Source organism: Anopheles coluzzii, chromosome 2 (assembly GCF_943734685.1).
Source record: "Anopheles coluzzii chromosome 2, AcolN3, whole genome shotgun sequence".
NCBI classification, from domain to species: domain Eukaryota; kingdom Metazoa; phylum Arthropoda; class Insecta; order Diptera; family Culicidae; genus Anopheles; species Anopheles coluzzii.
The window spans coordinates 112,194,262-112,249,749 of record NC_064670.1 but is presented as its reverse complement, the minus strand read 5'-3'; the positions used below and the strand labels follow the sequence as shown (position 1 = coordinate 112,249,749).

Below are 55,488 nucleotides of genomic sequence, written 5' to 3'. Positions count from 1 at the left end.
AAAACTCGCCCCAAACAACAAATGAAATCGGAATGACACTTGTGACACGGCAGCACCGAGGAACCAGGCAGGAAGTGCTCCCTAACCCTGCAATCTGCAAACAATAGTTATTCCCTCTCTTTTTCGGTTCGCAAAAATCCCTACGCAATGGAAGGAACGCACAAAACAGGTTGATCAGGAGTTGGTCGCTGTTGTTAGTCCATTTGCGCTTTGCGCCACGCCTTTTGCACGTGCTCCATCTTCTGTGGGCACTTATTGTTGTTGCTGTGGAGTGTTTTTTTTTATTTATTTAATTCAAACGCTTGCTCCAGAACCTCTTGTAATACACGCGCAGCAAACAAAATAAAGCAATAAAGCAGCTCGGGCCAAAGGATGCAGCATTCAAAGGGGAAGATGCACCGACGATGCGAACTATTTTAATGATAGCTCGTGTTGCGCTGTACCGCCGTTCTTAGGTGTGCTGGCAGCTGTTTAGACTTAGCCGGCACAGCGCACAGGAGAGTGCATTTTTCCGTGGAAAAGCGCTTAAAGTAAGAAGCCGGCTGCTTAAAGTAAGAAGACGCGCGTGTGTGTGTGCTATCCCGTGCCGTGTGTCGCCAGCACTGGGTAATGAGTTTGTGGATGGCCTTAAACATGCACGACCGTTTGCTTGTTTGGAAATGACAAATGAATGTTTTATTAGACGCTTGCCGGGGAGGCAGAACAAGGGGAGTTGGGTGGGTTTTTTTTATTTAATTTTTATTGCGTGTAGCCGCTACACGGCAAAGGGCCAGCAAGGTTATTTGGAAATGGGGTTTTTCGAGTATTTTGTTGCTACCCTAGATGGGGTTATTTGCCTTGGCAGTGATAATTTAAATTTAGATACAAAAGGGAGTGTATTTGAAGTCACTCAATAAAAGGTTTCTTATTTGGTAAAAGCTCAAGAATTGAAATTAAAAAAAAAAATTATCGCCCTTACTTATGCAATCGCACAACGAGGCAAGCAAGAAGTTGGCACCATATTTTCTTTAAAATTGTCCAAGTTCAAATGTTCCCGTACGAGCATAAACTTCTAGGGTTAAGTGAAGCTGTGGTTAAAAGTCATTCTGCTAACTCCCAAAACTATTAACTGCAGCGAACCTCGTCCACCGTCTGGTGCCAGCAAGAACCGGTGGAAAAGAAAACTGGGTCGGAAAAGTTCACCCGAGCCCAATGGCACTGCAGGTGTGTTCGTGGAAAGCGAGTTTGTTGTTTCGGAAAACCGTATGATAGACCCGTGAGGCGGTAAGAGAGGAACCCTTTTTGGGGTAGGACCCGACGGGTTGTGTATCCTTTGTTTTCTCTCTCTGTCGCTTCTTACGCCCTACTAAATATTTTGTGCACCGTCTTTGTCAGTGTGTGTGTGTTGTCTGCTTCGCTGCACACTGTGTAGGCAGTTGTTTTATTCCTTTTTATTGTTAGCTGATGGCACTACTCTTGTTATGTTGTTGCTGTTTTCATTTATCTACTGACATCCTGTGACCCACTAATGTACAAATTCGTGGATTACTTTTTGTTTCTGCCGCGCAAAACATCGCAGCCCCGCTGTTGTTGATTTTTATTTCCACCTGTGCCAATGAACCTTCCTCCTTCGCCACGGCCCTTTTGTGCCTTCCCGTTTAGGAGCCTATTGCGGCAAACGGCAACGGTGGGCGGTAGGCGCTGCAAATGTATGTTTGCTCTCGTTTTTGTGGGAGGGCGGCTTGCTACAGTACAGTATACCACCAGCGCAGGTGGGTTTGCACGGGCAAAAGGGCTAAGGGCTTGAGGGCGCCAATCAAATAGACGCCCGCGGTGCAGACTGCAGTGGAGGCGGCCTACGTACACGCGAAGGCCTCGCGAAAGATAGCGTGATGATCATGACGACGATGATGATGATGATGATGATGTGAGAAGCCACAAGGTTTCCCCTTTTTCCATCGCAGTGAGCTCTTTATAGCCTTCAGCCTTCACCCGTCTGGTGTGAGGAAATTGGATCGCAAAATAAAAAATAACCCTAACACACACAAAACGAATGCTCATAAAAAATTGCCTCCCCTCGCGGTACGTGTGAGTCAATCGAGATTTCCTCCCAAGGGTGGGCAATGAGCTCATACCGTCGGACGATCGCATGAAGACACAAAACAAAACATAGGAAAAAACAACCGCGAAACCTGCTCTGTCTGGTGGATTTGCTGACCACTTGTTTCCCCCCTCCCGTACGCATTTCTCCCACTCCACAAGACCGGTCAAGGGGTTGAACTGAAAAAAGGGTCGTAAAGAGAGAAATTAAACCAAAAAAAAAGGTAAACCAGAGCAAAAAGTGAGCCCTGCGGGAGGGAGAGTGTAAAGGAAAACGAAAGCAACCTGTCTGCAAGAGGTGAATAGACGTGAAAGAGAACATAAGCCCCGAGATGAAGAACGCTGAACACACCTGAACGCTGAACCGCTAGGAAGGGAAAGAAAGCGGCTACCACGGTCGAAACATAACTATCTCCAATTGGGCTAGAATGACAGCGACGATGCCCTTACAAACGGGGGATGGAATGCCCCCCCCCCCTCCAATTACCTTCGCCACGCCGTCTCTCTTTTTCCGGGGGCATATCCTTCCAGTCTGGCTGTCTGGCAGGCTGGTCTGGTTGCATCGGTGGCATCGGGAGACGTTCGCAGTCAGCCGAGCATGAGTCGAAATTCGAAATGCAACTGCTCCCACACACTCGCTCTCACACGCTCTCGCTCTTTCTCTCTCGTAAGTTCATTCATTAAAGAGAGGAAAACAAAAGAGAGGGTGTATAGGGTGAATCATTAAGTTGGGAGGTATTTTTTGTCTATCCTTTAATTGATGCTTTTGTTTTTAAAGGGTTGGCAATCGATTGACTGGATTGAATTATTTATTACCTTTTTAAGTGATCTATACTGTAAATGGCTGAAACAAATTAGATACTTTGTTTTGTCCTGAGACATGTTTTAATAAAACGTATCATTTCGGTCTTTTGTTTTAAAAAAAGAGCTGAAAATAAATCTGTTGGATCAAGATTATTTAACCATAACAAACGTGTACTGAATGTAAAAAGATGTAATTTTAGTATGTCACCGCTGAGAAAGGTCACATTATATCCCATGCTGTTAGACGATGCTACAGCATCTACCGTTGTCTCGTTCAATTGCGACATTTAGAGATCATACAGAGATCAGCTTATTTTGTTGACGATATGGGTGCACAAATGTTGATGTCTTGTGTCTAGATGACGGAATGGAATAGAACGAAGGTGAAAATGTTTGCAGCAGCAAGAGGCAAAAAGCACTAAAAATACTGTATAGTAAAGTCATGTTTTAAGAACAAGTTGAATGAGAGTTTTACATAAGAGCTGGAATAGTGAATTTCAGTGCAAAACAGGTTACTGTTAAACCCACTCTTGTATATATTGCTACTAGCAAATTAATTAAAGTAACGTTGAGAAAATAAAATCCTAGTTGTTAGTTTATCAATAACAAGTTCACATCAAATACTATTTTAAAATACCTTCTTCAACGAATCAATATCAAAGCATAGAAATGTCTTCAAAAGCCAACTGCAATCGGGTTTAAGGCAAGCTTGCCCGCTGCGCCACACTTTCGGTCGCACCCAATCGGTCACACGTTTCGGGTTGGTTCTCGAAAGCTTCCCGCGTGGAAACACAGTCAGCAGAAAAACTAGTGTGCATACGGACGGCGAACGGAGCGGTTGTTTGTCTGGTGACGCTTGGCGGCTACGTTCGGTGCTGGTCGAGAGCAACAACTTGTTGTTGGTGTCGAGAGTTTCGTACCCGTGCTCGGGAAGGAAACCACCCAAGAAAGCATAGTCGTGCAAAGCAATTACCAATTACACGTACACGCACGGCGCGGGATGGTTTCGTAGGGTAATACCGTGGTGCCTTGATGTTGTTGTTTTTTTTTTGCGTAAATAATTTACACAGTGTTTCCGTTGGTCGAATTCGGTCGATGTGTGTTTGTTTAATTCATAGTTTTCGGGTGTTTTTGTAGCGAAAAAAAAAAACCCTCAAGCATAAGGGATGTTGTGAGGGACAAGTGGACGGAAGCGAACTAAGCAAAAACAAATATATTAACCTCGTGTCGTGTCTATATCTGTACGTGTGCTGCTAACCGCTCTATTGTCTCAATGTTTGTGACCGTGTGTGTATTTTTGTGTTATAAATTTAATTTCCCACCCTTTAAGGTATAGTGCGGGTCTACGTGGCGTGACCCATACCCATGCGTGTGAATAAAGGGCCAGCCGGAAGATGAAACCTTCCAATACAATACAAAACTTAACCACCATCGTGAGCTTTTTGTATAATTTTGGAAAGACAAAAAAACTAAAGATCGTCTACGATCGTCGCTCCGCAGAAGGCTAATTTTGCCGTACACGTGGGACAGAATAAATGAATAAATCTTGTTTTTCGCATCCACCGTGATCGTCGTCGAGCGTGGATTGTTTTGTGCTGCTCTTCTATTTCGTTAATGATCGTGACCTTCACAGTGAGGATCGTTCCCTCACAAGCACATCGGCCCATGGCGGCGGTGACATTTTTCTACCCAACCCAAACCATTTAGGAGCAGGATTTGAGGGGAGTGTAAATATCACTTTTCTTTTCATCTAGCGCTGCCAACAACGCAACAGCTCGTGTGGTTGTTGTGATCAGTTGTGATCATAACCGTGCGCAATAGAAGGGATTCGAGTGTTTTTGGCAGCGTGAGGCTTTTGTTATTTTTTTAAATTCATCTATCAATAAAATTTGATTGGATTCTTAATTTGAAGAAATTCTAATAAAAAATGAAAAAAGAATGATTTTAGCAGGAAAATCACTCTCAAAATTATTTACAAAAAACACACGACACCCAATTTAAAGCCAAAATTTAACCTCGTAATCAAGCATACAGAAAAAAATGAAAACATGTAAATTCCATGTATCGTGCAAATTGAATGCGCGCCGAATTTCATCACTTTATCCCAACGGTTTCCACGAATTTCTCGCTTTGGTCGGTTCGGGTTGGAAAATGAATTTTCCCAGCATCCGATTGGGCCGGACCGATTCGGGGCACGGTTGTGGATTAATATGATAAACAAAAGAGCGAAGTGTTGCGGTTTTTTTTGTGTTGCTGTTGTAGGCTATTCGAATGTGCTGTTGGTGGTGGTGGTGGTGGTGGTGCTGCTGCTGTTTTTCTTTTGCTGCAGTATCTGCGAATCTTCTCTGGTGGCACGGTTTCCACCAGGCATTCCGGGGAGCAGCACCGTGGTCCCGCAAACCGCAAATAGTGAGTGTGCCTTCATGTGTCTGTGGCCAGGCGGCGGTGGTGTGTTTATTCTAGTTCTGCAATGAGTGGGTGGATTGTGGATGTGCGCGTGTGTGTGTGGGTGCATTTTTTTTGCTCCTTGTGTGTTTGGTCCGTCCGGGTGTCTGATGTCGTCGAAAAAACTAACAGACGGTGATGAGAAAATTCAGGTGAAAAAACGCATACACACGTTGCGGTTGTGCAAAATGCTTCCCCAGAGATAGAACCGGGGCCTTGGGGTGGAACGGGGTTTCCCAAACAAACATTTTCGGGAAGTTGGCGAATGAGTTTCTCAAATCTCGTTGCAATTTTTTGCGGGCCAGAGAAGTGGAAAATGATCAAACACAACAACAACAACAACAAAAACGCTCACATTTCCCCCAGCAACACGCGCTCGTGTACTGCCCAAACCAACCGGGTAGCCGAAACGGCGGACATCAAGGAATGTGTGAGATTCGCGAAAATTGGGTAGTAGAAGAAAAAAAAACACCGACCCATCCCCACAAACCGGTGGCGGTAAAAATAGTGGCCAACACAGAGAGTGAATTATGGTGAGGTGAATTTTTCAATCTGTTTTTGTTGCTGTGGTTTTGTTGGTTTTGTTTGTTTATTTGTGCTGTTTGACTCGATACGTGGGATGCGTGGGAAGAGAGGGCCAGCAAAGCGGTGGCAGCATCGAGCGAAAAAGGGTAACGAGCGTGTGAAAAATTGACCGGAGAAATTGGGAAAACATAAATTGGCTCCTGATACAGCCACGGAAGAACAGCAAACAGAGCAACGCAACCTGAGCAAACACGAACTTCAGCGCCAGTAGCGAAGGGTACACTGGTACACTGATACAACAGAGTTCTAGTACAAGTCACACCCAAACACACACGTAGACATCTCGTTGACAAATTGAAGGTGAGAGATGAAAATGTAGCTGCTGCGTGTTATGCTGCGTTCTACTGCCAACGGTGACCGACGACCGAACGGAAGCGGCATGTTTGTGTCTTCTGTTCGACCCCGTTTTTGCCCATAACGGAAGCAAGTAACCGTGTAACGGATGGACGGATAAGCACCACTGATGCCAGTACCCTCCTCGGTACCGGTACCAACCAGACGGATCTGTGTGTATGTGTGTGTGTGTGTGTATGAGCGCCAGCAGGAACGCAGGAACGGTACCGATCGGCCACCAAAGGCATAGGTGAATATTTAATTATAGTTGTTTATTTTTACTCACTTCGCGTTTTACGTCCACCCAAGCGTTAAGGAGGGGAGGGAGGGGATGGAATTTGTACAGCGGGGTAAGCGGGTGAATGGTGACACGCACGCATTACTTCGCGGAGATAGACGGGGTGGATGCTACGCACTCTCGCTCACATGTTTCGGCTTGTATGGGCTGGTCTTCCCAGCCGAGACCTAGACGACTGGCAGGAATGTCCGAATGTTGCAAACAGAGGGAAACTCCCTCTTTTGAAGGCCGACATTGATACAGGGGGGAGGGGTGGTGAGAAAAATGGAAGAAGGGCATTTTATATAGTGAACCTCGCTTCGATACTGAAAACTCGATGCAAGGAATTTAAAATAAGTCTAATATCGTAACTTCATTATTTGTTTGTTAGAAGTCGAATTAGATAGTAGTGTACATTGAGAGGTGTTCCGCTTGAAACGGCAATAGGCTGAAGCATACGTAGGCTAACAAGTGCATTAACCTAATTCTTAAAGCTCTTCTGTTGAAATAAATTTTAGTTGATTTGACCTGCCTGCCCAGTAAGATTCTGAGATACATCTCGTATTGGCAATTCCTATAAAGATTTGTACTGATTCATATGCATTAAGACGTGGAATCGATTCAAAAGTATTCAAGCAACAGTGCAAATTCAGGAATGAAAGTCTAAAAATCCTTCAAAACGCTGTGAAATAACTTAAAATTTGACATCAATTGATTCGGGCTTTAACATTGATGTTAAAATGTTTGGATCTTTAAACACTATCTAACTACTCCTACAGAAAATAGTTGTATCTTACTATCTCTATATTTTGAATCATAATTGTCTTCACTTTACTGTAAATTGTCTGATTTGATATGATCATCAGATGATTTAAGAATATATCATCAACATCTATCAACAGCAAATGTGCTTTTTTTAAGATCATATGCTTTAAATAAGTCAACATTAAACGTACATGAGCGATGTACACGACGTCAGGAGACTCCATGTACAACTCCTGCAAAATTAAACCATCACTAAGTACGTCATTGTTGAAGGTACATACACCATTCTCTCGTACGCGTCTATACGAACTTTAATATCTGAATATCAGTACAGCTTGCCTGTTCATTATTTGGGTAGCGTTAATACATAAAAAATACTGCCCGTTGTTGCGTTGTTTGCGTCATCCTGTGCTTCATAACATTTAACATCCGTACCGCATTTACTTTGACCGTAAATCTTGTGGAAACAATACAGTTGGTTTTGCGATTTTATGAAAACACTGTAAACATTTATTCAATTTACAGATAAAGTAAGCAAACATTACCCCTTAATTTCGGTGCAAATACTTGTACCGTAATTCCAAAAACGCCTCCAACCAAGAAAGATACAACCTGTTCATCTCCTTGCTCTTCCCCATCCGGGTGAAGGTTTTCCGGGAAGGTACACAAGAGGGTTTGTTTCCGTGTCGAGATTTTGCGAAACGGCACAACGAACCAATGGCACCGGCGCGGCAAAAGTGATCAAAATTAGAGGATCGTTCGAGCCGGCCGGCTCGCGCTCAAATCGCTGCAGAGCGCGACATGGCGTGGCTTCAATTCGCGTTTGACCCAGGCTACGCGCGGTCAGTGTTCGACAGCGAAGGCCACGCCACCGGAGTTTGAAATGCGTGATAATTTGTCTGGTTGTGTGTAGTTGTGTTTGTATGTGTGTGTGTCGGATGTTTTGGGTGTTCTTTCATCGCTACGTGCCCTTCCTTTTGTCGTACCCTCATGGACGTTCTTCTTCGGACTTCGGATCGCACTATAAACGCCGTTCCAATTATAGCGTGTCTATCGAACAGCGTGCGACTTGCCAAAAACGAACCGAACCTTGCGACGGCGTTTTTTTTGTTGGTTTCTGTTTCACGGTGGCTCTGGTGGCGTCGATCAAAGAGCGAAACCAATCTATATCGCGATCAGGTCACGAAGGCTGAAGATTCGGCTTCTGGATGACAGTAGCAAGGAGAGGAGAGGGTGTGCTCCTGCCGATGGTATGAGAGATTTGTGGTTGTGTAATTAGCAAACGCCAGCAGGCGCCTAGTTTGCCGCCATTCTTGCTGCACACCTGGTGGTCCTGTTTGGTCGGGACTTGGAGCCCCCCGGGAAGGAAGGATGTGTCTGCAAAATGCTCTTTATTGGGAAGTTTGTTCAGACAATTTGTAGGGATGATCGCGTGACAGTAATAAAAAAGCGTTCGTGATGAAGTAAATAGTATAATAAGACCTTTTTTCTATTAAGGTGCATCGATTGATAACACATACACAAGGAGAGTAAGCGTTTGAGAGGTAGTTTGGTAAGTGGTTTAGATTTTTGAGGATGAAAATTGATTTCTTGCCCCAAGCATCGTCAATTTTAGAAAGGCATATGTTAGGCCTTAGGCAATGTTAGGCAAAGGCATAGGAGTACATTAGACAAAAATTGTATTTACAAAAGACAGCTTTAATAGTGATTGCAATATATTTTCCCAAAAAAATATCATCAGAATAGTAAACATGAAACAAATTTTATTTTATCCTTTTGTGTAAACAAGTGGATTTTGAGCAAAAATGTATGTGCATGCAGTACGTAAACAAGATAATTTGTTATTCTTTCACGTATAACACTTCTCGCAAACATCCATTAATAAATGTACCGATATCATATTTTTAACCCGTATCGAAGCCCTATCCCGTTGATAAGTAAATGGAAGCCATAAATTGAACATTTTGCACCGCCACCGTTCACAGGGGTAAAAGCATCCCGTACAGCGAGCTACACCATGAAGTGGCCACACTTCCCGTAGGTTGTTTATGGCAGATTGTTTGTGTCGCCCAAGCCCGGGCCGTGAAACTTCAACCCGGGGAAAAGTGCATCAATGCAACCGATTGATGATAACGCCCTCGGGTCTGCTTACTAACATTGCATCATCTCACAAACATCGACGATAACCGCTGATGGAAACTGGGACTTTTTGTCCAAACGGTTGATAATTTCCAGAATGGTGAGAATTGCTGATTGGCCTACATTGGTGCCGCCATTGCGGCGAATATTTTTCCAATGAACCGGTGTTGTTTTGTAGATGCCACCGGATTGATTGTGTACCCTACCAACCGGCGTCAATCTGTCGTCACAGTCACCTTCAACTTGTTCCAGTGCACTTAATTACTGTCCGCCCTGTGCTAATCCGTACCTTGGTGATGAGCAAAGTGTGGTAGTAGGGCGCCGCTTCAAGATTTCCATTACACAACCCTTAACTCTTTGAGGAATAGTCAAGGGAAGTCTACGAGATGAACTGATAGAATTTCCTTCCCCCGTTCGTAAAATGACTCCAAAAGTTCACCTGTAGCGCAGCCCCATCAACTCGCTGCGTCATTGTGCGTCACCGTCCATTTCCGCAGTCGTCAGTCCACTCATAGAAGGTAATGTTTCAAAGCAACACCAACGAACACCTGTGTGACCGTAGTAGTGGTGGGAGTTTACGTCACCGAAGCATCAGTGGACGGTTGCACGGTAGTGCCTGACATTTGGCCTCGGGATTTACAAGTTGCAGGAATAGAAACAAAAAAAAATGCAAAACGGGGAATTTTACGTCCATTTTACCGGACCAACGTCTGATTGTGGACCATTACCCTGACCACCACCAATTAGTTTCGAAGGTATGCAATTTTAATTCCCTCGGAGATTCCCTCTTGAATGAATCTTCATAGCAGCAGCCGGGGATTCACATCAGCTACATTTGTAAACCTTTCCGTGCCCCTGGTGGGTTCGGAAAGGTTGCAATTTTTTTTGCAGATTTATCTTCTACCCTCAGGGCCCGGTAGAATAAAGGTTGAATCAACCAGCAAGATACCTGAGCGATTCGGTAAAGAATGACGCTTTCTTGAAGTCTAAGACGGCGATGATGGAGGTTCACCATTTGGTAGAAACAGTATCTTTTAGGCACTGGAGTTAGTCTTGGTGCAAGTGTGAACGATCGCTGGCAAGACCACTAACACTGCTACCTTAAACCGAGAAGCAGTCTACCGTAGTTCTAAGTACATGGTAGCCATACACGAATTGGACAAACAGAAAATTGCGAAATAAATAAAAATAAATCAGCAATTTGGTGCCTGGGCAGGGTCTTACAGTCCCCTGGTGTGTTCCGAGATCTTCCGGATCTATTTTCAGATCTGCTGCTGAATTGAAAGACCGTAGAATGTAGAAGGCGGAACAAAGTACATTTTAGTTTTGTGTCTTGCTGGAACGATCGCAAATTTGCCTGTAAGAATTCGATCTAAACTGGGTGATCTTTTCAATCAAGCCGGGCGAAGCGGTAATTCAAGGTAAGAACACCTTCTGCCTCATTTATCACCATCGTCACACTGGGTAATGTGAACTGATTAGCGTGAACAGTTCGCGCGATCATTTGCGGTACGGGTTTAAAAAAAACTCAAGGTTTTGCGAGCAGACCCGGTGTGGCGTGGTCGGTACCACCACCGTCCAGCTATGCCTTGTTTAGACTGTGAATCGTACGATCGGTCGGTTTGCCGTGGGCCTTCGTCGAGTTTCGTCATAGTGTTACCCCTTACGCAGCGCATTTTGTAGGGCCGGGGTGAGTTGCTCGAGGCGAAGGGTTATGAGCGAGCAGAACGCTTAGGGTAGAGCCAGTTGGCGGAAATCGACAATTAATTTGTTGCACAGGTTTGCGCAAATCCCTATACACTCTACCGCTCGTGGAGGACTTCTGCGATCTTTCTTGAGGATTAAGAAAAGAGTATTACAGTTAAAATATATTGAGTTATGCATGGTGGTAAAGCAGAATCATGAGATCTCCTATTGTGATAGTTAGGCAGCGAACTACATATTTTTACTTAAACACACATTCTTTCAGTGTTATTCAACCACTGTGACGCCTCCCGGCTTTGATCATACGCAGCTCCAGTATGTTCATTTTGAGTGTCAAAAGATAACATCACATAGAAACAGGGAAATTGAGGATCGTGTGAGCTACGCGTCAGTCCCTCCCGCACTGCAAGATGCGGTGTCTGATTTCGGCTACTCTTTGTATAGACTCCTGGACCGATAGCGTCCAACCCTTACTGCTGTACAATTAAAAACCCGACCCCGATGGTAGCAAGATGAATGAATCTTACATGCAAGGCTGTACGCACGTGTTGTTTGGTGATTCAGGGTCCGGAGTTTAGATCGTTAACTTTATGGCGATGACATAAAAATCTATTTTCTCCCTGTATACTGCGGGACTAGGTTTTCGGTCGGTTCTTGAAGGGTTACCCTGTTTGGAACAACCTGATGCCGCCGACGCTCTACTACTACTACCAGGTCAATCCCAGCTTCTCAGCATGCGTTTATCTCTGCTGCCACCCAGCCGGCTTTCATAGAAGCCTTCCGTTCGGCGCGTTAATTTATGACCGGTTTCAAACAAATCAGATCGAGCCGCGTTGCTTACGAGCAGTGCCCCCAGCACAGAACAGCAACAGAAAAGCTTAGCGGCAGGGATTATGTTTTTGTGTCGCCAAACGATACGGGGAGTCATCAGCCCTTTTGTCCTCAGTTGCATGGGTTGCAGCGTCCGATCAATTTTCTCCGTCTCGATGCACCGAAGCATGGATTATTGTGTTGGAAATATTTCAATTTTGGTTCAAAAGAAAGTCAGAAATTGGATGACTCCTCTTGATGTGTTGCTTGGGTGAGGGGAAGTCTGCGACTACTACTACTGTTTTGGTTTCCTTTCGGCGCGGTACTTATTGTGGTGGAAACATAATACGCGGTGCCAATGAATGCGTCAGCCCATGCAGAGGGTGAGTTGCCCTGGATCCAAATTTGAGGGCGAAAATAGAGAGATGAACGCAACGTATACAAAAGAGATGTGTGAGAACTTTAAATCAAATAGTGTCAGAATAGAGAAGCGAGTAGACAAAAGTGGTGCGATGTTGTTTAGATGGATATGATTAATGTTATCGGAGAAACCCTTGATTTGGTCCTAAAATACCTTCCGGAAGATTCGGTACCGTGAAAGAACATGTAAAAAAAGCCTCTTAACCTATGGCAAAGAGCTGTAGTAATGTGATTGAGTTTTAAATGTCCAAAAATGTTGCACTTTCTTGCTGATTTTAGTGCTGATAGTCTGATGTGGAAAGAGTGTTTGGGTTTGGGAAATTGGATTGTGTCAAACGAAAGATAGATTTGGTACAATCTCAGAATTTCAGGATCACCAAGCTGAAATGATTGATTGAAGGTGTAGCAAAGTTAGTTTATGAGCACAAAGTAAGATAATCATTTCAGTAACAGTTGTTCGAAACAAACCTTAAACTTGGAGTCTATGCGGTCTGTGATTTAAAGTCTCACTCGTTTACAGCTCAGGCGAGTGCATGATTATAACCATAACGAGCTGCAATAGGTAAACCTATCACCTCGTTTGTTCCGCAACGCAACGTACCTGTTGCTTGGCCCACAAAGCTCCGTTGATTGTCTCCTATTAAAACCACCCGTGTCTGGCAGCCGTTCGAATGGAAGAGACAAAACAAGGCAATGAAATTGTTTTATTATCACCGAACACATGTTCCCCGTTCCATAGCCGGCATGGCGCGAGCGCGGACCGGGACATCAAGCGGGTGGGGGACAAAAAAAACGGTAAGGTTCTCCAACCGGGTGGCTGCTACCGGTTGAAAACGGTTTGTCCCGTCGTCTCGTGTCATTTTCGTCGCCCGTGTATTTGTGTTTTGGCTCCGTACACCCGTAGATAGACAATTTCCAATTGACTTCCAACAATGGAGTGTTGTCTTCGCGTGTTTAGTGTTTTTTCCTCCTTTAAGATGCTTCCGAGGGCGCCCCTTCTGAATCGTTTCTCGTTGCTTTGGGTAGTTTTTATGCACAAAGTGTAGCTTGTAATAAAAAAACGCCATCGGAAAGCAAAGAAAGGCAAATCTTCTGCATCGCTCACAGGAACCACACCTTTCCCGGTGGCTATAAACGAAAGACATCCATTACTCTATCAGCACTCAGCGGAAAAAGGGGATGTCTCCGGAGTTGGAGCGGGGAATTGATCCGACAAGGAAGGGGAGAACCTACATCAGCGTCATTGATGAGGAAAGTGGCAGTAAAAAAAAAAACCTTGCTTTGGGAAGCGGAAATGGAGCATAAAGTTATCCAAGATGGGGAAAGACTCTTGAAAGTTGCTCCCAGAGTCGGCGTCGATAGTGCGCATGGAAGGGACGGTAACGATCGAACCATTTTTCAACTCAATTCCACGCTTAAAAATGTATGTTTGTGGGTTTAAAGATGTACATTTTCCATTATCTTTCATACCTTTGGAGCATTCAATCGGTAGGGAAGGGTAAAAATAAATACTAGAGGCGATAATCTGTTTTTGGGGGGCTGTCGTTTCTTCGTCTCTCGTCACTAGTATTATCGAACGTGCATCAGCTTAAGAAGCTCAGTTTCTACGTTCAACGAAAGACGTGAAACTGGACCGCCAACGCGGTGCAAACGATCACCTATCTGGACGAAAGGGGGGTTTTAGGTCTTTTAAGCCAGTTGCCCATCAGCATCTTCATCATCATCACGAACAACCGTGAAGCCCAGGGGTCGCTGATACTGTCCGGTAGGTCTTAGGACGTCTCAATTAAGTCCACTGTTCGGTACACTGTTCTGTTCACCTTTCGGGAAAATGAGGGGTGTTCATTGGGACTGTGAATCGTAGACCACCTGTCTTGAGGGATGTTGAAGTTGTGTTCCCTTCGTTTCTCTGTGTGGAGTAATGGAAAGATCTACAGGTCAGGCTCCCAGGAGATCGGCGTGACATATTTCTTTGCACAGACGACACAATGTACAACACTTCAAACATCAAAACACAAGATCCCGTAATGGCTGATACTCGAAACAGTGCTGTCGCCTGTGTTGTACCATTTACCTTTTTAAACTATTTCGGGGCTAGGGAAAAGGGTGTTGTGATCACGATGATCTGTTGACAGCGTTTATGTTTGCGGTTCTTCGGCAATGGTGTAGGTTTTGGTGATGTACTGCCTCTCCCATGTTTGGAGTAGGTTGAAGGACAAGGAAAGGGCAAAACCTACAATTGTTTGTCTTGTCCACCTCAGTCAAGACATACTGGGAAAGTGGAGCTCTTTATCTTTGTCTGGCTGTCTGGATTCCCCTCGGTTCAGGCAAAGAGCTATGGAAGTACTATGATCGATTGAGAATGGCGTGAAGTGAGTGAAAAAAGATTAGATAAATTACCAAAAAAGGGCGAGAAAAGAAAGACTATGTACGATGTTTTGCTCATTGCACTGAAAGTGTGGGAAATGTACTGTATGTTTTATTATCCATTCGTTAAGTGCTACAAGGTGTAACAAGTTTGACAGTTTTACCTTCTCTTGCAGCACCACAATAAACCATGATGTGTTTTGGAGAGAAAACGCTTTTGCGACCTTTTCCCACTTTGCGTTTGCCGTTCGGGTGGGATGTCGAAGATAAATTCGAATGAGCGTGGTTCGTGGCACGTGGTACGCACCTTGACATTTGCAAAACTCTGCGCCCACCATAGCGCCGTGTTGAGTTCACCTCGAAACGGGCCATAACTCTCCCATGTGAGTTATCATCCCGCGGTGCTAATGATGCAGCAGCATAAAACATAGACAAGAATTTTGAAGTCAAAATATGCAAATGAATGCGCAGCGAACAATGCAGCATCGGTGGCAGTAACCATGCAATGTGCTGCTGAGATGTGCACGAGGCTTTACAAATGAGATGCAATGTGTATGTGGCGTTAAGGTTGGAGCTGCTGCAGATAAACTTTGTTCTGCGAAAAGACAGGGGTTAGCAAACGCGATTGAAATATGAGTAGTAAATAAGAATATATTTTGAATGTTGAAATAGAGAGAATTTTACTACATTTTTCGGAACATTGTAGCATCAAGTAAGACTCCTCATCGAGCGAAGGCAATAGTTACATAATTCACACTATACATAAAACAAACACATTACACTTAATCTGATGAAGGTGATGAAGTATCGTTATTTATTCGAAAGTCAATTCCAAAAGTAAACGCATCCCCAGCCGCTTGTTGTGCTTTAACGCCTTGTACTATTTGTTTCGCACACCAAACACCGCGAAACACCGCGGTTTGGAATTGGTTTTTTGCACCGGTTCCCCGTTGACAAGTGCTACAAGTGCTGAACAATTTTAAGTGCACCTCGAAATGTACTGCGACGCGTGACAGACAGCTCAATGTGGCACGGTTTGGGGCATCCGGAAAACAACGGTGGACAAAATTAGCGTCGGTGGTTAAAATACATCGACTGTGACGGACGGTATATCCCGTACTCACTTCCCGAACAAATAGATCATTCCAACAGACACACACAGACACAAATTTCAAACACTTTAATTAAATCTCTCTTGTTGCACGCTCGAGTGGTCAATATTGCAACAGCGGGTGCCCCTTTTTGGAGTGGACGCGTGCGTGTACTTAAAGTGGAGGTGCCCAGAAGCGTCCATCGGAGGCTGGCTTACGTGCCGCGCCGTGTGCGGATTATCTGTACTCCGGCGCCTTGAGGTGTAGAAAATCGCTAGTGGCAGGCACATTTGCACACTCACGCACACACACACAGACACCTGATTAGGTTATGCAATGGTTGGCTTTGCACAGGGAAACTGCAGTTACTGCAGTCGTCGGTGCATGGCTTTGTAGCATGGTAATGAGTGAAGGTAATCGGTGACCTCGAGAGCACCGAGTGCTAAGGTAACACTCACTTACACGCAACCCTTATGCATTGGTTAGCCAGTGTCGAAGATCAGTGTCGAACGATGCTGGGAAGATGGCAGATGATCGCTGTTTGAGAAAGATCATAAATGTGTTAAGGAAATATATCAGAACTTCTGCATCAGCAAACAAAACTCTTGGATTAAATTGTGTGGGAGTTTCGTTGTTCACATTCGCGCCCATGGTCAAGGTCAGACAGAAGAAACTAACGATGTTGTCGGACTCACTGTAAAGCAATACGTTTGATATTTCCCCCTATTTTTGACCTTCACGATTAGCTCGCTGTGTTGTTGATGTGTTGGTACAAATCTTTCTACGGCAATTTGGAGATTTTAGGTCCCCGAGAAAGAAAAAAACCCAAACCAGGTGCGCTTTACAAACATCGGCATCGATGTTTCTTGTAAGCGAACAAAACTGATGAATCACTGGATGGTCTAAGCTTTCGCATAACCGGTTGATGACCAATTCGGGGCTGGATTCGGTCCATGTGGTCTGCCACTTCGTAGCGATCGTGCCTGAAGATCGTGCCACGATGCCGATGGTTGCGCGAGATGTTCAGCCAAATAAGACTGTCCATCCTATTCAGACTATCCAGCTGATGAAAAACCTGTATTTATCAGCGGGAGGGAGTGAAACTTCTGGAGTTCTCGGTTTTAAAGTCTGATTTAGATCAATGTGCCTTAACAAATAAGTAACAGCAAATAAGACATTAAAGACACCCTTTTAGCCATGTACCTTTAAGTTATGGGAATAATAGCTACGTTTATTCCACAAACTGTTCAACCTACCCTACTACTGTAAATAGTCAACTGACTGGTTTAACCCAACGCAATGCGTACCTTGGCAGTGGAACGCAAACGCACCATTCATGATTACGTCCACCACTGAACCAAACGGAAAGATCGTACGATCGCTCACCTGATGTCATTCAGTGGTCGGGCAGGCTCCCACTCCCATCTCTTTTATTGCACCCGGGCGGCTCTGCATCACCATGGAAAGCCCCAAACAGACGGTGTGTCGACGACGGTGCGAGCAAGCAACAGAAAGCTCACTGCCGGCATTCGGCAAAGGCAGCGGCCGACTACTACTCCACCAAAGCCAGTTCAGTCAGCTAAGAGTTGCATCGAGCGTAATGAGTGGCCTGCAACGGTTGCATAAAAAGAGGTGCCGCAACAATGTTCAAGGTAATGCGTTTTTTTTTCTCCTGAAGTGCTTCGAAGCACCAAAGATTTAACGAACTTTCCCTCCTTCGATCGAGGAGAGACAGAGAGAGAGAGAAAAAAACCGGAGCAAATTAAAAAATTAAACTAAAATGTACGCCGGCTACCCATTACGATGGGGTTTAATGTGCAGTTGCCGCGTTGTCATTTTACTAAAGGCGTTTTCAGAGTTTCAGAGTCATTTCGGAGTAACCCTTTCGCGTTTCGTGCACGGGGCGTGTCTTAAGGTCAGCGTTGGTTGCGTTTTCGATTGGAGCGGGCAGCATTATGGATGGATTAGTGTCCTGTGTGGTTAATTTATGGTCCCCGGCAAAAGGTCGCGGTAAGAAGGAGTTTTTTTGTGAGCTACTTTTAAGAAGGCTTTAGAAGGACGGCATATGATTAGTCGATGTTTGGCTATAAATAGAGGATTTTTTTTCGATTCGATCGGAAGTAAAGATTATTTCCTAACCTAGTTCGTACCGCCCGGGAGCGGATCAAGACATCATCCTCCCTATCCCTCCCTATGGTGTGATCGCTGGAAACAGAGATCAGTGATGGTGCCATCCCGGTGACAGCTTGAAGCATCATTGACAGACGAAAAAGTACCGTACCGATCCCAAGCGCTAAGCCGGAAGATGCAAATTTGACGAGTCGGTTCGGTTCTCATGTCTAATTTATGGCCAGCAGATTTTTCAATCGTCCCACAATCGCCACACGCATCATCCCAGTTTTGCTCCCTGAGAAGGGATCGTTGGTGTGGTGAATTTTTAAGGTTAGCGCTTATTTGCTTTCCCACTCCCGTTCCGTTGCTTCCGTGGCTCCGAATCAATTTGTGTTTGCGGGTTTGCCTTGTCCCCGTTGGTCGTGGAGCGGTTCCGGCTGGCTCTGCATGCTCGAGCGACCATGACCGGCAATCTGTCGCAGAACTACCGACCGACCTATTTGTGCGGCGATGAGAAGTGATTGCGTGGTGCCTGTTGGCGTTGGTGTTGCGTTCAGAAAATCCCGTAGGTTCTGCCAGACGATGCAGGAAATCAAAAAAAAAAAAAAAAAGGGAAAAATGCAATCTGTGCGGTGCAGCGTTTGTTCCGGAAGACCGGTTGTTGGTCGATGGATGCGATATCGGCCGGGGTGTATGGTAATGGTGATGATAAGTTTATGCTAACACAGGCAGAGGATCGTCGTCGTAGTCGTCATGCTGCCTGCGCTACACCGAGAAGCGAACGACTGTGCAACATGTGGTCATTAATGGCTTGGAGTTGCAGTAAAAGATGCTGTCCGGGGTAGCGGTCGGTCGGGGCTTTCAGCTTTAGTTCTCACTTGGCCCGAACTCGATACGTAAAATCCGGGTCTGTTTTAGAAAAGAGCATAGGAAACGAAGCCGTGAAAGGATAAGGGGCCCCTTAAGGACCCGGACTGTGTTTTTTTTATCGGCCCCTTGTTGGGCGGGTTATTCCTCCCTTGCTTTTGTGAAACAGACGTTCGGGGACGGACTTGTTGACGTTGCCTGGCCTGCCCGGATGGTTTCCCGGTTAGTGTAGTGCCACCGGGAGTACGGGTTATTTGTTTTACCCGAGAGCGCAACATGAGATGCGGACATCCCTCGGGAGAATTGGAATCTTGGAATGTTTCGGCCGTGCCGACACAAACCCGTTTGAATGCATATACATTGTACAGTTGCGCGTCACTCGAAACCTATCGCCTCTTCGATAGGTTGGTGAGGCGATTAAACGATTCCTAGAAGTGAAACCCTGCCTCCCTGAAGGTTGGACAAAAAACACGTGCACCGCACCCGCACTTCTCACAGCTCAGGGTCAAATGATTGAATTAATTATCGGACGGATTAAAACATGAAACAGAGCGAGCCGACGCGATGACCGTTAGGATCGGATTCGTTCGAAGTTACCGAGGTTGCGCTTTCGGCGTCATCAGCGGGAGTTGCTCCCCCGATGGTCCGTAAAATCGGGCGTCACTTCTACCAGTTGTCTGGCCAAGAAGATCTCGCTGCTTAGAAGCTGCTTCGATGGCTACGGCTGCCGACAAGGGGTTAGTGTGATTTAGGGCGATTAAAATTAGTCACCCGATTGGATTGGATTATAACTTTTGAATGCCTTTTCGACACTCGCACGCCGCTCTTGGACAGACTGCAACGCTGGAGTCATGGCCATGCCATTCAAACTGCTCGAAACATGCAATCGTTATCGTTATGTGGCTCCCAGGGGTAGATCCATTTGATTCGGGTGCTATTTTGTTCTCGGGGACATTTCTCTCCCCTCCCGGAGGGATTTTAATGAGCCAAGTGTGGAAAGCGGCTGAACTATCAAAACAAATCATTCTCATACGTTAGCAGGCCAAGCGGTATGGGAAAATTATGCAGAACACTTGGCGAAGGCGAGAATGCGTTTTGTCGTGCTCGTTCATTGGAATGTTAAGAATTGGACAGAATTGTTGACATTCTTTAGTGGGCAGGTTAAGCCGAGTGCGTGCCTGTGAATGAAGCATACACTCGAAGAAGTTGATGAAGAAAATTAAATAACTAATAGATGCATTTACAATGAAAGTTTTAATTAATTTAGGTCACAACAATGCAATGGAACCTCCCAACTTGTCTATTGAATGCAAACAAAGGCGGCATCTCAACCGCCAAGCGTGTGATGTAATTTCACATCCAAAATGTCTCAAGTACACTCACTCACTTTACATTTCCCGCGTTTTGGTGTCCTCTCAGCCCGTAAAACAGAAGCAACTAGTCGCTCTGTGTGACTGTGTGAAAGTGACCCATGTTTTGGTCGGCGTGATGCATCTGCGAGACAGCGGACATGGAATCCCCATTTGGATCAAAACCCAAATGCCGGCAGTAATGGTGGGAAAGCAGCTGACCAGGTTCCATTACCAGCTAGAAGTGTCTGCGGTTTGGGGCGCAAACGAAATGGAACGAACCTTGCCTCGTAAAAGACGGAGTGCAATTTGAGTGTCTTCGCTGGGAGCGTGTACAGCAGTGCAGATTCGAAGATCTTGCCGCAAGAACCTCTCATAAGTCGGTTTGGGTGGTGGGGGGGACTTGTGGGCAGTACCGTGACGCGTAGATGTCCACCCCTGAAATGGAGTAAGATCGATGGGGCGGAAAATCATCTCCAACCGACCGTCCCGGGCCAATCGCCGATGTCGAGGGATGAGAGCACGCGCTAGCTTTTAGTGCGGTAAGTGTGTTCTAATTGTGTGCCCCGCATGGGGTGGGTATTAAGTTAATTGTGTTTCGCTAATTGGACAACAATGCCTAGAGCCAACACGTGCGAAGTTGTCATTGACGTGAGGGGGATGAGAGACTGTGATTCACACTGTTGGATCGCTTAATCGCGGTGGTTTCGTGTCGCAATGGGTGAGTGGCTTTGGGCGGATGTTGAGAAGTGTGCTTGTTTCGATTACGACCGAAAGTCAATTTCGGGCAAGGGTCAATGGGTCGTCAAACGTTCTCTTGAGTGAGCAACAAAGAACACCGTGTTGAGATTTATTTCAGCTCCAGTAGAAATCGGTTACAGTCCCCAAATCCATCAACACGTTTTGCAATCGAATAAAATTTAAAACACCCATGAAAGTGTGTTGGTCACCAAAAGAAGGGTTTCAAGTATAAAAGTGCATCTTCCAAGTGAATGTGTACCATAAGTACAGTGACGAAAAATAAACTCAAAATTTGGGAAAATGGAACAAACAAAAATAACCGCCTGTAAAGGGGCAACGCTTTTTTTTGTTCCCAAACATTGCCGGCTCATAAAACAGAACCGGAATGTACGGCGGCCGCGCTTCCGAGTGGTACCATTTTTGGCCTCAATCGTTACGATTTCCATCCCCTTTTGATTGCCGCCCTCCTTTCTGCCACCGGTCCGTCGGTCAAAGCCCTGGACGGGTGTTGGTTTTACTTTATACTGCTCTTTGTTGAGCTTGAGTACCTTTTTACTCTCTTTAGTTGAAAATCGAAAAAAGTTATCGGCACATTTGCCGATTGCTTGGAAAGTGATGACATTACGAAAAAGAGGGCCGAAACGGGGAAGCTCTGAACGTATGCCAAACGCAGCCAGTGAGGCACCGGGGCAATTTTTTGTTCGTCGTGTTGGGAGGAGTGCAATCGCGATCACGCGATCCCACCAGTGCGGAACTGGGTGCTGATTATTTAATAAGGAACGGTTAGTGACGGGTGCGCAATTTTTTTGTGAATGTAAATGTAACGATTGGTCATCGGTTTGGTTTGGCTGGTCTGAGCATATTGGGAATTGGTTTGTTATTATTTGGTTTTGTGCAAAAGCTTGGTGGTTGATCCGATAGCGTGTATTTTTAGTAACAGCTTGTGTACATAAAGCGTCCAGCGCATGTCATCACCTTTCGAAGTGCATTCCACGCCATTATCACTGTTACACTAGCGTGTCCTACAATTACGCTGCTGCCCCGTACCGACAATGGGTCGCTGGGCCGATTGCAACATAAATTTGCCATTGCACTATCGCTTTGACATGGTGATCGTTTGTTTGCTGCGCTGGCCTCCCTAGCTGTGGAACGCATCATAATGATGCGTGTCCGATCGGCACGCAACCAAATCAGAACACTGCCACAGCCCATTGGAATGGGATCGAATGCGCATCGGCGGTGGTGACGATCGCAAGCCAAACCCGGTCAGACCCTTTTGTAGAATTGTGCCGTAAATAATTGCTCCAATTACGCGTTGACTGCACCAATGGCTCTATCTACTGGTTGTAGGATAGACACACAAACCCACGCATGGATTGGCTTTGGAGTGCTGTTTCCGGACGTCCGGACATCGATCACGCATGATCGACTGTCAATGTGACGCTATGGGATCTTAATCAAATGGTCACGAATTCTTCTGGAAAACCCCCCGCTATACCTTGACCGCGTTCTATCAAAGGCTCCGACATCGCATTACTTTTGCTACACGCTAGCGTTGTCCGTTTTCGGAAGTGATTATCATGTTTCGTGCCGGTGGGGATCGGCACAGTGAACAACCAACAGCGAATTGTCCTTTTTTGGTCATTCGGTATGGGGTACTGGTTTGTTATCAGTGGGTTCGCGTCATGTTTACTTCAGAAAAATATTAATAAAGCAAAATACTCAATTTTTATGATATCAACAAGAATCATGCACACAAAAGAAGACCATGAATACTTTGTAGCAAAGCTTGTATTGGACTATTTGCATGTTATTAAGGCTTTGTTCGGGGTAGGTTCTTTAATCTAGCTCATGTTTGCCTTTAGAAGGTGATAAAATTGGCTAGAGCAAACTAATTAATTTTGCCACGAGTGTTTGCCAACGTTAGCTGCGGTTAGCTTTGGAGGGGAATAACTTCAATTTGTATGGTGTGTTGTCTCAATGGTGGTAGCAATTAGCACGATGAATCGAGCACCGATCGATGATTCGAAAATAGCAACAATGTTATATTTATTGTATGAAAATAGGCACCGCCATCGACAAGCACATACTTCGATGTTACCGTCACAATGACCCGATTGACAGGGCTCGAATAACCTAAACTCCTTCCACCTATCAACTTCCGTTCGATCGGACGACATTTGCACAGCAACCACCCAGCAGCGATCTGTAAATCAAATTTGCGACGGTCAATAATCGAACCGTTTGTAAATGTCAGCTACGTAGCAGCAAATGGAGCTTGAAGATCACACCGCACTATAGTGCGGTAGGAGCAAAGCGGATCATCTCGCTCTACTGTTCCAACGCATCACAAGTGAATTTATTTAGCTCTTGAGCCGAGAGCACCCGTTTGGCAAATTGTCCGTCCCGGCGTTCCGTATTGACTGTCAATTGGTGAATTGAACTGTCTGTCCTCGCAGTATCGCAGTGTACTTCCTTTCGTATTCGCTTATTTACCATACGTGTACGTGTGTGTATGTGTGTGTGTGTGAGAGAGAGAGCTTGAATTGAATCGGAATCTTCTTGTTTGTCCTGATCTTCACCATGAGAGTTTGGTGCGGTGCAACTGCGGTGAAGTTAAGAATGTTCCTCCCGTAGGCGCGTTGTAGTTCAAGGGTAGCTTTGGCACATGAACTTACCCCGCCGGACTTCGTCGGTTCTTCAGTTTTGGGACACACAGAGCAAGGATAACGCCCCGTCGTAAACCGACCAATGTGTCTAGCTCCGTCTCCTTGAGTCACACAACACCGACCGCCTTCAACCGGCTCGTGGCCTCCAGAAGATCTGTGTTTTTTTGTCGGGCATTGTGTCTAGCGCTTTCTAGATGCGAAGGCGTTCCAGAATTGTACTTGGTTTGGGCTTTTGCGATGACGCACGGTCGAGGAGGAGTGCGCTGGCAAGTCAATTTATTTGTCTCGCACCAGCGTACTCGGTGGACCTGAGATTGGACAAGTATTATTAAACAATTTAGCTGTCAGCGCAGGAAGGCAATCGTCGGGTATGGGCCTACCGGCGACAGTGACACCAGCGAGCGCACTGAGTGCATATTGTCGTTTCGGGTATGGGCTGTCGTTTTGCATATTTATGGGACGTGCGTTCGCCAGCTCGACCGTGAAGGAGGAGCTCTTCATTGTCACTTTTTTTGTTTTGTCTTTATCATCGCGACATATTGGCAATGGAATGAAGGCAGAATAACAATTATAAATTATTGCAATCAATTTTTTGCAGAATGACAACAAATGAGAAGTTACGATTTTTCTCATTAACTGAATGCATCACAGCAATGAGTCAGAAGTATGTTAACTACATTCTATGATTTTGTTTTCCCTACATCATGTCCGGTATCGGTTATTTCCTTCAATTTTGTTTACTGCAGTGCATCTAAAATCATTACCAGTTTTGCTGTGGCGTGTGTACATTCACGCACCCGGCACCCGTCGACAGTATCAGTGGTAGTGTACTATGTAATGCAAACATTGGCGTGTTTATTCTTTGCCCAACAGGGTGAACTCATTGGAAATACGAAACAGAGGAGCCCTGTACATAGTGCGTAGTTTGCACTGACACACGTTGGTACGAGACAGAATTTTGGGGATCGCAAAGGGGGGAGCCGACGATGTGTTTCACTGTTTGCCTTTCGGTATCTTGATAACAGGTCCCAATGCTTACGAGGTGGAATGGACAAAGTAAGGTTCAGTTTCCGAGAAATGCGATGTCCCTGCTGACGGTAACGGTTCAGTTGGTAAACTTCCGGACCAGCAGAATGACAGTTGGTTGACATTTGGGCGCAATGACCACACCCTGGAGATAGGGAGCTGTGTGCAGAAATTTTGCGAATGATTCAATCAAAACAATCAGTACACATCTAAGACGACGGTTCGCTCTAATCTGAACGACGGACAGACGATACTTGACGAATGTTAACTACCGGGCAGTTGCATGGAGATCTCCAGCGTGAGAAGACCTAGGTGGCTAGATTGGCATCTTTTTCCCAAGTGCCTCGAGATCAGTTGCACATCAGGAATGACAGCTACCCCATGCTCTAGACCGTGGATATATCCAATTAGAGAGTTTCTATCGGCCGTCTGCATAGCATACATCGTTGATTAGATAGCCCTCATGCTGTACTACTAATCGTTTGAACATTCAGAAGCAATTTACTAATTGAATTCCCTTTCCTGCTCTTCTTTCTCTTTCTCCCTCTCTTTCCCAGATCATCAGCTGCAGTTCGGCTCTCCGATCCGACGTTGGCGTTGGCACGATAATCGTCTGATCGTATCTCGTTGTGCGATCTACAGACGGCTCAAAACGTGCCACGCGCACTCACATTCCTGCTTTCACGCTAATACTCTGTAAGCGTCTTGTATGTGAAGCTGTACGGACGAAATCCGCAAACGAGGAACGATCGTAATTAGAAGGTTACCACCAGAATGGATGAAGGCAGCTTCTCTCTGCCGACGATCTGCCTGTCTGTCCGTCTCAGGCACGGAGTGTGTTGGAAGTGCACGCGGGGCGCAGCTTGTGAAAATTGACACACTCACACTCGATGTCACACTAGCGTTTACGGGCATATCTTATCGCGCTATCGCACACAGGTTCTGTTTTAGTGAGTTCAGATTTCCGACTCCCCCCCCCCCCTCCCCTATGTGGCTGGGATTGGGTTGTGTCTGTGTGATAGTAGTACCGAGGGCTCGCTATCGCAAATGTAGCGTCGTGGTGATAACGAGAACCCTCGCCGAAAAACACATGCCGCACTGTCGTGCATCGTGCCAGTTCCTTTCTAGCAGATAGGGAGACTCGGTTTTTCGGACGACGGGCGCGATTATAGTTGGAACTAAAAATGGTATGTTCCTGCTCGGTAGCATTCTTTTAGTCCCTTCTCCAGCGGGGCGATATCTGTCAACCCGGAAGTGTAACTAGTCGTTATCAGGGCTGAAATTCCACCAATTTCTTGCCAGCGAGCACATTTCCGACACACATTTGCTTATCTCACTAGCACTGCTGTACTTCGGGGAGATATGGTTTTAATGGCGTCCGAAACCCTCAACCTCCAGCTAGCTCTATTTTAATGGTTCCAATTCCAATTCAATAAACCTCACCTCAGTCGGCACATAAATTAGCGGTGTATTAGGCAAGCGGGAGAAACAATTAAAACTTAATTTTACCATCTCTGCCTCGGCGGCAGCACGGTGCGGCGCAGGGCTTAAAGGTTACGCATTATCAGTGCGCCCACGGTAGCTCAGTTGATAGCGGCGGGAGCGTTTGTCTGTGGCGCTTGCGGGCTGTGGCCTTGATGATGAAGATGATGATCATCTCACGAAAGCTCGAGAATACGCAGGAGGGATTTCGATGGAGGGGCGCACTAGGGCGTACTGCAAACTTTCGGCATGAATGAATTGGAAGAAGCCGGCTTGAAGAAGGATCGGTTCGACAACGCAACGCGTTGTCGCGCGCGCGGTCGCCGCGGTTTCGTAATGAGTCCGGCCGGGAGTTGGACGGGGGTAACATCGTGTAATCAACCACACAGACTCACATACTTACACACCTCTGTGTGTGTGTGTGTAGAATGGGCTACAAAAAATAAAAGAAACAATCGGCGAGGCCCCCACTTAACGCCTCGCGCAAAACGGTGTGCGTTTCGGTGTGCGCGCAAGATGCGCACGAAACAAAAAAAAAAACACACACACACACACTCAGGGGAACACACATATCAGCAGGTCTATGAGCCGGCCCACCGGGCGGGTGGTAGAGTTTGTGGTTCAAGGGGTGCGATAGATGTGCGTGTGGTTGTGCGCGAGGGTTGGGTATATTTAATCACACCGCATCATCAGTACTGTCGCGGCCGCGTAGATGCGCAAGGGAAGGGAGTGGGGAGGGAGCTGTGGTGAGGGTAGATTGGATTGGGGTGAATCGCGTTTGCTTCGCGAACGAATGCGCCAGGGTTAAACGCCATACCGGTGCGCTCGGGCACGCTAGTGTAGTTCCGACGATTGGCGCAACGCGACGCGCGTGTAACGTAAGCCGCGGTTTTTGGCTGGGTTTCCCATTTATCGCTACGCATTGCGCTTTTCGAATCGATCGAAATTTAATCCAAAAAACGAAACCATTTTTTTTTCGTTTTTCATTTCTCGATTTTCCTCCCGTTTGTTGGGGGAAAATATCCTTCCGGGACGGGGCGTGGTGCGTGGACATATTCATTCCGGTTCAAGACAGGCGCTCAGCAGTGAAATCATGTAAGATTTTTTGCGGATTGTATGTGTGTGTGTGTATGTGTACATGGCGATCGTTAGTGTTCGGCACGTGGAGGCAAACTTTATGACAGCTGTCAGATAGTAGTAGTTTAGTCGCGTGGCTACGTGTGGGTGTACATGCTTTGTGTTTGTGTAGTGTATCCAAACCCTTTCGTCTACCGTTCTGCTGCAATCCGTTGAGTTCTGGAACTCTGTTATCATCCTCACCCAGTGGATACGTAACTCCAAACACGGCGGGGCACACCTTTCACAACTCTTCGCCATTACGGCACCATTTTAGCCTACTTTTTTGATAAATGTGGCTCATCTCGTTGATGGATATACGGTCTGCTCCTCCACCCTTCTGCCGGTTGTGTTTGCTATGATAATAAAAAGTAAAAAACCAAAAAACACTTGCGCGCACTGTACCGGGCAATTTGTATCATCCAATTAACTGTAGTTTTCTTTTGTTTATGTGTCTCTCTTTTTGGCGAGCGAACCAACATTCGGTGCAAACATGAAATAAAAAAAACATTTCCAGCGTTCTTCTTTAGTGTAAGCCTCGTGCAATTCGAATAAAGCTCTCCGTTTACCGCTTTGCTGCGCCCATTTCACTTCCCCTCTAAATTTTTGCCAACGAGATTCTGGCTGTACTGTGCTTTTGAAGTGCACGTTTTACATTTTTCATTCCAACGTTTCGTTTTTCTCATCCCTCAAACCCCCCTTTTCTGGGATTATTTTTATATCCACAGAGTTATTGCAGTGCTAGATGAGTTTTTTCTTTCGCTTCCCCGGTGTCGGCTAAGAAGACGTAAACGCACACTTGCAACACGTCACGCGTATACACCAACATCAGAAGCTATACGGAAAGAAGAGAAGAAATAAAACACGCCTCGTGGAAGGAAAAACTCAACGAATATAGCGAAAGAAGGGAAAACCACCATAACACAACAAAAAGTGCACGAAACAAGAGTGAAACAGCAAAAAACGAGAGAAGAAAATCGAAGCAAAAAAGTGTATAAAATCGTAACGAAAAGTGTGTGTGTATTGTGTGTTTGTGCGGGGTGCTGTGGAAAGTGAACGAAAACAACGGAGCAAAACAGAGGGAAGAAAAATCACTGCACAGAAGAAGTAGGCCAAGCGCGTGTGTGGTGGAAGTAACGTACCCCGATCGCTGCAGTCCGTTGAAAACTTCAACGCCCATTCGTTCGCGGTGCAAGCAGGCTGTGGACGGAAAGAAAGTGATCAAGAAATCAATCTTGCCCGATTGCACAATCGCTCCGACACGTCGCATACAGAGGAAACGTTGGCGCTTTCCCCGTGTCGTGTCGTCAGTTTCAGAACGAACGCGTAGAATTTCGTGATTTTTCTTGCATCCTAGAGGGGTAGTTCCTGCGGGGTAAGTTCGTGTATCGATTATCCCAGTGAGTGTGTGTGTTGATTAAGTGCATCTTTAAGCGTGTCGTAAGCGCCTCGAAGGAAAGTGAAAATTTGTTTCCCCTCCCAAGAGCAGTGAAAAGGTGCAATCGTCCACGTGTCATCCCCACTCCAGCTTCAAGATGCACTACGGCCGGATCGTTTACAGCTGGAACGGGAAGTCCCTGTGCTGACGATGAGTCATTCGTGAGTAGCGAGACACTCCTGGGCCCCTCCGAAAAAGTAGTGTTCTCGTTCGCATCGATCACAAATCGGTGTGTGAGTGTGTGTTTGTGCCTAGTGCCGCGTGTGTGATTTTAGGTTTTCCTACCCATCTTTAAGCTGTGTTTTCCGCAGTGTGTTTCCTTGTAGAAAAAAAAAACACCCATCAGTGGCCTTCATAGATTGAAGGGTGTTCAACTTACTCGCGGCCAACGAAGACATTTCGACATTTCTCTTTTGCGTTCGGAGATTGGAGCATCAAACGGACGAGGACGGAGTGAAGAACCGTACGGCGGTGACACGCGACTGCAGTAGTTTGCCTTTTTTAAACCTCGAAGAATTTAAAGATCATCAATCGTTGGACGCTGTAGGAAGCTGTAGCTGATCAAGACTTCGAGACTGTACGCGTTGCTGCTAGGAGGTGAAGATCATTTAGGAGCGGCTTTTTTTTGTAGGTAAGTCAACAGGGAGCAGGAATGGTTGAAAATCGGTGACATGTTTGAAATTAGTAGCGGAAATGCATTACTTCTAATTTATGATGTGCTATAAATCGTTCGATCGCCATTAGGGCGTACCTTGTGTTAGTAAAACAAGACAAATAATGGTTGCAGCAAGTGCTGTTGTTATTGATGCATTTGTGGCTGATCTATTTCTGAAGCACATTACTTGTTCCTTTCCTTTGCGCCTCGCATGGAAGAACTGTGCTGATGCGAATGTCCACAGCATTTCTCGATCATTCACTGGACCGTAACTGCGATCGCTTGTGCATGGCAACAGTTCACCCCGAGCGCATCCTTCTTCCAGTGTTTGCGGTTTTGGTTGGTTGCAAATGTTAATGCTCTCCCGACCGAAAAACTCTGAACCGAACCGCGGGACTTACCTCACCGCACTGAACCGATAACGGCAACCTTATCAGCAATCAATTAGGAACGTACGGTACGGACCCGTGCATGTTTTTCAATTTCAAAAATGGGCCTTTCAGTGTGTTTGCCGTATCTCTTGCTAGGACGGTAAGTTGGATGCGCACTGTCGATGATTGTCTCTGACCCACCGGCGACCGATTCCATTACATGGCGGTTGATTGGGCTGGGGAATCGGCACCGCGCGGTGAAGGTAGTAGCATCAAAAGCGGGAGCGGCATGTGCGGTGTTCGGCCGCATCTTCCAATAAAACCATCCATCAATCCGCAATCAATCCATCAGGACGGTGTGACTTGGGGCGGTCTCGTATGTCGTACATTGCAAACGGCGGGCTTGTCGTTTGCTTACCCCATTAGCACGCGGTGCTAAGTGTCGGATGACACTGGGTGCGAAGATCGGTGCCAACGCCCAACAGCTTGGCTCGGTGAAGAAGAGGGCACTTGTGTGTAATCGTTTGATCGGTGCTGCTTTGTCTAGGCTCAAAGCAAAGATCGGCTGGAGTTGGAGTTCAAATCGGCAAGGAGGACCGTTGCAACGTTAGCGTCAGCATGTGGTCAGGAAAGCCCTCTGTTCAGGGTGACGAGTCCCAAGAATCGATGACTTCACTAATCGATTTCCATTACGTCTGTTCGAATGACACAATAACACAGCGATGACGTTGCCAGTTTCCCGTGAGTCATCCCGTGGGGCAAAAGGGGTCCAACTTGTTGCTGTCAACCGACAAAAGGGGACTTTTAGCTTTTATCAGATTACCTAGAATACATTGGAAGCTGTGTGCAGGAAATTGGCACATAGCGTGTTGTAAAAGGGCTTGATAACAGCTTCATAATAAGGTTGGTCTGTCATAAAAAGGCTACACAAAAACCTTTCAGCGCCATATTACTTTCTTTGTTAGTGCTTCTTTGTGAAGAGCACACGTCAAAGACATGATGGCGATTAATGGATTTGACATGTACAACAAAGTTACGCTGGTGAAGGGCTTTCAAGTAGCGATTAAGAGTACTGCGGGCAAGTTGTTTAACTACTCAACGCCTTATCTTAAACTACTCAATGAGTTCCTCGCAACTAAACATACTGGAACTGGAAGTGTGATTGTAGAATTACTTAGCAAAAAAAAAATCTAAAATGGCAAAACAAAATCCTGAGTTAATAGTAAACAATAACCAGGAAGATGCTTGGACTTCCCCGAAACCATCACCAAGGTCATCAGGTTGGTTTCTGTTGTCAGCAATCACTTCAAACCCATTCACTGGCCACCGTGAATTCGCCACCACAATGCCATGCCTTTCTCAAAACGTCCATTTATAAAGAGGTTTTCCCCCGTCAGGTTTTACTCGATCAAGCGTTAGTGTTGGTGTTCGAAAGTCCGCACATTTACATAGTGAACAGTACCTGATTCATCGGCATTCCTTTCAGAACGGTTACAGTGAATCGGGCGAGTCTATAAACATTCGCAGGTTATGACCCTTTTACCATGGATGTTATGGAAATTAGTGATAACCTTGCGATGAGGGTCTGATCAGACTATGGACAACGTAATAAAGGACGGAAAAAAGCGCCCATAATTTCACACCGACGTGGTGAGTCGGGGTTGAACACCTGGCATTGCTAGTCAACTTGACCATGACACACGGGGAAGTTAGTTACTGCACAGTGGCGTAACAAGGTTGGTCTTCAAGATGATTGACGATCCTGGAATGCATCCGTTCTTTGGTAAACCAGTACAGTAAAGTAGTAACGGGTTTTGTACTCATGTTTGAGAATTCAATCACAAAACATCAATATTCCAGACGGACTTAACACGTGTATTATTTCGTTGAGTTCGCACGAGTTGATATCAGCTGACAGGACTTTTTTTGTCGTTGAACTAACAAAAAACTCGATCAAATGGGAAAGCTCTTCTCTCCGAGACAGTAACGAGCTATCGGAGATGTTGTTAACGTGTCATCTTGGAGCTAATAAAAAAACGCATTCGTTTGGCAAAAAAGCGCAGCAAACGCTGATCCGATGCAGGAAGAGGGCCCGGTATAGAGTCGAACGAGTAATTAGCAATGTGTTATGGCAATGGTGAGTTTTCTCATCGCACATGTAACACACGAATAGACGAGCTGTACCACCGAATGGAAGAAAAGGAGGAAAAAAGGCTCATGGGAAATGATGCTGGGCCGCCCCGGCGAACTTGAGTGATGATGGATGGACAAAACGTTCGCAGTCCATATTGGTGAGCCTGCGGTTCGACCTACGGCGACGATCAACGACCTTGATAAGATATGCGTTACCAGCGTATAGTAACGCTAGCTAGGTTTGTGGTTGTTTCATTTTTGGTCATTGCATTGAAGCTTATCGGCCCTGTGTTGTCGTCGTTGTTGGTCAACAGCACCAGCTGAACGGATGCTGCGATGAGATGGAAACTGCCAAAGGAAAGCGACGTCGGCGGCGGCACAAAGTTGTCATTCGCATTTCCTGGGAAAGCGTGCCTTGGCCCGAGCGCTGATGAAAGTTGTCGATTAATCAGCAAAGAGGAATGCCCCGATTGGACAGATGAATTGTGTTGCAGAGATTGGTAGAAAGTGTATGGTATGGAAAAGTGTATGTTGACTATTTTCTGTAGATTGGGAAGAAAAATCGTCCCAAGGAATGGTGTGACGTACCGGCTGTGGTGGGAAAACCCGCTGCGGTGACCTAAAACAGTGGTTGAATTGCTTCACACGAGCTAGCGATTCGCGCTTGCGAATCGACTTAGTGCGAATAATGATGCAAACATTAGAACTCTTTATCCTTCTCCTCCAGCAGACCTTTGAGCTATCGTTTGCGTTTGTTCAACTCGACCTCTTATCAAGCATGCCAATGATGCAAGCACAGAAAAGAAAGCAAAAAACCACGAAAGACATACTCATTCTCCTTCCTTCCTTCACCGCGTTTGTTCGGTGTGGCTCTTGATTGGTTTCTTCGCTATTCAAGCTCGCCATCAAGCCGACACTTTGACATGTAAATTATCAGACACATACTTAGCATACTCATGAGGAACTTCCGCTGCCATTCGCCATTGAACCACAAACCACACCGGCCCACATTAACCGCAAGTGTGCTGGTCGGGTCGCATGTTTTGGTAGGTTGTTTTGTGAATGTTCAGTGGTAATAGCGGTGATGGTGTAACTTGATATACGGCTCCAATATTGCATTAAAAAAAGACATATCTAAGGTTATACTTTGTGTGAGAGACTGCGCTGTAGAACATGAATTCTATTCTGAGATCGAGATCTTGATTGAGGCAATTATATACTGTCAGCGGATTACATTACATGGAAGAGCATCAGTAACGCTTCGAATCTAGTGAGGTGACTAATAGTGTCCAACGAGACAGTGATTGTGGCACACTTTGGTGATTTTAAGAATAGTAGATATTATGGTTTAGATTTAACAGTGAACATTGAACATGAAATATATTTGATAAAAAAAGCCGTTCCAAGCTAGGATTTTAGTTCAGGGTTTAGGTTTTAGTTCGCTTCTACCCTTCTATTTATCACCTGAGCCTAAAAGGTGTACTAAGAAACATTTTATTGCAGCTGCATGAATGCTTACTGGAGGCAATCAACTTTCAACAATGTCTGTGATTAAAGGAGATTAACTCAAACGCTGAAAAAAGTTTCTCGTTTGTCGTCGCTTTTTTCCTTTCAACAAGATCATTACCAACGTGCCGGACACGGTAAACGTGAGTAACTGGATTGGGTAATTTCATCTACCAGGAATTCCTTATCCACCTCAACCGGACAGATCAAACGGCCCAAAGGTTTGCAAAAAAGGGCTACTACCCATGTCCGGCCGAGAAGGAGATCGATTCTGACTGATTAAAGTTGTGAGAACCACGTGCCAAAAAGCTTTCGACAAGCGGCTGCGGGGGGCACGTTCTGGTCCGTGCCTCCGTACGACAGAGCCTCTAGCGGGAGGTTTGCACTCAGGTGGTGCAATCATAATTTGTAATGCACCTGGTGATTATTATTATGCATCCCAGCGTGTGTCGGTTCGTGCAGCCGATCAGTATCGGCCAGTCGGTGGCAGGCATGAATGAAAACGAAATCGCAACAAGAACGTTCGCCTGTACTGCGCGGGGGCACTGCGAAACGGTGCCCGGTGAGGCGAGTTTTGCGGCAGCATAATCATTCCATTATGCTTTGTTTTCGTTCGTGTTGCGCATTATGTGGTCCTGGGCTGCCGCTGTACAATTTGCTCCCGGGTGCATTTGAGTGGAACACTAGCTGGCATGGGGTTTGCAGGCGTGTTTGTTTGTTTTAGATGCTTTGAAGGCCAACACAGTTAGTGTGTTGTTTGCTAGTAGGAGAACAATGATTACCAAGTGATTTGTTTCTGGTCTTTGGTGCTGTACCATCAAGCAAAACGCTTCAACGTGGAAGGTGTGACGTATGATTGAATGGCAAAGAAAGGGTGCAATTTGTTTGTGGTTGTGTTTTTTTTTTCATGCAAGAGCTGTGGTAGTACTAGCAGGGGAAGCCAGTTAGTGTACCAATGCGTCGTTCCTGAATAATGAATGTAATTTGTGTGGCTAAGGTAATCGAATTCCGACATAGGAATTCCAAGTTCAATGTCGATAAAGCGAACGTTTGTAGTAATTTAGAAACAGGACGTGTGGTATGTTTGGTTTTATGTTCCTATCTCGAATAACTGGTTCTGTTGCTCAACATACAACCGGAATTTGTCGGACGAGTAAAACAGGAAAAAAAACCAACCGCATCGCAATGATATCATTTCACTGGATCCCAGTGTAAAAGCGATAAGATAAGAGGGTTGATTTGGTTTGCGGTTTTCTGCTGCAAACCAAATCCAAGTGAGCGAAGTTTCCAAAACTTGAAACGAGCGTGACGTTTGTCCTCTGGAACGGTTTTTGTGGGTTTTCATTCTGCCATTGAAATTTGAACTGCTAAAACCCGCTAGTCTGGGCCTAGCGACCGATGACAAACCTGTTGACGGGAGTTGTCGCAAACGGTTAGTCTGTCATCGCGTGGTCATCGCGAAACTGAACCACACGTCTTGGATATGTAACACCTTTCACCTGCCTTGCGCTGGTGGCAACTAGGAAGTGCTGCTAAGTGATCTATGCTAAGTTGTACGTTTTGTTTCTAACTGCCAGACGTTTGTTCGCCGTCTACTGGAGATCCATCCTCACGCCATCCCTCGGTCGAAATTGGAGAACTCGGCGAGCGATCGGCAGGCAAACACTGTTGATCAGTGTTGAGGCTCTCGTCAACCCAGGCAAAGGTACGCGCTTCTTTTAACTTTGCAAAACGTTCAGAATTGTGCTCCGCGAACAGTTAATTAGGGTCATTAGCTATTCCTCCTCGGGGGAGGTCGGTGGTGCCGGAAATTGAATGCTCGGGCTCAGGTTCCTCAGCTCAGGCTGAAGTGAACGGCAAAAAATAGGGTTACCGCGTGCTAAGATACGCCCTGACTGCGGGTGGAGTAGTCAGTGGCGTCAGCAGAAGGGAGTCGAGGTTTCGGGTGTACCTGCGCCGGAGATCACACGGGTTCCGAACGAGTTGGTAGAGGGGGCACGTGGTAAGTAGATGGATCACGCCAGTGTGTGAGATGTTTTGACGGGGTTCTAATTACTGACCGAGGCGGATCTGTTTCGCGGTACTACCGGCTACACGGGTGTTGGGATTAATGCTACCAAAGCTTTCTGATATGACCGTGACAGTTCGTGCAGTTTCAAATAATCGGTACAAGATAATAATAACACGGTACATCCAAACAATGATAGCGAAGGAGGAGCAGCAGAAGTAGGTGGAAACCGCTCTTGCTTTGGGTCGGGTGGTGTGGTACATAAATCCTGTTGGATTTAAGGAGTACGCACGACTTAACGAAATGCTTGCTGGGAAGGATTATGTTTTGATCAGATAATTAAAAGCACCGGCTTTGATTTGACACTGAAGCATGCAAACTCTTCCTGTTTCAACGGTTTTGGGGCTAGGGATGTAAATTTGGTACTTTGTATTGTGATGCTGTCTTTGCTGACTATGTGATTGTAGTTCGTTGTACCTTGGTGTTTTAGCACAAATTCTTAAAAATATCAAAAATTCAAAATACTAATTAAAAATTGTGCTTGTCTCTGTATGAAAACGTTGTGAGGTAGATTTAAAATACCTTCACTGTGACCAGCTGTTGCTCCATAGCTTCAAGAGCATGGCGAATTAAAATAAATACACGTCTTACGCCACTATCGGTCAGCCTAATCTGACCTTGCGATAGCGGTGTTGTTGGGTGGCGTTGCCTAAGTACGCCTTGTACTCCATCGTTCCCAAAGTAACACACACATATACACACATGAGGTAGTTTAGAGACTCATGTTTTCGGTTTGTTTGTTAAAGGTTGGCATAAAAATTACGCTTAACAAGATTGCCTATTAAACTGTATGACCACCTTCCGTCACGATCTGCCGTGCTCGTGAGGGTTGAGGCTGGTGCGCTTAACAATCTTGTGAACAGCCCAGTGTGTATGCCCTGTCTTTTGGGTGCTTACGGAATGACGAATTGCTCATTACCGGGCGGTGACATTAAGACCTCCCGCGAGACCGTCGATTAAACATGATCGAGAAACATCACTGTCACCGATCGGGGGGAACGTACCGAACTGCTGCGTAAAGTATTACAATTATAACAACAAACTCAGCCTGATGAAGTGTGGCGGGCCACGAACACGGGTGAGCGACTGCCAGCGTATGGTGTAAGCAGTTAATTATGCAAATTGTTTAATTATAATCGGCCCGGGCGTTGAAGATTGGTAGGATGGGTGGTTCGACACCGAAGGTGTGTTTCGTGTCTCAGCTCGATCAAGCCGTTTTGCTTGCGCGTTGTTGGTTTATTGGGAAAGATTTTGATCGGAAAAGAATCATGCTGGGGTGGTCGTACTTGAACCAATGGAATCGACCCAGACAGATGAACATAATTATAGGCTAGGTCCGGTGTTTGGTGAGTGTAAGAAATTTATTGCGCTCCATCGAAGCTCGAAGTACCGTTGGAGAGCATGTGCATGGCAAACAGGCTCCGAGTAAATCTTTCCAGAGGCTTAAACTCCGGATTTCGGATAAAAAGGAAATGAGCTCGAAAGCGGGTGCGTGCGAGGGATTGTTAGTGTGTGTTTGCTTAAATTGGTATAACTTGATTTGATTTAGGAACGGAAGGGAATGAAACAACCACTGTAAAAAGAGAGAAAGTGAATGTTTGTGGAAGGAAAATGAAATTGTTTACAAGTAAATCTCACTCAGACCGCAGTGATTGAGACGAATCGATATTTGGGGCCAAAAAGCCAACCACGAGAGTCCAACATATCAGATATCGAGGAAACCCACACACACACAAACACACAAACACACACAAGCACAACTATGTGGAGAAGCACATAAAAGCCCACTTCATGATTGAAATCCCGCTAGGGTCCAAATTGATCGAACCCGGACCACATTTCTCATCAATACAGTGCAGCGTAGGTGCATAAAATAATGGACCCATTTGAAGCTGACCGTGTATGAAGTATGTTGCTGTGTACCGCTACAGTGAAAGTGCACAGCAACGTGTCTTGCCTGCCCGTTCTCATGCCGGTCCATAACGTGTCCAACCCGTGTGCGGCGAAAGGCGAAATTAATCTCGCGAAAAATGTACCACCGGTACGGGTTTAAAATAGAGGCGGCCCACTAGACAGGGAAGAGAAGGATTGCCGAAGGAAGAAGCTCGTAAAATAGTCGCCCAACACGGAACATCGGTTTATGGGACTTGTGGAGGGTTGTAATGCCATGCTGACCATGGTTGCGTGATTATTTGTGTGTTGCAGAAAATCCGGTCGTAAAGTATGTTTCTCGTACGCCCGGAGGGCTGGCCCGGTGCCTAGGTTGTGCCGGTCAGCGTCTTGATGGAGAACATATGCAGAGCCACACGTTGAGGCAAATCGTACTTTTTGGGGAGCGAATACGAACTGGCTACGTTTTAATTGCACCCGTTTCCGTGCGGTTTCAGGTGGCGCTACTGAGTGACGAATCTCTCTCCCCGTGACGACTTCAGGTTCTTTCGTATTTCGCGACGACTTCAGGTTGCGTGTGCTTCCGGATCGTCCTCATCCGGGTGGAATGGGATGAACTTTTACATGCCTTCAAGCTCATTTTAAGGGCTAGTTGCTTTATCACCTCCACGTGCAAAACGGTACAAACTTTCTAAAGCGATAAATTTCTAAAACTTGCTCACTTGAACCACACGCCGGTCGATGCGGCGGCGGAACTCTCTGGCAATTTCAGTTGAGATTTCTTGCTGGGTTTCTTGCTGCGGGAATAGTTCCCAATAAAAGAGAGAAGATTGGTCGTCTATTGAATGCGTTGGTGATTCGCCCGTTTATTGGCCATAGTCACTAATGCCACGGAATATGTAGCATTTGCACACTCGCTTTTGCAAGCCGGAAATCGGTTTCACACAACCGATGGTGTCCTGTTGGTGGTGTTTTATGAGTGGCAGATTAGTGCAGTAAAGCTACCGCAAATTGCACCGCTTCGTAGAAGGCAACATGGAAACATGTGTAGGAAACTGGCTGCACACACAGCCTGCCAGATGGGACTCCGTGCGTGCTCTCCCATGGCAATCGTGGCGTCTCAATCGGTGCCGCAAGGGGCTTCGTTAATTATTTGCAAATGGCCAGATTCCGTGGTCACGGGAATGCAATAAGCATACTAACCAGAAGTGTGCACAGTTAGAAATGAGCAAAATAAATCAAACGGCTGGTGTGCAGCAGCAAGTAACACAAGAGTTTTGTACCACGCACGCCACCATTCTGCCAACGGAAAGCTGTCCGCGAGCACCGTGATGACTTCATCTATTGCTCGAGACGATATCTTCGCTCATCTTTTGTGCAGGTAAAAATAGCCGCTTTTGATAAGAAGAGGTGTCAAATTGACAACAACTACAACGGAGAAGAAAAAAACGCATCCCTTAATTGTGGCTATATCGCTGACTCACGACGGACGTCGCTATTCTTGTTTGCAGAATGATTGTAGGCGGCTATTTTGCGCGCACGATGTTTGCATACACTTGACGACGCGTGAAGTGGTCAGGATCACGTTTGGGTGGCTGTTTGTTTTTGCACTGCGTCACGTGCAGTGTTCCGGGGCTGAGGTGTAAATTGGCAGGAGACGACCCGGTCAAACTGATTGGCTAAAGCTTTTCTGTCCCTTTGAATGTTTTGAAGAATTCCTATTTGTGTGGTTTACGACTTCCAAAAACTAGAACCTTCTCGGTGGACGTTAATGTTACAGCGTGCGTACAATTCCGAAGAAATGAATAATTATAACATCACACTGAACAATTTCCTGCCATTTCCACCCGACGGCACGTGTGGAATGGTCGACCCCGCGGGGGCTTTGAGGTACAGTACAGCCCGCAGCTAGTAATTAGTCAGGCAATTCCATAACAGAACTTGATCTGGGGACGGTCACGATCCCGTCGCGGAAGGTATTCGTAGGCATCTCGGAAGTTAATCAGTTGCCCGATTCTGTCACCTCAGCCGTGTCGGGTGGCCTCCTCACGCACGCTTCGAGCATGTTGGAGGCTGACCCGATCTCACACGTTCTCATCTGCTCACACCGCCGTGACGTTCGCATGACCGCTGGTGTAGCAGGCGGGAAAAACGGACAGAGCACGTGGCCTACAGATCGGACGTGTGTTTGCGTGCCTATGTTGATTAATGGACCTTGGCGGTGTTGAAGGTGCTTCTGAACGAGTCTAATTACACCTGATGAGAAGATCGCACGGCACATGGTATGAAAGGAGTTTGGATTTCGTTTTCGTTTGACATTTTTTCGTTCGGTTGGAACAAAATCTGTCCCCGTGCGCGGGGATGATCCAGAGATATGATCTTAGCGGCGTTCTTCACGATTGTTACTTCAATCAAGCGATTTGCATGAGAGCTAGCACCATACGATGGGTTCGGATCGTATACCATGCATGGCAATACGGAGACTTAACACACACGCACACACCCTGTTATGGACAATATGCCCAAAGTTGGGAACGATTCCACGGCTCTCCCCGGTGTGCATACGACCGATTAATGCCATACCATATCGGACAGCATCAAGAAGCGGGTCGTCGCGGGGTCATGCGGTTAAACTGCACACAATGTCACACGATGTCAACACTGATGCTGGGTGTGTATGTCTGTCTGTTTTGTAAGGTTCGGTGTCTTCTGAAGCGATCCTTCATCGCTTCCTACACTTATTGGGTAGGGAAGCGGCTTAAGGTTGCCCTGTGGGGAATGCATTTTCGAGCCGATTACGGGACAAGCTGAAGGTTTATTCCGTTTTTGACGGTCGTAATGTCACGGAAGAGCTGCTTCTCTCGCCCCTTTTTTTCAACGCCAATCTTGGATGAGCTTTAGATGGTTAGCATGCTTATGTGACGTTTATTGCTCAGTTGCTGATGAGCGCGTTAATGAGCGTGATAATTAAAGTTTTTCTGTTTAATTGCTGTTCGATTGCAAATGGGAAAATGAGCTACCTGCTTCCTGATGTTTTTCTCTGTTTATGGTTGATGATTGGTATAAAAGATGCAATTGTTTTAATAGCATTTATCTAGAATTGCTTAGAATTGTGTGGTTTTCGAAATAATCATAAACAGGCTGCTAGCTAATGGAGTCTTTCAAGTAGCTCAGTTTAGAGACCTCGAAGTGTTTTTTGTCGAAATCTCCTATCTCCAGACTCACTTGAATCAATTCGAGTGATACGCTTAAAGTGCACTCCATTAAAAACCATTTATCATCATCATCATCATTATCATCCAGCCTTGCGAGCAAAGCATTATCATTCGAATGCGTGTGCAGTTCATTACGTCCAGTTATGGTAGGAATGGTAGTATACCTCCCGTTCCCGGAGTCGGGCAAACGGCAACCGGATTCCTGCAATTATTATGTTTTCACGAGCATCTGCGACAGCATGTATGTGCTAGTAGTTGGATAGACAGTTCAACGACGGATGGCAATGCAAGTCCACTTTTGATTTGCCAAGTGACGCGAAGATCATCGCACACACATGTCTTCGCCAGTGCCACCACGACAAGGTGACTCGAAAAATGAGAAATAACATCCCTTCCTGAGTGATTCCAGCAATTGAAAAGGTACAACATAAAACGTCGTTTTGCTTTCGAATTCGATCGTTCCAACCGAACGCACCGAACCCCCGGCGCTCGTTCAATAAATGCAACCAGTTCCCCAGTTTTTGCGCTCCAAACGTGCCAATGTCACGGTCATGGTCGGACGGTGATAATATTTACTTCTTCAAGCATCCCCAACCTTTAATAGCCTCGCCTCGCAACCCAACTGGTCCATGCAGCGGCCTGGACGTGGTTGGACGGGACCACGCGTGCTAAAAATTGTGTCCCATTTATTTTGTGAACCTTTCGCTTTGCTCTCCGACTCCCAATCGTACTGGCATCCCGAACACTCTCGATGCGTCGAGCGGCTCTTGTCCCCACGGTGTCCCCAAGTGTGTGCCCTTTAGCACGTTTTCAACAACTCCAACTCGTTTGCTGCCTCCCCTTTGTGGATGTCTCGCCGCCCCCGGTTCGGGACACTGGTGCATTGACGCTCGTGCCTTGTTCGCCGTCTGGTTGTGTAGTAGACTGGAGTGTGTGTGTGTGTGCTAGCCCCGAGCTCCAATGGTCAATGGTTGGTTGAACGTTGATTGTTGTTTTGATTAGGGCAAATAGTAGATGATCGTTATGTATGGTAATAATCGGTAATGCTTACGGTCAGTGGAGAATACGGGGCGAATGCGGCATGGACACGCGAGACACAGGACTCGGTTGTCGCTTCTTCACAAGTAGCGCGTGACGGCTGGTGGGTCCATTCGATTCATCGCCGTCCGTCGTAGGAGTCGCATCTTGTACGGGTGGGGGCTCGGTGGCTTGTACACTGTGCGGAGTTCTTGATTTGTCGCAAACGGCATGAAGTCGGGGACAATCAAAGCATTCGCATTAGAGTAAATGAAGAGAGTCCGGTACGGATCTGCAGCGTAGGATCGAAGCAGGTTCGGAATGGTTTTAATGACGCTTTATGCGCCACTAATCATGGCGATGATGATGGTTGGAGACTCGCAAGGGTTGAAGTTGGTTGTAGAAATAGTGCGAGAATCAAGTGGATTGTTTGGTTGGGCAAATAGCTGATGGTGTTTTAAAAATGTCTATTGTTCATGAAAGAACTTTGTTAGACGTTCTTGAGTCATTTTATGTTATTCACTGATAGAGTTGATTTGTTAACACGAATGAATCAGAATGTCCAGAAAGAAGACCAAAGCAATAAGTAATCTGGTACTGCTGATATGACGGTAGCAAGTCTTCAAGGTTAAAGGCTGAAATTGACTTGAAAATCTCAAAATATCTCGTTACAGTCATGCACATTAACAGTTTCACCCGCGTTGCGACATGACTCACGCTGCTGCTGGGATGCTTTCGCTCCTTCCACTGCTGACTTCATTCATTTCTGTCCCACAGCAACCCCCACAGGGGCTGGCTGCTCGGCACTGCAGTTGAGGCATTTTCCAATCCTGTCAATCCTACCAATTGTCCGTCATTACAAACCGCCTGTCATGTGATGTCCGACCTTGAATTACACGATTCCTTCACGGCTGGTGGGACGGGATGGTGGGGTTGTGTCACGTTTGCGTTTGTTGGCGCCCACTAACCCACCCACCGACATAACACTACACCAAAGTTGCATTACGCTTTCTTTCCCTCTCCTCCTTCTCTCTCTCTTTCTCTATACTCTCTCGCCCCATTTCCCCTCCGCCCAAAAGGGTGTCAAATAATGGTGTCCACCATAGCACACACAACCACACACATACGTGTTGCGCCGCCTTCTCGAAGCGAAGAAGCGCGCACCCGAGAGAAATTTTCCTTTCGATGGGGTCGTTTTTCTTTCACTTTCGTGTCCCCAAAACTGGCGACGGGAAAGGTGGAAGGTCCCGGCATGCCGCCACCACCAGTAGGCGCTACCCCTTCCCGCTGTGTTCCGCTGCCAAATGCCATGCGACAGTGACCTTTGTTTTGTTTTTCGCGCTGTGATTTTACTTTTCTTTCCTTTCGGTGCGAAAAAAGTCCACTCCTCGTCTACAGCTATTCTTAGTTGCGAGGAATCCGTACCGATGTCCGAGAATGTGGCATGATGGGAGGGAGGGTTGATGAGAGTGGCTGATGTGCCGGTACCGGGCGGAGGTGCATTTGTGTGTTGCGACTGTACAAATTGCATCGCGCATGGTGGCGGGCCGGTTGGCCTGGCCTCGTTGCTCTTTTTTTGTGACAGTTGAAACAGTTTAGTTTGTTGAGTATGTGTGTGTGGGTGGGGAGAAGCGAGAAAGAATCACTTTTCCCTTATCTAACTTGCCGTGTGGCGCCGGCCGACACCCAAACGACCATCGGAGGTTGCGGCAAAATGGACCTCGGCCGGCGGGACAACGTTCGCTCACAACGGCATGTGGCATTGGCAAATACATGTTTCGTGTACATTGTGGAGCACATACAACACACGGGTGTAGAGGGGATTGTGCGGGGAAGGGGGGCGAGATAGAAGAGCAACTGAGCTATCTCTCACTGCCGGTTGTCAGTTCGATGGTGGATAGCGTAGCGATAAAAATACATTACCGTTCAATGAATTGCGCAAAACCGCTGCGTAAATGTATGTGTGTGTGTGTTTGGGGCTGATTTTGCTGAAGGACAAGGGGGAAAGAATGGAGGGATTTTTTGATGAAGCTTGACGTCCATAAGGATGTCGCAACGCGGACACGGACCGCAAGTGTGCATTTTTGCAATAAGTGAAGCGAACCCCTGTGTGACGATGTTACCAAACGAGCTCCAAAAAGGTTGTCCACGTGTCGACCGTGTCCAACCTGTACCGATCAAAAACCTTGGAATCGGAGGTAATCTTCTTGATAGACATCAAGTACATCCCTATTTTACAAGCGAATGTTTACATTAACCGCACCAACTCGAAATGTACGATCGCAGATGAATTACGATTCGGTGTAAATATTCTCTTTTTTCCTACTCCCCCGTTACAAAGTTAACCTGTCATCGATACAGAGAGGAGGGATGTGGATATTCTCTAATTATAAGAGCATGTGTTACACTCTAGGTTTCACGGTAACCGCCCCAAGGTCGAACACGATTACAAATGTAGCGGCCAGGTCGAGATGGGATGCTGCGAAAGTGTGGCCTAAGAGTTTCATTTCTCCGACTTTCTTCGCTGACCTTGAGGAGTTGTCGGGAGTATCCAAGCGAAACATTATTTATTCTTCCGTTTTCGGTTGTGATTTATTGAATCTTTGAGAAAGAACACTCTTGGCTGTCTTTCGGATACGATCGCGGTTGCACTTACCCCGATGGAAGTTATGCAATGGCGGAATCGTCTAGAATCAGGAAACCCTAGTACTACGAATTTCAAACACATTAGTGGTAACACGCGCAAGCTACAACGTTTGGGCGTAGCGTTAGGTCTTCTAAGAGCACTCTCGTGCGCTCTCTCTCTGTTTCACTACTGACCCTGAGCATACAACTGTGTATCAATGTGTTTGTGGAGGCGATAAGGGTCTTATCAACCTTCTTCGCCGAATAATCGATAACACTCCTTCTGCTTTTTTGCCTGGGCACTGAATGGGCGAGGCTTTCCCGAAATCATGGTGCGCTGTCGATTGTGTCACCCATCCGTCCAGAGGGAACGACGTGTAAGCGTTTGACCCACAGTTCGACGAAACTAAAACAATAAACGGACAATTACTATATATTCTCTCTTTTTACTCCTCCATTTTCCAGGTCTTCCGGAGTGATAAAGATGGCGACTGGCGGCACCCCAACCTGCTTACTGCTACTGGCCCTGCTCTGCAGCGTGGGCTGGTGTGCAACGGGCGCTGATCCGACGGCAAACAAATGTCCCCAGGAGTGCCGCTGTGAGGCGAACTCTACGATCCGCTGCACCAGTGTGGCCGGACTGAGAAGTCTCGACAAGACGCAACCGATCGCCCGGCTGGATCTGTCCGGGCTGGAGCTGACCAAGGTACCGGGCCCGCTGGAGAACGTCCGTAACATCACCGAGCTGGACCTGTCGCGCAACCGGCTGGCGGAGGTGAGCCACCTCGGCAAGCGCATCCGCAAGCTCGACCTCAGCCACAACCGCATCACGTCGGGCAAGCTGGCCCGCATCCCACCGTTCGTGGAGTCGCTCAACCTGACGTACAACGACATCACCTACCTGCCGCTGCACCTGATGAAGCTGAAGCGGCTGCGCTACATCGAGCTGGCGAACAATCCGATCAACTGCACGTGCGAGACGCTCCACATCCGCAACTGGCTGACGTCGCGCCACGTGTGGTCGGACGAGCACATCAAGTGTATGGCGCCGGCCGAGTTCAAGGGCCAGCCGTGGCTGCAGGTCCGCCAGCTGGACGTCTGTGCGCCGACGGTGGTGGCGGAGCGCAAGGGCGGCTACCAGTGGGACGACTACGAGGACGAGAACGAGCTGATGCTGGGCGATGCGCCGCACCACGAGGCAAAGGAGGAGGACGAGGATGACTTCAAGCGGGAGTACCTGCCGGTCGGCGAGAAGGTGAAGCGGCACGAGCCACCGATCGTGGTGGAAAACAGTGAAGCTGAGGACGCATCGGGCGATGGCGGAGTGGCGATCGGGGAGGAATCCACCATTGGCGAGGAGGCACGGCGGAAGGTGTTTGATGGGCCGACGGTCGAGGGCAGTGGCGAAGAGACGGACCACAGTGCTCGTGTGATGGCTGCGGAGGTCGAGGAGGATGGCGAAGGTGATGAGGACGTCACGGACGATGGCAGTGGCAGTGGGGGCGGTTTTATGATTGACGTCGCACGGGTCCATGATCTCGAGCCGACCACGAGCAGCTCGACAGAGACGCCGCTCGACGAGGAGGAACCGGAAGAGGCACCGATGGGCATGCCCAACCTGCACGACGGGCTCGGCATCTTCCGGGACGACAAGGAGGAGGACGACCTCGAACCGACCTCGGAAGAGACCACCTCGGAGGGCACGAACGCACGCGTCATGGTCGGTGCGGCCGGCATTATGAAGACGGCCAGCGATGGAACGGCGGCCGGTGATGGATCGTCCGAAACTCCGCTCGTCGCTGGCGGGGCGCTCGTACCGCCACCGTCGGAGGAAGACAACCAGAAGACCTACCTGCTGCTCGCCATCCTGGGCATCATCGTCGTGTCGCTCATTGTGATGGTGGTGTGCAAGCGCAAGCCGGACTCGCGCAACCGCCGCGGCAAGTACGACGTGGAGACGGCAAACGGTACCGGGCGCGAGATGAAGGAGATGAACAAGAACCTGCTGGGCGAGAAGGGACCGGCCGACCGGAACGGGCGCGGTGTACCCGAGCAGACGCCGCTCATGTCGCCGGACAAAAACGACTACGAGCGGGTGTTCGGCGACCCGCAGAAGACCGCGTTCAGCCCGGTGAAGCCCGTGCGCACCTCGCTCGAGAAGCCGATGGAATCGTTCAAACCGATCGCGGCCGAACGGCGCACGAACGATGCGGCCGGTGCCCCCGCGGACAACAACAACACGGCCACGCTGCCGAACGGCAACGGTGCGCTGCAGAACGGGGACGGCCCGGCCGGTGTGCACCGGCAGCCGGACCACCCGAACCACCACCAACAACAAGTGCCATCAGCGAACGGGGACGTGACCGATCCGGACGGCCACCTGGCGGTGCCGCTCGAGTCGCCCCGCTCGAAACGCTACAGCCCCATCTACGTGCCTACCTCGCCGAAATCGGACCGGTACAGCCCGGTGTACTCGCCGGAGACGGGCCGCGTGAAGATCAAGATGACCGAGACGCCCAAACCGAAGACGCCGATCCTGGTGACGCGAAGCCGGTCGCGGGCCGGCGACATCATCACCACGATGGACGACCAGAAGTTCTAGGGCACGGTTGGGACGGGGGCGACCGGCGGGCGCTACCGCTGGACACCTCGTGACATGCTGCCCGGGAGCCGTCGGGTCGTCGTGACTCGTGACCATGTGTGACGTACGCCGGCGTTATCTTGCGCGGACGGGGGTTGTGTGTGCCTTGATTGTAAGCGTTGCTGCTGATAATCTACTAATCCTGCCTCGACCTGATCCTGCGAACCTTCCAAACCGCCCGGATGGAATGAGAGTGGGTGGTTTTGGGTGGAACGGGACATCTTTCGTTGCTTCTATCTGCCGACCTGGGCGGCGTCATCTTCATCGGTGTTTCCTGTGCGGGCTATGGCTAATGCACAAAAAAAAAACAAAAGAAAACACATATTCATTGCCTTGGTATGCCTACTGCGTTCCCATTTGTTTCTCTTTGCCTAGTCGATCTTTGGAGTCAAAAGCCCCAGAGTCCAGGAAAAAAAACAACCCGTCTTCCTGTGTAAAATGAAGTGTTAACACCTCGTGTACCGTCTTGAGCAGTTTTTCCCATTTTTTTTGTTAGCCAATATGATCTACGCTTGCTTGTTAGTGTGACTGTGGCGCTGTTTAGGAACCCATTGAGTGGAACTGTTTCAAGTAATGCTTTTTTTCTGGTTCCGCTGCAGTACGAAAACCAATGAACGTTGTACATAGTGTTAAGGAGATGCAGAAGAGAAAAAAGGGGAATGCGATAGAGATACAGCGATATCCTCTACAGTAGGTTGTAGTTGTTAGTCAGCAACCCACATACACACGCGCAACTCGCACATCCACACGTGTATTCTAATTCTGCCAAAATGGAAACAATTGCTGTCCGAGGAGCTAGCTAGGCGCCACAAAAATTTAATCGGAAATTGTAACAAGAAAAAAAGTAAACTTTTAGAAGAAGAAAAGATACGAAACACAACACACAAAAAACTAACCAACGAAGCAAGCAGAAGCAAACCATTAGTGTGTAAAAGAGGAAAAAGGAGAAAACGCAAATGAAAAGGTAAACTGTAGCGTAAATCGCGTAATCGTATTCGATAAGGTATCAGCTCGTTTTAGGATAGCAAACTACCCCAAGTTGGAAGAAAATCCGCTGCAAAGAACCAATGGATTAGTGCTTTCGGGAGGGAAATAAGTTTACAAAGGCAGATAAACTACGGTCAGGAAGGTTACTAGTTCATGTTTCGTCAGTCGTTCATCGTAGAGATAGTGTAACTTCATTCTAGTGGCGTGCGGGAAAGTCCTAGAGGCGTGCGCGCGAAAGTTGTACATTAAGTGTGTCGGGATCATAAGCAACACAGGACAGCCAAAACAGACAAGCAGAGAAACCATTTTCAGAAACAAAGGGCGGTTGCGAATAGTTAGAATAATTATGCGTACGTTAGTTGGGAAATCGGGATGATGGCGAACGCGAGACGTTCTGTTTTTAATCGAGTCTTATAGGTTGTTGATGTTACTTGTTGTAATGTTGCTGCGGTACATTAAGGTGTGCGTGTGTTTGTGTATTTTAATGCTGGAGTGGTTTCCCTGCTGCTGCAAATTCGAGCAACCGCAGTGGGACGTAATGGTCGGGAAGGAAGCGTATACCTTTACACATATCACCTTTGCCCCCGCCATTCACAATTCAGCCTGCTTCGGAGCGACAACCGGCGTTAGAAAAGCTGGACCGGGAGGTAAAGCGGAAACAACCATAAACAGCGCGCGGGTGCAGTTGTTGCTCGTTGTTTTATTTCGATGGCCCGATCAGTTGTAGCAAGGAAACGAGTCAACCGAGAATGTTTTTCTTCTTGCTTCGTGCGATTTGCGTAGGATGAAATGTATTTAAATTTTATAAATAATTTATACTTCCCGTGAGAAGCTAGGGAGAGAGCGAGAGAGAGCGAACGAGAATTTTGGGATAAGAAACCGATTGTGAAAAATAAAACGTGCGAAAAGTGTTGTAGAGTAAAATCAATATTGGTGTGTTTTTGAGGGCTTTCATTTAATTAATGCTTTATTGAAAGAAATAGATGTCACTGATAACAAAGGAATAAAAGTACAATTTATGTTAATAACCTGTTTAACGATGAATTTAGCAATAATCAAGCTGCAAACGCAAGAAGTTCAACATACAATTGAAAGTCACAGATGGACATTCAAACTCAGGAAGAGCTCCAATCAACACTGTATTCAAGCAATATCAAAAGTCTATTTGTTTTGCTTCGTATAATAAATGATCAAATTGTAGTAGATATACGTTTTTACTCATATCACACAATTTTATATACACTACAACATTATTAATGAGAGAATTTTCAAAAACACCTCAAATTAACCGTTAGCGTTGTTATTATGAATTTTCCGCATTGCGCAGCGCCATCTATTGGTGTAGCGATGAAGCACAACGACACCTAGTGGCATCTTACGGCAATTAAATGCTAGTGCAGCTTTCATTTCGCATACGCTTTCTCGCTCTTACGCAAAAGCATTCGAAAGCTGCAGACGTATCTTTCCGCATGGTGGTGACGATAAATCCAAAAATTGGACAATTTAGAAGTGTTGTTCTTTGCATAAAATATTTTTATTTTATGGTGGAAAAGAAAAGCCAATGTGTTCATTATTTTTTTTCTGAATTTTTAAGTATGAATGCAAATTAGAATAAATTCTTACTGCCTTTTTGTTAAACTGCTTTTTGTTGCACAAAAAAATCAAGTGAGGCATAATGTTTGATAATGAAATAAGTTTTAACTGCTACATGAAGATAGAAAAAAACTTTATTCAACATTCACTTAAATACTGTTCCAATCAGTAACAACAACTGATTACCACACATCTGGTTCGACTACACTGTCTACTTCTTTAGCTCTAATGGTGCAATAATTTCTATACTAACGCTGCTGCTTTCACTAGAATCACTCGCATTCATCGGTGCGTCATCGTCCACCGGGACCGAGCGAGGCATCATCCTGCCCGACGTTGACGGTTGTGGCTCGCTCTCAGCCCTGTCTGCCTTTGGCATCGCGCTCTGCATCGGAATAACCGCATAATCGTCCAGCTCGTCGATGATGCGCTGCTGATCCGTCGGCTGGAAGTAGTTCTCGACTAGATTGATCTCGGACGGGCGTGCCGGTCCGACCGTTGGCACTGGTGGTGGTGGTCTGTCCGGTAGGGGTGGGAGCTTTCGTCCCCCCGGATCCCGAAAGCTGGACATTAGCGGACCGCGCCTCTTCGCGTACGGGCTTGACAGGCGGTCGGCAAAGTCCGTAATCTCCTCGATGCTGCCGTTCGGGTTCAGGTGCTGTAGGGGTTTTACCTTGCGCTTAGCGTACGGGCTGTGGCTGATGCCGGTGAACTGTTCGATTTGGTCGCTGGGAAGCGCCACCGTCGAGCTGAGCCGTGGTGGCGGTGGCGGTGCTGTTCCGGTTCGCGATCGATCGCTAGCGTTGGAGGGTTGATGGTTCAGGCTTAGGATGTCGATCGAATGGTAGTGCATCTCTTCGTCCTCTTCGCGATCGCGCTGTTCCGGTGAGGCGGTAGTAGCGGGCGATGTCGTGTGTATCTGTGCTTCCGTTAGGGAGACAACACGGTTCGAAGTGGGCCGCTCGTAGATCGATCGTACCGGTGGGCGCTCGTCGCTTGGTTCCGGAGAGTCGTCGAACCGTCGCGATAGGACATCCTCGCTGCGTGTTCTCGTTCGCTGGCGGGACTGGATGCGCTCCTCCTCCTCGATGTCATCGTCATCTTTTGCCTCCGTGCCCGAGGCACGACGGTTGCGCCGGCGTTTGCGACGTTTGCCACGCAGCATCAGCTCGTCCAGCGAGGCGAACGAAGCTGCATCGAGCTTCGGAAGCAGTAGCGCATCCTCGTAGCACGGCGGCCTTGATTCACGAGCATCGGGAGCATTCTGTGGTGCGTCCTGCTGCAGTCGGACACGATTATCGCGAGCTCTGGGGAATGGTGAAGCAAATATTTCAATAAGAGAAAGCCTGATTCAATTTCTACATGAAGAAAACTCACATTTCTCTTAGTTCCTGTAGGTTCTGTTCACGTTCCCGTTCGGCGGCGAGTTTCTGCCGCGACGAGATGAACTTCTTGATGGACGAAATGAGACAGAAGAAACCGAAGAATGCCAACACACCCACCATTAGCCAGGTCCAGATGCGCTCCGCATTTCCGATCGTTTCGTACGGATACCACACCGACCGGCAGGCACCTTCCCACGACGCTCCGAAGAAGTCTTCCGGCGTGTTGCACTGCAGGTTCTTACGATCACCAATCTAAAAACGGGAAAAGATAATTGGTTTTAGATTCTAGAAGACATTTGGCAGAAGACATTACGCACCCTCCCTGGTGGATCGGTGAGAAACTGGAAAAACTGAAAGAACTCATCGCTCCGACAGTCGCACCGCCACGGATTGTCACCGAGCCAGATCTCGCTCAGGAATGGATTTTTGTCGAAAAACTCCACCCGAAACGGGGTCGTGAACCGATTCCCAGACAGATTGATGCGCACCAGCTCCGGCAGCCCGGCAAGCGTCGTATTGCGCATCGTCGACAGCCGGCACATGCTAAGATCGAGCGTCTGCAGCGTACCGGACGACAGCGTGTCCGGTATGTCGGACAGCAGATTGTTCGACAGATCCAGCTCGATCAGCTCGCCCATCGAGGCGAGCGCATCCCAGTCGAGGGTGAGTATTTCGCACCAGCTCATATTCAGATAGACGAGCGAGTCGGCCGAAATGCGGCTGAAGCGGCTGATGTAGTTCCGGCTCAGGTTGATGTGCGTCAGCAGATCGTTCGCCTTGAACAGCTTGCCGTCGATGCGCGATATCATGTTGAAGGAAAGGTCGAGCGTTTTCAGGTGCTTGAGCGTGCGGAACGCTTCCGGGTGGGTGCTCGAGATGGAGTTGAAGGACAGGTCGAGATGTTCGAGCAGCAACGTGCCGGAAAAGGAGTCCCGATCCAGCTGCCGCACCATGTTACCTCGCACGATCGCCGTCATGAGGTTCGGGAAGCCGTGCAGGTCCAGTGTGTCCATGTTGCAGTGGGAGAGGTTAATTTTGCGCAAGGATGCGGACTGGACGGGAGTGTCCTCGTGGGGCAGCACGAGGGAAAGCCGGTGATTGCGGGCCAGGTTGACTTCTTTCAGTGCTGTCAGGCCGGTGAAAATGGTTGGCTGTAGGGCGGACAGCTTGCAGCTGTTCAGCTCGAGCCGCTTCAGGGTCGTCGATTGCATGTCGGACATCGAGATGATTGGATTGCCGGACAGCTTCAGATGCTCCAGGCTGCGCAAGCCTTGTATGACCTCGCTGCCGGATACTTTGGAAATTTTGCACTCACTCAGATCCAGATAGCGCAGCGAGAGGCTCGTCAGTACCAGGCTTTCGTCGTTGCTGGAGAAGCTGGTGAAGTGGTTCTTGGCGAGGCGCAACTCTTTCAGATTCCCGGCCGGCAGCAGCAACTGGTTAGGATGTATGTCCGCCCAGTTGGAGATGTTATTCTCCGACAGGATCAGTATGGAAAGGGAAGTCATTCCCGTGAGTGCATCTTCGCGTAGTTGCGTGATAGCATTCGCGGAAAGGTCCAGATAGTGCAGCCGCGGGAACTGGGCCAGCTCGGGCGGTATCGTCGTGAACAGGTTGTCGGATAGGTCAAGAATTTCGATCTGGAAGGTTAGGATTTTTTGTATGCCATTAGTAGCAGGCATCTGCAGGAATTAAGTCCACTTACATTAAAGTCCGCAAACACGGGCAGCTCCGTTAGGCCACGCCCGGAACAGTCGACGCACGCCATACTTTCCTCGCAGTCGCAACTGCACGGCTCGGGGCATACTTCCTGTCCCGTCGCTAGCAGTGCGAGCGACCCCAGCAGCACCACAGCTATCACAGGAACTAGCTGCCGCTTCATGCTGTTGAAGAAAAGACGGAAGAACGGAAGAGAACGCTACACTTTCACGTGCGCGAAAAGGTTTGCCATTTTGTAATCACACACACACACACACACACACACACACACACACGCAATGCTCAAATTCACCCCGAATGATTCATACAGGTAGCACCACGTTTGGGTGATTATAACCGACACAGACAAACGAAGATTTCCCAAACCTACTGGCTCTACTAGTGGCACTCTATGTGTAAGTGCTGTTCGTTCGCTTTCTCGATACATGGGTCGCTTGCCAAACACGGTTAGCGTTCATACCCGTTCGCTGCCCTGTATCACACTACTCCTAGATAAGATAGCGATTATCTATTGCATAGGTACGCACACTGGTTGAGCGTTTTGGAGCGAGCTGCTCGTATGAGTTTCCACTGTTCGATCGGAATTTTAAACGGATGGCCGTTTTTATCCACAACCAACCCCTTTTCGGGTAAGGGATTTATCGATTACCCCAGGCCAGAGCAGCTATTGTATAACCACACAGGGTGTGTGATGGGTTACTGATCGAGATGCGCAATACACCACTCTTTGTCGGGAACTGTGTGACGAAAACACCATCGGGACACTTACGTTTGCTCATGATAATCACTAATCGCTTGCGGCTACACTTGACCGTCACTGTGCGTCTTTGTTTGAGGGAGAAGAAAACGGTAAGGAATGTTCCGGGTTTTTTTTTCACTTACAATCACTGTACAGCACTGTTATCTATAAAACACACTACGTAGCAATAATCGTTTACTTAGGAAGTGTAATAATTGGGTGTGAAATAAATAGTTCTAGTCGCATCACGGCGCATCACCCATGGCCAGAAAGCGACCGGACTAGTGACATGGTCGAACCGTGCGCTCGGAATGGGTGCTGGCGAATAGTGAAGAGACCCTGCGGGTACGGCAACACCTTTAGGGTACGATAGTGATAAGATAAGACGCACTCCAGCTGGGTTTTGGAAGGGGGAGGGAAAAAGCTCCCCATTAACAAACCCTTTCCTTTCTGCTATGGTGATTAAGCTTGCGGTGGTGAGTTTGATTTGTCGTGAAATAGTTCCACACACTCCCATACTCACGGTTTGAAATGGCTCATTAGGATGTTTTCTTGGATTGTTCTTCTTCAGTAATAACGGGCTTACAGCACGTGGGATACAAGATGCCATCAAATCGGGAGCCCATAAATTGCACCAAATCTGACAAATTCCACTCATAAATTTATTAATCAGACAAGCCAAAGCTGAAACGGGGAGGGAACGGCAATCCACCACGGTATTGCGATAGTTTGCGCGTTGCGAACGTGACTTCATTTGCTATTGCTTAAGAGCAGCACAAGGAGGAGCAGCAACAGCAGTAGTAATAGTAGTAGTAGTAGTGGCAGTGCGGCAGCAGCAATAGAGCGGGATGATAATTAAGTGGGCTTATGATTTGCTCATTGATTTTAATGAGCAGAAAATCGGCCCCATTTTTGTGACTAATCGGAAAATCGGCGCCAACCAAACTGGTGCTTGTGGTTTTTGCTGATGCTGGAGGATGATGACGCGGTGGTGCGGTGCGATTTTTACGACCGTCACACGCTTAGTGTTTTTCGGGGAGCAAAAGTTTCCTTTCGAAGTACGCCTTCTTAGCAGCAGTGTTATCGCCCTCCGAGCTGGCAACGAATGAACGAACGGGAGCGTAATGGTATTGCCTTCCTTGATTCGTGTTAATATTGCCCACTCTGGTAGGGGAAGGTAGAAAAGGCGGTACGGTGCAACGGAATGGTTAGTAATGACCACGAAGGATAAAGATGTTCGAAGGCTCGATGGGAAAGGGTGAGCTCGAACGGTGTTCGCGCTTCGGTACCGGTTGGTCGGCTCGGCTCGTGCCGAGCACCAGCATACCAGGTTGTAGAGTCCGAGGGGGTAAAGTGAGATAAATATAATCCTTCGTACGACGTGCGCCTTAAGATGACGATAGGGTGGCAGAAAAATAGGGAATCCGGTGCAATTGTCCCGCTCGCAAATGGGAAAAGAGCGATGAAGTGATTTCAGCGGGATGAATGAACGGAACCCTTCGTTGGGTTAAGGATTTGGGATTCAACAGGATTAGCGTTGTAGGGAAGGATGTTCTGTGTGCATGATGTGGTTAAGTGAGATTATTTTTATAATTTGTGATGATTTGATATGTTCATTAATGGACGTTGTGATGAATTTGGTTTGCGTGTTTGAGTGTTTTTTTACCTTTGCACACAAGTTTAGTAGATTAAAATTTGATTTGTTATAAATATATAAAGGCCGGGCTACATTGATCGTACTCGCTGGTGTAATTTTGATTTTCACTAGCGCATCTGGCGGCGGCTGACCGAAGCATTTTGCCAAACAATTTGGAGCCGCTTCATAAAATACGTTATTTTTCCATGTTTTTTACTTTAACTGGACTGGAAAAGCTTTGTAATTGATAGATAAATATGTTGTGCAAGTATTTCAGCAGTTTTCGCATAAAAAAACGGTGAAAAAACTAATTAACTTTGCGATCCAACACGACCATTCTCCCGACGACCAAAATAAAGCTTCCACCAGCCGCCGCCAGATGCGCTAGTGAAAATCGAAATTACGCTTGCGAGTACGATCAATGTAGCCCGGCCTTAAGACAATAACATAGTTTTTGGCATATTAAGAGAACACGCTCGATAAGCACTTTAAATTAACAGTAATGTTTTTTTTAGTTCGTCTCTTTTGCCCAGGTTTTGTTCAAAATTTAAAGCGCCTAGATGTATGCAACTAGATTGCGTTGCAATATAGTAATTTTTTTATGTTTTTGTTGTTTGATTGTAGCAATTAAAGGCCGGGCTACATTGATCGTACTCGCAAGCGTAATTTCGATTTTCACTAGCGCATCT

The 55,488-nt window shown here is 47.1% G+C and overlaps 2 protein-coding genes across 6 annotated transcripts; one reads left to right on the top strand and one right to left on the bottom strand.

Moving 5' to 3' along the window:
• Positions 1 to 3,681: 3,681 nt before the first annotated feature.
• LOC120954016 (protein windpipe) lies at positions 3,682 to 48,655 on the top strand. Of its 5 annotated transcripts, none has more exons than XM_040374534.2 (3): positions 3,682 to 3,896; positions 27,910 to 29,250; positions 44,565 to 48,655. In XM_040374534.2, exon 3 carries the CDS (start codon positions 44,584 to 44,586, stop codon positions 46,699 to 46,701), a length of 2,118 nt encoding a protein of 705 aa, XP_040230468.2. In that variant the 5' UTR covers positions 3,682 to 3,896; positions 27,910 to 29,250; positions 44,565 to 44,583; the 3' UTR covers positions 46,702 to 48,655. The 5 variants fall into 5 exon arrangements, with proteins under 5 accessions (XP_040230468.2, XP_049462004.1, XP_040230469.2 ...); XM_049606047.1 differs by lacking the exon at positions 3,682 to 3,896 and adding an exon at positions 5,695 to 5,861; XM_040374535.2 differs by lacking the exon at positions 3,682 to 3,896 and adding an exon at positions 25,595 to 26,943.
• Positions 48,656 to 49,432: 777 nt separating this feature from the next.
• Positions 49,433 to 53,499, bottom strand: LOC120954015 (uncharacterized). The gene is made up of 5 exons (XM_040374531.2): positions 53,194 to 53,499; positions 52,411 to 52,588; positions 51,023 to 52,345; positions 50,698 to 50,957; positions 49,433 to 50,627 (listed from the first exon to the last, which is right to left on the bottom strand). The coding sequence occupies exons 2-5, from the start codon at positions 52,585 to 52,587 to the stop codon at positions 49,532 to 49,534; spliced, it is 2,856 nt and encodes a 951-aa protein (XP_040230465.2). The 5' UTR covers position 52,588; positions 53,194 to 53,499; the 3' UTR covers positions 49,433 to 49,531.
• Positions 53,500 to 55,488: the final 1,989 nt, after the last annotated feature.

Coding starts and splice junctions, on each gene's coding strand:
- LOC120954016 (XM_040374532.2), top strand. CDS start 44,406: ATGGGCGAGGCTTTCCCGAAATCATGGTGCGCTGTCGATTGTGTCACC. Junction 44,477..44,564: donor CCGTCCAGAGGGAACGACGT/GTAAGCGTTTGA, acceptor TCCATTTTCCAG/GTCTTCCGGAGTGATAAAGA.
- LOC120954015 (XM_040374531.2), bottom strand. CDS start 52,587: ATGAAGCGGCAGCTAGTTCCTGTGATAGCTGTGGTGCTGCTGGGGTCG. Junction 52,346..52,410: donor CCGTGTTTGCGGACTTTAAT/GTAAGTGGACTT, acceptor CTAACCTTCCAG/ATCGAAATTCTTGACCTATC. Junction 50,958..51,022: donor TCACCGATCCACCAGGGAGG/GTGCGTAATGTC, acceptor TCCCGTTTTTAG/ATTGGTGATCGTAAGAACCT.